This window comes from Sycon ciliatum, chromosome 5 (genome assembly GCF_964019385.1).
Source record: "Sycon ciliatum chromosome 5, ocSycCili1.1, whole genome shotgun sequence".
In the NCBI taxonomy this organism is placed as follows: domain Eukaryota; kingdom Metazoa; phylum Porifera; class Calcarea; order Leucosolenida; family Sycettidae; genus Sycon; species Sycon ciliatum.
Window position 1 is genome coordinate 31,802,715 of NC_088647.1, and position 72,089 is coordinate 31,874,803.

The 72,089-nt window shown below is 46.8% G+C and overlaps 2 protein-coding genes and 1 long non-coding RNA gene across 3 annotated transcripts; 2 read left to right on the forward strand and 1 right to left on the reverse strand.

The window, feature by feature from the left end:
• Window positions 1–25,409: 25,409 nt before the first annotated feature.
• Window positions 25,410–27,943, reverse strand: LOC135818352 (uncharacterized). Its single transcript, XR_010553672.1, has 3 exons — window positions 27,669–27,943; window positions 26,736–26,826; window positions 25,410–25,866 (listed from the first exon to the last, which is right to left on the reverse strand). It is a non-coding gene; the product is annotated as an uncharacterized LOC135818352 (long non-coding RNA).
• A 3,557-nt stretch (window positions 27,944–31,500) lies between these two features.
• Window positions 31,501–32,534, forward strand: LOC135817016 (putative uncharacterized protein DDB_G0283051). The gene is made up of 2 exons (XM_065330115.1): window positions 31,501–31,627; window positions 32,305–32,534. Exons 1-2 carry the CDS (start codon window positions 31,501–31,503, stop codon window positions 32,532–32,534), a joined length of 357 nt encoding a protein of 118 aa, XP_065186187.1.
• Window positions 32,535–39,061: 6,527 nt separating this feature from the next.
• On the forward strand, window positions 39,062–56,077 carry LOC135818340 (uncharacterized). The gene is made up of 9 exons (XM_065331700.1): window positions 39,062–39,150; window positions 39,476–39,551; window positions 40,677–40,764; window positions 42,804–43,154; window positions 44,308–44,418; window positions 46,288–46,593; window positions 49,329–49,613; window positions 54,291–54,620; window positions 55,615–56,077. The coding sequence occupies exons 2-9, from the start codon at window positions 39,543–39,545 to the stop codon at window positions 55,629–55,631; spliced, it is 1,497 nt and encodes a 498-aa protein (XP_065187772.1). The 5' UTR covers window positions 39,062–39,150; window positions 39,476–39,542; the 3' UTR covers window positions 55,632–56,077.
• The last annotated feature ends 16,012 nt before the right edge of the window (window positions 56,078–72,089 follow it).

Genomic DNA, 72,089 nt, shown 5'->3' on the forward strand with positions numbered 1-72,089 from the left:
ATGATGTCACAATCCATGTGTTCACCGACGCATCAGAGCTGGCATACGCAACAGCAGTGTATGTACGGGTCAGCAACGCCGACGGAACCGCAACTGTGACTCTTGCAATCGCCAAGGCCAGACCTGCGCCGATCAAGCGCCGTACCACCCCGCTACTAGAACTGCAAGGAGCTGTCCTGGGCTCGCGGCTGGGTGAGTTTGTTCGCAAGACCCTCGGCATTGCGACATCTGATGTCTACTACTGGACGGACTCGATGAACGTGCTGTATTGGGTCAGGTCGCCCAGCCGTAGGTTCAAGATAGAGGTCGGGAATCGCGTTTCCGAAATTCAGCAGCTGACCATGACCGGCAACTGGCACCACATCCCCGGCAAGCTCAACCCTGCGGACTTTCCTACACGCGGACTAACGGCAGAGCAGCTAGTCGACGAGTCGAGGTGGTGGGAAGGTGCACCATTTCTGCGGGAGCCACCTTCGCAGTGGCCGCAGAGGCAGATTATCGTGCCACAGGTGCTACCAAGTCAACTGAAACGAGCTGACGTCACGCTTGCAGCTACTCCGGCCGCGACAACAGACAATCGGCTCCACCCCGAGCACTATTCGTCATGGACGAGGCTCGTTCGTGTCACCGCGTGGTGTCATCGTTTCGTTTCCAGGGCTCGCCGCACCAAGGAATCTGATGCCCTACTAACTGAGGCCAAGGTCCCTGTGGCCACCGCCGAGTCCCGTACCGTGCTGGTGCCCGAACTGTCGGCAGAAGAGTTACGGGGCGCGGAGCGCCACTGGATTCGTGTCAGTCAACGAGAAGTCTATCCTGTTGTTGTTGCGACCCTGGAGGAGGGTAACGAGCTGCCACCTAGTGCGCCGCTTCTGAAGCTTCGGCCGTTCCTAGATGACGAGAATGGAGATCGGCTGTTGCGCGTCGGAGGTCGACTCCGAACCGCGCATCATTTGTCATCGGAGTTCCGTTCACCGGTCATCCTTCCACCGCGTCATCGCGTGACGGAACTCATCATCCAGCATGAAGACCGGCGCTGTCGACACAGCGTGGGTACTAATCACCTCCTGGCCAACCTCGCAGATCGCTACTGGTTGATAAAGGGAAAGCAGATGGTCAAGATGCACAGGCATAGCTGCGTAGGATGCCAGAAGGTGTGGCGGAAGCCTGTAGTGCCACCGATGGGTCAACTACCAGATTACCGTACCCAGGGCACTCTACCAGCATTCGCTCGGACGGCGGTCGACTATGCAGGACCCTTCTATGTCAAGAGAGGGCGTGGAAAGAGCCAGGAGAAGCGCTATGTGGCGGTCTTCACATGCCTGCAGTCTAGAGCATGCCATTTTGAGATGGTAACATCCCTGGACACTGAGGGCTTCAAGATGGCTCTCACTCGGTTTTGCTGTCGTCGCGGAACGCCTCAGTTCATCCTCACCGACAATGGCGGCAACTTTGTCGCCACGGAGCGCGAACTGAGGGAGGCAGTGTCGCAGATCGATCATGCCACGCTAACCGCTGACTTAGCCAGCCAAGGAGTGGAATGGCGGTTCAACCCTCCACGTTCCCCGCATTTCGGAGGGGTGTTTGAACGGATGGTGCGCGCCATGAAACAGGTTCTTCAGACGGTCCTCTATAAGGCAGACTTGACGGAGGAGGAGCTGTTAACTGCTCTCGTTCAGGCAGAAGCCCTAGTGAACTCGCGTCCCTTGACAGTCGTTTCCGACGACATAGATGATCCCGAGCCGCTAACACCCGCGCACTTCCTGATTGGCCATGCATCAATGACAACGCCCCTGGAACACGTGGAGTCTGACAACCGTATCAACCCCCGACATCGGTGGAAAGTTCTACAGAACCTCATGCAGCAGATCTGGAAGAGGTGGATGAGGGAGGTTGTTGCACGTGCCAACCTCGCCACGAAGTGGCTTAAAGATGCCGTCGATCTCGACGTCGGCACAGTACTGATCGTTGCTGACTCCTCGCTACCCCGCGCACGTTGGTCATTGGGCCGAGTAGTAGCCACATACCCCGGCAGAGATGGACGTGTCCGTGTGGTCGACATCAAGGTGAGCGGCAAAGTCTACAAGAGAAGCGTTCACCAGCTTGTGCCGCTAGATGTGGCTCCGACCGGTTAGAAGATAGCAGGTACAGCTGCAGTGGATCTGCCTGAGTTTGAATAACAGTACCATTCATAGTATCCTGTCAAGCGTACTGGTTGCATGACTTCAATAGCACTGTTTTCTCGCTGTCGTTAGTTTAGCCTCTCAATAATTATGTCATGTGTCGTACTTCACAGTTATCATATCTAACCAGTGTCCATGGTTCTACTTTACTTATTCGCTCATAGTCCTAGGTTCGCTCATGAGGGAGGTATGTTACGTTTAGTTCACTGTTCCGCTCATGTCACTGGCACCTTTCATGCATTGCTTGCATGCGTGTTTTACATGCCCGCGCCTGTGTGGCTGCACGTGTCGCGTGACCGATGCAAATCACTCCAGATTCCCGCGCTGCGCACGTGGAGGCTTGTGGTACTGTGTGTTTCGGTTTTATTGGTCTGGCTTTGTCGACCAGTAGGGTCTTTTTGCTTTGCAGTTTGCTTGGTGTGTGTTTCTCTTGGAAGTGTATTCCATTCTTGTGTTCTTGCTTGGTACGTTGTAGTGGTGAGAGTTGAAGTTGGTTTTCTGTCAACACTGAACGTGTCCATCTGTGCGTGGTGAAGATTCTTGCGTAGTTTGTTTGTGAGAGTGTGTTCTGAGCATTCTACAACGAACCCTAATTGAAAGTAACATGCACTACTATCGCAGATTTCCGCGTCAAATTGGCTATTTGGCTAAAAGACAGCTTAACTCTTAATCATTGTTGTGATTTGCTTTCAAGCAATGTGCATAATCAGCAACTTGATGTTGCTGTTTTTGTTTGTTTTTTTTTGTTTTTTGGTTTCCCGTTCTCGGGGCCTTCTATTCGGTACTCTTTGTAGTTGTACTTCTGTACTGTTGAGCTATCCGAATTCAAATAAACATTAAAAAAAAAAAAAAAAAAAGCTGTGTTTGATGGTACGGTACGGGAGACGGTGTCGTATTATATGCGAAGTGTATCGGGGGATGCATGCAGGGCGCGATAGTGTGGGTTCGAATCCCAGGTTATGTCTTAAAAAAAGGAATTTTTTAAAGAATTTATAACATCGCTATGCTTTCTTTTGTCTAGGTCATCAAGGCAAAAAAGCATAGCGTAGGGCCCTGAGCTTCCAAGCTCTCTCGTTATTTTCTTGGCCTTCGATTTCTTGTTATGGGCAACTTGCCCCTTAGAATCTGCGAAGTAAAATAAACAACAACAACACTTGACTGACTCACGACTGCCATCCGGAGCGCACGAGGAGCACGTCGCACCTGCCTCTTGGCAAACCTGCAAGAAAGCACCACTCCCTGCTCAATACATACTGGCTCTCAACGTCTGTTTAGCACAACTCCATGAGCGACTCTGACTTACGCTGCTACCTGGGGCTTCACGAGGTGTTTGCCGCCCTGGAAACAAAGCGTCTCTCTAAGTTTGTATTCCTGGTGATGGTTTGACCGGGAGAGCAATATAAGTGGTGCTTTTCAGGCACAATCTTCCTCAGCCTACTCAGGTTCAACTGATGATGGGTGAATTTCCCGAAACACTGTGTATTGAGCAGGGAGTGGTGCTTTCTTGCAGGTTTGCCGAGAGGAAGGTGCCACGTGCTCCTTGTGTGCTCCGGATGGCAGTCGTGAGTCAGTCAAGTGTCAAGTTCAGCAAGAAGCGTGTGTTCCTAGTTGGAACAATCGACTTCATGACTGGTACCGCCGAAGTCGCAACTTCTAAGTTCGTATTGTTACAATTTGTTAGAGCAGTATATAAGTGGTGCTTTTCAGGCACAATCTTCCCCAGCCTACTCAAGCTCAACTGATTGTTATATTTATTATTTAAAGGATTTCCCAAAGGCATAGCCTATCGGGGGATCTCCTAACAGTGAAAATGATCATTGATTTATATACTAGTGAAGCGACTTGTGCAGGCAAATATATGCTGTTTATAATGAGCGCGAAATTGTGTCCGAAATTCTGAAACAGAATCTATAGTGGTAATCTTGGGTGGAAGGCGATTCCATAATTTGCCGATGTTATATAAGAAAAGGGAAGATGAAAATTTCCCGTCAGAGTTGAAAACAAGCTTGTTCGGTCTGCGTTCACTACGAGAAATATTGATATCAAAAAGGGATAAGATATGAAGTTGAAAGTGGATGTATTTGAAAAGAATTGTAATAGCGATGAGGGTACGTCTGAAATGGAGGGATTCTAAGTTACACATACTATTTAAACTATCTTTTAATTCATATCTGTCAAATTCTATCTTGGCTGATCTTAGTAACTGTCTACACACCTAAGCCTGTTGAGGGGTGAATTCCCCGAAACACTGTGTATTGAGCAGGGAGTGGTGCTTTCTTGCAGGTTTGCCGAGAGGAAGGTGCGACGTGCTCCTTGTATGCTCCGGGTGGCAGTCGTGAGTCAGTCAAGTGTCAGGTTCGGCAAGAAGCGTGTGTTCCTAGTTGGAACAATCAACTTCATGACTATTACCGCCGAAGTCGCAACTTCTAAGTTCATAATATGTTGGGCTGCTATTATTATTTTGATTTTTTGTATGGTTAAAAGGTTCGGAAGTTAAGGCTCATTGTCTAAGCCAAGTTTTTTGACAAATGAGTAGTGATAGCCTGAAGCCTGGGCTTGTTTTTCACCGGAGACATGAAAGAGCTGGAGCGCCGTCGTGCCGTGTTGGCACGTTCAACGTTCGTTCGCTGCGGACTAAAATAAAAAAACAACAGATTATTCAGGACTTTGATACCTACCGCCTGGACGTCCTCGGCCTGACTGAGACATGGATGGAAGGCAACGGTATCGATGTGTTGGACAATGGCCACACATTGTATCGTTCTGGAGGCGCTTCGTCCAGAGCTGGAGTAGGAATTCTCGTCAATAAAAATATTGTAAGAAATATCGATTCGTACCAATTCTATTCGAACCGAGTAGTTTCGCTGCGGATACTGCTAACTGGAAGTCGTAACAGTAGAGGGGTATCAATCATCTGCTGCTACGCTCCTACCCTACAACGGTCCACAGCTAACCCTGTTGAGGCTGATGAATTTTATTCTTTGCTGAGCAAAGCTGTTGGAAATGTTAATCGTCGTGACGTCTTGTGGGTACTGGGTGACATGAATGCCAAGGTAGGCAGTTCGCCAGCTGGCTCATCGAACCCAGTAGGAATGTACTCAAAACACAGAATGAGAAATGACAATGGAAGCCGTCTAATTGAATTTTGTGAGATACACCACCTGCTACTAGCTAACAGAATGTTCAAGCACCGCATGCAGCATCGTGCAACGTGGTTTGCTGATGGCTTGTGTCATAACGATGGGAATCAAGTCAGGAACATGATAGATTTTATCATGGTACGGAAATCGGACGTGTCAATTGTCACTAACGCGCGGTCATATGGAGGCTTCATAACCCGATCGGATCATCATCCAGTAATCGCGGATGTTCGACTTTCTTTCAAGAAGTCGAACAATGCTCCAAAAGCCAACCACCGATGCTTTGTAACATATAACCCGCCTTCTACCGACACGCAGAAACAATATCAACGTATTCTGTCTGAGTCACTACCCGTCGTAGCGTCACCACCACCGTCATCGCAGGGAGAAATTGATACTCTATGGAACAGTTTTGTGTCGACTGTACATGGTGCCGCATGTACGTCTTTTGGTATTCAGCCTCGGCGTGCTAAGCCAACTCGGAGCACAAATCCAACTATAAAACAATTATCCCAAGACCAAAAAGATCTCCACATACGCATCCATGCTGAGCCAGATCCTGCCAGAAGAAAAGTTCTAAAAGAAGAGCGCAACAGTATTCAGCACAAAATCAGAAAAATACTGAGGCAGGATGGAGACGACTTCTGGCAAAGGCAGGCAGAAGCTACTGATGCTTTACGACCTGACCCACGCTCCTATTACAATGCAATCCGGAATCTGCGCCAAATGAAGTCGAACACCAACACTCCTCCTGTTCGCCTGGCAGACGATGATGGCAATATCATGACAAGCATTCAATGGAATCTCGACACATTTAGTAAATTTCTCAGTCAATATTTCATCGCCCTGACCTACCCTGTGATTTCCGTGGCTCGCAAGATATCAATGATGAGGAATTGCCGTTTACCACCCAAGAAGTCACTTCAGCAATCAGTAAACAAAAAAAGGAGGCGCCGTGGGACCCGATGGAGTCAGTGCGGAAATGCTACGAGCTGCTAAGGACCTCCTCAGTCCTTGGCTAGCCTCTTTCTTCAATGCAATACAGAGTGTTGGTTATTGCCCTGACGATATGCGCAGTGGATTGGTAGTACCTGTATACAAACCAGGCAAGCCACTCGGAAAACCGAAAAGTCATCGCCCCATCATGTTACTCTCTGTAGTGAGAAAGGTGCTGACGTCAGTTATTACTAAACGTAGCACGGATGACATCACAGTTATGTCTCTGAAACCCAGGCTGGATTTCGTCCAGGTCGCTCAACCGCTGATGGTGTATTTTTCACAAGGTCGCTGTGTGAGCGGGCTTTGCTTGGCAACTGGACATATTCCGTCACCCTTCTAGATTTCTCTGGTGCTTTTGACACTATAATTCGCACCACAGCACTTGACAGGTTAGAGGAAGCAGATATCAGCACAACAACCATTAAGTCTCTACTTTCCAACACGACAGCCAGGATCAAGCTGAGTGGCTCCCTGAGTCCCCCTTTCCCAACTAACATCGGAGTGGTCCAGGGAGACCCGATGTCCCCTATTATGTTCATAACATATGCAGAAGGCACAATGCGCAAGATCAGGGAAAGATGCACAATTCGCTCACCAATGCCTGCTCCAACAACGCAGTACGCTGACGATACTACTCTGCATAACCGAAATGACGATGAGGCGAAGGCTCTTGTTGCTGAGTGTGAACCTATATTTAACGAAGACAACCTCAAGCTCAATACACAGAAAACTGAATATGTTGATGTTACAAGAAACAGCAACGAATGGAGATCAATAAAACTCCTGGATTCTCTATTGGGCTCTGCAGAAGACGTGGACATGAGAATCTCAAAAGCAAACAGGGCGTTTGGTTCGATTTCTTGGAGACGGCATTCCTTTCAATCCCGACTGTGTATGTTTAACTGCCTCATAATGCCGATCCTTCTATACAATTGCGGATTGTGGACTCTGTCCAAATTGCTGAACGACAAACTGGACAAATGGCAACGGAGGAAGCTACGCGTACTGCTGCAGATTGTCTACCCGCAACGCATCACCAATAACAACTTATACACAGAAACAAAACAATCTCCAGTTAGTGCCACATGTCGGCGACGCAGGCTGCTGTGGTTTGGCCATGTGGTGCGAGAGGGTCCGGAATCCGCCTCGTTCCAAGCACTGGAGCTATCAATCAACACAAACGACATAAAAAAACCCGTGGCCGTCCGCCATTGCGGTGGATAGATACGATTCGGCACGACCTGAAGGCAGCGGATCTCTCCGTGGAGAGCGCTCTCCAAGCTGCAGGAGATAGACTAACTTGGCTTGACACTGTTTACAGATGCGTCGACTCTGCTCCTGTCTAACAGGTTCAGGGAAGATGCGAGCTGTGTTTATTATTATTAATAGCTATGCAAAGTATGAATGCCGCAGACATCACCACGAAACATGACAATGAGTTCAGGATTTGAGATCGCGTGTTTCCAGAATCGATTTTCAAGCTCCGATCATCAGTGGAAATACGGAACTAAAGTGATCAAGGGAAAAACAAAGGTTAAAAATACAAAGAAGTGTGACACATGACGCGTAAGTATTACAAAAGGTGAGGGCTAAGGATAATGAGTAAGTGTGACAAATGGGCATGAACAGTGCAGAAACAACTCATGAACACGGGGTGCAAACTCACCAAAATAACCAAAGTGCTACAACATGTTCTTTTTGCTTACACAAAATTATGCGTACGAATACAAACAGAAAATGTCACAAAACTGAGACTCTTCACCTAGCATTCACACACGTATTCATTCGCATACACCTACACCTCACAGTTCCTCACTCTATCACATTCACCTGCTTCCACGCCTTCATTTCACTCACCTTTTGTAGTAGCTCACACCGTCGGAACACTCTCACATCTTTTCTTCTAATTTCTTTCGTCTTCTCTCCCACTTTAGTTTGTTTGTTTTTTTCACACCTCACCTTGTATACTTCCCACTATCCGATAACCTATAAGTAGTTTGTTTCTCCGTATAGCCTCTATTGTGAGACGAATTTTTCCCTGATGATAGTCTCAAGAAAATCGATTAGGAACAACCATTTTAGATACATGTATTCTCATTCATCATTTTGTAATGTCCGCTCACTTATACTATTAATCGCATTAATAAAGAATACAAACAGCTTCAAGGACCTTCAACTACTGGACATACCGGGCACGACACAGTACAGAGAAGTGGGAATCATCATACACACTCAAACAATCGGGACGAGATAACCTTGAAATGCAAGTACACAGCTGACTTCTTACGAATTTCACCCTCATCAGCTCCATCACCTTCCCTGCCACCTGACTCCTCCTCGTCCGTTTTATCACCATCACCACCAGCCGTCGTCATCCGCCTCGTCATCATCTGCCTCGTCGTCATCTGTATCTTCGTCATCCGCCGCATCATCACCCAACTCATATTCACCACCAGTCAGTCGTCTGATACCATCCGTGTTCTCCTTCCTACGTTTGTCCCGTGCCACTGTCCTTAGCTCATCCACGTCTCGAGATTGTGTTCCGTATAGCTTCTGGCTTCTGTTCTCCTTCCATGCTCCGCGTGGGCCTTGGCCATTCCTAGCATAAGAATTATACATTTCGGTTGAATAATTGGCGGTCGACCTCCGTGGTCTCTGGACGCACGGATCAAGCGCCAGAGGGTGCTGCGGTAACATGTTGTAGCACTTAGGTTATTTTGGTGAGTTTGCACCCCGTGTTCATGAGTTGTTTCTGCACTGTTCATGCCCATTTGTCACACTTACTCTTTATCCTTAGCCCTCACTTTTTGTAATACTTACGCGTCATGTGTCACACTTCTTTGGATTTTTAACCTTTGTTTTTCCCTTGATCACTTTAGTTCCGTATTTCCACTGATGATCGGAGCTTGAAAATCGATTCTGGAAACACACGATCTCAAACCCTGAACAAATTGTCATGTTGCGTGGTGATGTCTGCGGCATTTATACTTTTAATAGTACTTGAGTATAATCGATGCAGACATGGCCAGACAACAACGAGTTCATGGAATTTTTAAGGATTTTTATGTTATTCAAAATCGATTTTCGTGTTCCGCTCATCAGTGAATAGTATCGGAACTGAGGGTACTGTGTACAAAAATAGAACATTTTATAACAGCATAATTAATTAAAAGTGTGAACAACAAAGGAAGTGCTACAGCATTACATAATATGTGTCAAACATAGTGCTAACGTATATAACTGAGTGCAGCCACAAAGCAAGAGGTGATACAGTGCAACATGACACAACATTTACATCTGATAACCAGCTACGAGAACAACTTTAGCGCGACTACGTGCTTCTTTTGTTTACAAAGAACAGGATTATGCACACGAATACATACAGCTTCCAGAACCTTCAATTGCTTAACATAACTTGCACGGCACAAAACAGAAAAGTGAGAATCATCGTACACACTAAGACAATCTGGACGTGATAACAAGTGACAAAATACAGCTGACTTTTTGCTCACGTCGCTCTCTTCCGTCTCATCCCGCTCCTTTCCTTCGACCTCCTCCGCCCTATCCTCGTCCTCCGTCTCATCTTCATCATCATCGTCCTCATCACCACCATCATCATCATCAGTCACTTCCTCATCATCCGTTTGATGCTCAGTCTCACTGCACTCCTTATCAGCCTCCAACATGGCTCCATCATCTCCACCAGCATCACAAGTCGTTTGACCGCTGCTCCGCGTCACCGTTGCTGGGTTCTCTGCTACTGCACACCCATTTCCATTGTCCATTTTGCGTGGGCCAAGTCCATTCCGTACTTATGCCTGCCTTGGAAAGGCAACGCGTCTGTCAGCATGTCCAGGGCTCACGGCTGTTTTTTTTCGCGATTTTCGCTCACCTAAAATGGCGTCGCTGAAGGGGAAAAATATCTTGATTTTCGTGATTTGACTTGAGGAAATTGGATGCGTATCTCAATGGATTCGCTTAGAACATGCTCCATTCACTCCGGTTTCGACTGAAGTCTCGATTTTTGGCTTTTGTATCGTCCCAGCTGCGCGTACATGCCTCACACGGTCCACTTCGTTTCATTTTCCTTGCCGATCGAGGACATTTCCCACTCGCTCTCCTGTACGTTGTGTTCCATATTTCCTCAACAGTTCTGGCGTTCCTAGCTCTGTTCCCGGTTACTGATCAACTAGTTCAGTTGAATTTCTCGTTGGTAAGTATCTACGAAGTACATGGAGAAAATCTCATGAGAATCCGTGCACACAGTCCGAAAACCGTGCGTCAAAACAAATTGTAATTTTTCTTTCTTCTCACTGTAGTCACTGTGCACACATGGACGAACACACGCAGCACCTGCAAGAGGTGTGCCGCTTAGGCGGCAGGAAATTCTCTTCCTGTAAGCAGCCAACCCGCTACAGTGTGCAGAAACACGCTGACACTCTCCTGTCTGTCCTAAATGTCAATGTGTCACAGGACAAACAAAACATACATCCTCCGTATATATGCAGTCTGTGTGACAAAACACTGAAAAGAGCAAGTGGCACATCCAAATTCTGTGGTGGTGGTTGTGGTCCTGCCGTGAAATGGCAGCCCCACCACCGCACACACTGTGATTTTTGTTTGAATCACACTGCCAAGACCAGGGGCAAGCATCAGAAGAAGAAAACAGATTTACGAGGTGCGGCAGCGCCAGACGCAGCAGACGCACACAGTGGGCACGCGTGCGCAACACACAAGACAACAAGTGCAACAGATGTCCCAGGAGCATCATCTAGAAATGGCTTGGATACATCAGTGGACAGTGTGCGAGCCATAGCCAGCTGCATGCACAAAGCAAGCGCCGAGCTAACGAAGGAGAGATTTATTGATGAACATGCTATAGAAAAGTGCACTGTATGCAACAATGTTATCGACAATGTAGTCGAAGCAGCATGCTGTCAAGAGCTATTCTGCGTAGACTGCATATGCACATGGCTAGCCAGCAGCAGCCAGTGTCCAGTGTGCGCTGCACCTATGAGAGCGTCAGAGCTCAAGCAGCCAGGCAGAGTTCTTGCAAGGATAATCGGCAACTGGTCCGTGCGGTGTGACTTTCACATGCAATCACTGCAAGGTTGCCCAGCAGTTGTACCCCTCCGGAGTCTCAAGGAGCACGTAGCAACTTGCTCCTTCAACCCAGCAACAGATACGCCGCCAATCCGCACAGTACGACCGCTCTCAACAGTTGAGGATGTGCTGTCTGCCTCGCCTTCTAAACTGTGCGGTAATGTTGCCGAGCGTCTCACGAATCACTTAGTAGCATCGAAAGTACACGACGGCAGGCTGACGGTGCGAACAGGCACACATGGGAGACCGCAAGTTTATCAGCGCACTGTGGTGAGTAGTGTGCCTTCGGATCAGGCAGCTCCTAGCACACTGCGACGCCGCTCGTCTGAACTGGTGAGGCACGCAGACACTGTTTGTGGAGGAGCAACTGGAGCCAGAGCGCAGGAAGTTGCTGGACTTAGAACGCTCAGTAAACAAGAGCAGGATCAGCTGCTGCAAGATGCCGGCATACGCCACAGCACACCGGCCAAGGGCTCACTGCTTGCCTTGAAAGCAGATATGAACCTGCCATGGAACAGAGTGCGGCACCTGAAGCGCTGGCTGACTGGATTCGGCATCCAGCTGGAGTCCGAGAAGACAGCCCGAACATTCATTGCGCAGCAGGTTCCACAATACACAGCAAAGGAAGTGCCAATAAATAAGAAAGACGGCAGCATAGTGATGGCATGCATGGTGTACATGCCAAATCTCATTGACATCGTGATGCACTATCTGGACTTGTACGACACGTATGGGTGGCTGACCTGGCACGGAAATGTCATTCCGGAGTCCGAGATTTGGCTAAAGCTTGGCGGTGACCACGGCGGCCATTCCTTCAAGTTTGTATTCCAGGTAGCAAACCTGAAGCATCCGAACTCGCTGAACAACACCATTCCTCTGTGCGTGTTTGACTGCCCAGACAGCCCTGCCAACCTCCAGATCGCACTTGGAGTGTATGCAGACCAGGTGAAGGAGCTGCAAAGTACTATCAAGTGGAAAGGCAAGTCATTTGTGCTATTCTTCTTTGGTGACTATGATTACCAGACTAAGTGCTATGGTTTGTCTGGCTCGAGTGGCTATCGCCCATGTCTCCATTGCCTTTGTCCGAAGAAGCAGATGGAGCACCCGGCAGACAAGCGTGATGCAGGAGATCATCAGGGCAGAACACTGGAGACAATAGCAGTGGATCATGCCAACTTTATCGCCTCTGGAGCAAATCTTTCGCAAGCCAAGCACCACAACAATGCCATCCGCCCAGTTATCTTGCCAATTCCCGTCAGCAACGTTGTTATTCCGTCTTTACATCTGGATCTCGGCATTTTCGCATGGCTGTATGACATCTACCTAGCTGAAGTCAAACAACTGGACGTGAAACTGGCAGCAGCAACTCTCCAGCCGTGTGCAGATGATCAGCTCCAGTTTCAAGAGCTAACAGTTCTCAGCGACAAAGTTCGGTCCGCCAGGCAAGCTATGGAGGATGCCCAGGCGAAGAGCGATGAACTACAGCAGCAGCTCCAATACGCAGTGCTCTTGCAGCAACACGCACCGACCAGCTTTCCCAACGTCAACATGGACACTGTAGCTGCAGCAATACAGCAACTGTGGAAAGCCGCCAGCGACGCCTTCACTGCTGCAAGTGCTGAGCACAGCAAACTCGTACAAGACTTAGACGAGATGAGAAAGAACAAGAAAGTCACAGGACCATGCGCGTCAAGTCTCGAGTCTGTGCTCCAAGCACACAATGTTGATCGGCAAGCCTACCATGGCGGTGCCTTCGTGGGCAACCATGTACATCGCACACTGCAGCCTGCCGTACTAAGAGCACTGATGTCTGCTCCAGTTGAGGTGGTTTCCACTCGTTGCCAGCAGCTTGTTGCTGATGCAGAAATTTTGCAGCAGCGGTACCATGGATTGTTTTCGGGATATGCCGACTGCAGCCACCGTTTCAGCCATTGCAACAGCATGTCAGAGGCCGACATCTCAAAGCTGGCTGACTGCATCCAGCTGTTTCTTCACAAATGCAGAGAATCCATTATCACCCGGCAGCTCGGCAACATAACTCCGAAACTACATCTCTTGGAGGAGCACACAGTCCCGTTCACCAGGAAATTTGGAGTCGGTCTGGGTCTACTCGCCGAGCAGGGCAGCGAGTCAATTCACGCCAGATTCAACAGGCTGAGTTTCGATTATAACGCCATTCCTGGGACTCTGCAGCGCCTCACAGCAATGTGCCAGCAACATCTCGTCGGGACATTGCCACAACATGACGCTGTTCGTCCCGCCACGGCATCAAGAAAACGCAAGGCGTCCGAGCTCGAGCAGTGATGCTTAGGCCCTGGACGCAGCAGCAGCTTGGCCATTTCAGCCCTGATCCAGGTAAGAAAAATAACAACGGTACTGCTGACTCCTATTTGAGCTCTGTAGTGACAACAGGAAGAGACGTCGTCCAGCAAAAACCTGCTGTGCATGACTGTCTACCTTCTCCTTCCTTTTCTTTCCTTGTTTGTTGTTGTCGAAGTTGAACACTTTTTGTTGTGCGACTTCAAAAGTTTGAATCCTTGTCCCGATCGCGGTGTTTGTTACCTTGACAAAGCACAGTTTTCGCGTGAATCCCACAGGATCTTGAAATCTTTTTCAGTTTTCAGAATATTTTTGAATTTCACCGTAAACCTGGGCGAAGGCCGCCATATTGTTAAGTGGTGGCCGCGAAACAGCCGTGGGCTATCAAGACCCTAGTCAATAAAACATACTTTGCTGCCCACTTCATCCCCGTGTTCACCACGGTACGTGCGTTCATGGTGAGGAAGGATGTCCTACCTCCCCAGCTTTCAAGCCATTTGGTTTATCTCTTTGAGTGCCGGAATTGTGCTGCCCGGTACGTTGGTAGGACTCTTCAACACCTGAACGCACGTATCAGACAACATGTGCCGTTGCACTTATTACCACCAGCAGCCAGAGCAAAGCGGCCAAAGCGTGGTAGGCCGTGTAATAACCCAGTTAGCTCAGTAGACAAACACGCTGTGCCGACAGCGCCGCCTGTTCCCGTGCCACCACCGGCCCCACCACCTGGGGTGCCGTGGGTGGCTGGGGCTGGGGTGGGTTTGCCATCATTGACCTGGCCACCACTTCTCGACCCACTGCAAACGGCAGCGGAGCCTACTCTAGCACAACATCATCGTCCTGGAATGGAGGAGGGGCCACCGAGAGACACTGAACCTTCACCTCGGCAGTTGCCCTTGCCTCCACCTGAGCCACCCCCTTTACCTTTGGTGACTACCGAGACGGTGGTCCCCCCGGTGCTGGGATCCACGGTGCCGACTGTGTCTGGACAGAGAGGGAGATCATCGACAAACCAAAATGAAACCAATATCCTCACCCATAGACCCAGAAGAAGCACAGCAAACTATTCACTTGAAATTTATGCACGGAATGGACTTGGCCCACGCAAAATGGACAATGGAAATGGGTGTGCAGTAGCAGAGAACCCAGCAACGGTGACGCGGAGCAGCGGTCAAACGACTTGTGATGCTGGTGGAGATGATGGAGCCATGTTGGAGGCTGATAAGGAGTGCAGTGAGACTGAGCATCAAACGGATGATGAGGAAGTGACTGATGATGATGATGGTGGTGATGAGGACGATGATGATGAAGATGAGACGGAGGACGAGGATAGGGCGGAGGAGGTCGAAGGAAAGGAGCGGGATGAGACGGAAGAGAGCGACGTGAGCAAAAAGTCAGCTGTATTTTGTCACTTGTTATCACGTCCAGATTGTCTTAGTGTATACGATGATTCTCACTTTTCTGTTTTGTGCCGTGCAAGTTATGTTAAAGGGGAGGTTAAGGCAAAAATTAAAATTTCACCAGTTGTAGTCTTCGGGGTGCTGAGTCGAATGGTCTTGGTCCGAGAAAGCTGAGACGCTCCCTTCCTACTTGAATCCCAATCGAACTCGCGCACTTCCACCGAAACTGGGTGACTGCGCCCTACGAGATGGTGAATTGTATGCAAAATGTCACTAAAAGCGCCATTTCGTTCATATAAAAGCACGGATGACCGCGATTGGCCCATATGGTGTAGTCTTTTGGACGCTGAGTCGACTGGTTTTGGTCCGAAAAAGCTGCGATGCAGCGTTCGCCCCTAATTCCCAATCGAACATGGTTGAACAAGCGGTCACGTGCTCCTGCGTACACCAGTCAGCTGGTCACCGTGCCTGCAGGGTACAACTTACAGCCTGTTTTGACCTTTTTTGGGTGCAGTCCTGTCACTCGAGTTGAACCTTGGTGTGAAAGTTGTCGCCTGCTGGCGTGGTGACCAGGTGATTTTGGCACCCAGGAGCACGTGACCGCTTCTTCAACCATGTTCGATTGGGAATAAAGGAGGAACGCTGCATCGCAGCCTTTTCGGACCAAAACCAGTCGACTCAGCGTCCAAAAGACTACAACATATGGGCCAATCGCGGTCATCCGTGCTTTTATAAGAACGAAATGGCGCTTTTAATGACATTTTGCATACAAATCCCCATCTAGTAGGGCGCAGTCATCCAGTTTCGGTGGAAGTGCGCGAGTTCGATTGGGATTCAAGTAGGAAGGGAGCGTCTCAGCTTTCTCGGACCAAGACCATTCGACTCAGCACCCCGAAGACTACAACTGGTGAAATTTTAATTTTTGCCTTAACTTCCCCTTTAAGCAATTGAAGGTTCTGGAAGCTGTATGTATTCGTGTGCATAATCCTGTTCTTTGTAAACAAAAGAAGCACGTAGTCGCGCTAAAGTTGTTCTCGTAGCTGGTTATCAGATGTAAATGTTGTGTCATGTTGCACTGTATCACCTCTTGCTTTGTGGCTGCACTCAGTTATATACGTTAGCACTATGTTTGACACATATTATGTAATGCTGTAGCACTTCCTTTGTTGTTCACACTTTTAATTAATTATGCTGTTATAAAATGTTCTATTTTTGTACACAGTACCCTCAGTTCCGATACTATTCACTGATGAGCGGAACACGAAAATCGATTTTGAATAACATAAAAATCCTTAAAAATTCCATGAACTCGTTGTTGTCTGGCCATGTCTGCATCGATTATACTCCTAATTGCACTAATAAAATTGCTTTCTCCACGCCGACTCTTTAAATAGTACTTGAAGTAATATTTATCACTTGCCAATAACAAACACAACAATAATACCATCAGCCCCCATTCACCGGCTTTGACGGTGCTTCCCTGATGTTAAATGAGAAGAATTATATCGCTGCCTTCAGTGCTATTTTGTCGCTGAAGGGCTCGATTTCAGGTTTGATGACGGTTACTTTTCAACGGATTTTGTTTTCTGGTTTAGCTGTCTTGCTATTTCTGTACCTGCTTGTGTTTAAAAGTCTCTTTCTAGCAGATTAGTTGTATATACGTGCTTCATTGTGGATTTGTTGTTCACAGTGCTTCTCTCTTTTTTCTTTCTTTTTTTCTCAGTCTCCTTTATTCTATTATTTTCTTCACATTACAACAGCAGTACTCCCCATGGTCTTAAGGCAGCAGCCTACCCATATATTTCATATGGCATTCAAATTTATGATTCAATTGACCGTAACTTTGGTGTCTCTCAATGGATTTGAGTGAACTTTTCACCACACACTCCTGCCACTATGCTGGCCCTCTGGACATGATTTTAAAGTTCTTGCGCCTCACTGACAGGCTTTCCAGGTAGGCATGGCCCCGTAGGGTCCAGCGGATAATGCTCCGAAAATGTTCATATAATGCTAACCATAATGCTCCAAAACTGCCTTATATTGCTGATTATATTGCTTCAGCAAGGGATATAATGCTCTTGGTTTGGGACAAAAATGGAAGAAAGTCTGCACATTGTCAAACTTCCCGGAAATTATGCATATCGTCGATCTGCATCTGAAGCTGCCACCTTATCTCTCACGAGCTCCACCACTTCTTAGCACTATAAGACATGATCGCTTCTCCATTGATTGTTCTCCATTCCAACTTTGATGCAGGGTTGTGGAAGAATAGTCGGTGTATCAAATCTTTCCCTAAATATCCATGTAGTGAGAGATGAAACCATTATTGCAGGTAGTCATTCATTGTTGGGATGAAGTTAATCTTGGCAAATAGTATTCCTGCCTGCAGACAAGCTGTCACTGCGTCCACTCTGTGAATAACGTTTTCATCTGAAACACCAGACGTGAGGCCAGCTCCTGAGATCCGAATCTCACATGGAGAGCCCTCGAATTTGCGGAAATCCTGAAAACACGTGGTCAGAAGTTAATTTGCCACTCTACATCCTTTGCTTGTGCTCCCATCTTCTCCTTGAGATGGTGTGTACCGTGTAGACGTGCATGTATGGCTTGCCACAATGCTCTTCCTTTGTCTGATAGCATTTGACTGTAGGCCTGGCATTTATACTACCGTCCACAACGAACTGTACGTGCTTCATCAGGAAAGTAAGACAGGCGCTGCTGAGCAATCGACTTGGTACTAGTTCATGGGAAATTCTAGTTCTTTTCGAGCCTCCTGAGCTGGACTAGGCAAAGGCAGTTCTTTTGGAACGAGGTATTTCTGTTTGTAGCCGCTCCTTCATCCTGGTCCAAATTTAGCAATGCATCAGTGTCTGCTTCAGTATCGCTAGAGATGCTATCGCCAGAGCCTCTGGCACAACTAGAAAACTCTGCTTCGTCTGTTTGGTATTCACTTCGCGTATGTCTCCTCCATAGCTTCCCATTATTCTAAAAGTAAAAGAAACCTCATAAATAATTTCTCCGGATTTGTGTCACTTGACTGCCTCGGCCTCGGTTGCGCATGTTTCACCAACGGCTTGTATGCATTTACCTGACCACATCGCTATGACGTTTTTATGTAGCAATAGTTATGTAGCGTTAGTGCTAAAGGTGTTACGTATCTACCGTGACAATCACAAAGTCATGTGCCGGTACAACGCATAGTGCTCAAATACCCGGAATGGGCGGAGCGTAGTACGCAAGAGGTGCACAAAAGGAGTAAAATAGGGCTGTTTCGTTGTTACTCAGAGTTTCATGGCAAAAACCAATCATCAGACAATTATTATTATTATTATTATTATCATGAAATGACCCAAAGGCAATGTGCCTATCGAGGGGTTCATTTGATTGAAAGAACAGTAGATGCAGATGTATGTACAAAGAGAAGTAGGGATTGATGAGGAGAGAAATGGGGAAAATCAACTGCAAGGTGGCGGAATTCCGTTGATTGCATAAGCATAGTCAGCTGTAAATTTCCTGAGGGCAGCTTTGAACTTATAGAGCGAGGCTTCCGATGTTAGACTGAGGGATAAACAGTTCCATAGAATAGCAGTTCGGAACATGAAGAGAGACTTTGCCGAATATATTGCCGGCATTATTAGGCACCGGCGGATTATGCCGGCATAATTATTGGCATAATTTGGCGGTTGAAAATTTGGAGCATAATTTAGCATCCTCTCGGAGGTAGGAGCATAAGGGGGGAATGACCCTTCGCGCACGCCATACTGGACCGCACATGTCCGAACGACCACAACTTCCGTTTCCTTCAATATTTCTTGAAGACATTTTCACCATGTCTTGATGGAATAACATACAACAGATCAATGGCACTCTGAATGAAAATAAACTAAAGAAAGTTGGAAGATTTGACAACAAAAGGATAATTATCGCACAACGGACAAAAGCTAAACGGTGCGCAATTTTATCAGAATGTAGTTCATCAGAATCATCTCTTTCAGCCATAGATATTTAGATTACAGGTACACGCAGTGCGTTTGCCAAATATCACACAGTCCTAAACATCAGTGGCAGTGGTACAGCTCTCACATGCTGCACTACCGCACATGCGCAGTTACCTCACGGATGGAATGGGCAGAATATGCACACAGGATTGAAGAAATCTCCTGCCAATAGGCAAACGCACAAGCTGACATCACACAGATTTCAAAAATGTATACTTTGCATGTCCATTCTGTATAAATGAGCCAGGAAACTGCGCGGAGTGTAAACAAACCACTAAAAATGGCGAAAATTCAGGGTATATTTAGGTCTATATTCAGGGTATGTTCAGCACTTTTCATACAGCACCATCACGATGCAGGCAGATAGCTGCACTAAAACTTGCCCGGTCCATAAGTATCTCCTTCCTCTTCAATAGTGGTCTCCTCCCAGCCCTTCTTTCGCCTTCTTCTCTTCTTTCTCTTCTCCTTCTCTTCTGCTGAACCTTTGCGATCGGCTTTGCTGATGCGGGCGAAATCCTCATCTTGGCATGCTTTGTGGGTCAGCACGCCAGGTACACAGTCTGCTTCCAGAAGCACACTCTCCACAGCCAGTGCACCATCATTGAAGTGGGCAACTGCAAGGCTGGCAGCGAACCGGACAACATCAGCGCCACAGAAGCTTTCCTTCTGGCACATACCCCAGATGACGCCGTTGAAGCTTTCATTCGCATTCTGCGTGGCTCCGAGGAGGCATCTCTCGAGAAGCTTGCGCTCTGGAGAGTGTCAATGGCTTTGTCGGTGAGCCGGCCTTTCCCAGACAACGCCTTGCCGTCTGACAATTTCGTACCCTTCATCATCTTCTTCAGCTCCCGCAAGCCCGTGTCGATGCGTTTCTGTACATGTCCAATGCACTCCTCCTTTTCAATGGCTACACCATTGTACGGGTCAGCTTCAACGACAGAATTGAATGCCTTACTGTCGCCATCTCCGATGTACGTTGTATACCGGAGACCACGGTCAGCAACAGAGCGACTCCATATGATGACAGCTGCCTCGCTCTCCATGGCTGGTGCGGATCGCGCTGTATTCACTCCACAGGTGTGGGTACCTTTCCAGGCAGTGAAATCAGCTGCACTAATTCTCCCGGACTCCTTCCGGTCGTTCCACACGACACATTCCTGGCAGTACTTGCTGCTCACGTGTATGTCCAGTACACGGCCTGTTCTCCACGATATACAGGCAAAGACACCGTAGAGAGACGTATAGCCGCGCCTCATCCAGGTGCCATCGCAAGTTACCGCCACGGTGTCGCAACCATTCAGCACCTTCACCTGGTCAGCAGCATTGACCATGCTCTTATGAGCCACAGTGGCTGCAGCGATCACGAGCGCTTCCTGGTGACGGGTGTAGGCATGTGTGTTCACAGGGCTGGGCATGTCCATGGTTCCGCAGAACTTATTCAGAGCGGCACGTCCCTTGCCAATTCTCCGCATGGCCAACACTGATCGCCGGTTGACGTCAAAGAACCGCTTCTCCTTCAGGCATAGGTTAAATCTCCAACTGTGACTGCATAAGACATTGTCGCACTGCACGTGCACCACCGATGCGAGGCCAACGGCGCAGCAGTCAACAATATTTATTTTTCCAGATTTGCACTCGCTACACATAGTGGCCACGTCCAGAAGCTCCTGAAGACACTTCAGGTACACAATTCTGTTGCTCCGCAAGCAATCCTCTTCTATCTCTTCTCCAGATCCCTCAGACGCCTCAGTATCGTCGTCCTCAGAACTGTCTGGGTTCGAGTTCACATCTGAGCCGTCGCTGCTGTCAAAGCTTTCATCAGCTAAATAGGCCGGCTTCCTGCTCAACTTTCGCGTGGACGCGCTCTTCTCAGTCACTTCAACATCACTGGCGACCTCAGGAACCTCAACGACATCGTCGACTTCAGCAGCAGCTGGCTTTGGACCAAAATGTTTCCTTTTCTGTCGTCTAGAACGTCCACTCGAGCTCGTTCTTCGGTTCCCCATTGTTCAAATAATTATTTCAAATAATTATTTTGTTCTCAAGGCAGGAAGCTGTTCAGCGCTTCTCCTTGTACGCCATAGTATCCAGTAGCAACGATTTCAAGTCAAAAACTCGCTAGTAGTACGCGGTTTCAGTGAAAATCACCGACTGCATGGAGTGCAAAATTGTACAAATTTTTCAAGATGTTTGTAATGAGCCTGAAGTGTGTCCTTTTTATGAGTATTATCGCATTTTGTCTCAGAGGAAACTGTTTACCTATTTGAAATCGAGACATAGTAGTAAAGAGGTAGAGTCCCTTAACCAGGTATTGTCTGTTCGTGGTCGTCTCAACAATGTCAGATATAACTTATCATTCCTGTTGGACTGTCTTCATGGTGGTGTCGTCCCGAGAAGGATCCAGAAGCGGGTTCAGCGCTGTAAGCCGCACGATGTTGCAAAGATTGAGAAGGTATTGTTGCGTGATGAGATAGCAATGGCGATGATGGATCGGGACAGGTTGTTGTCAAGTTACCGTTCTGTTATATCTCGTGTCCGTGGGTTTCTTAGCCCATTTGACTATATTCGTTTCTCGCGTCTTATTGGTGAATGTGACAGCAAACAGCGGGAGCAAGTTAGTTGCCAGGTACTCACGACAGTTAGAACTTTTGCGTAAAGATCGCTTTGGCTCATTCAAGTGCCGTGATGAGTTCATTGTTAATTTAGCAGGAATTGAACTGTCGGATGCACAAAGAGAGTTGTTGTGCCGGGGTATGGACTATGGTTTACCTTGCAAGCCTGGCCGCGAGGAGGTCTATGCACAATTTGAGTTGTTTCACGATCGGTTGTCTGGTTCCCTCCCTAAGTCATCTGAGTCATATGACGTTGCCGCGACCAAGCTCTCTGCTGTGGCGGTTGACTACCTTGATGCGCGGAGTGATACGGCACAATACCCTATATCTCCTCAACATTACAAAGCTCGTAAAGAGTTACGCAATAATCCAGATATAGTCATCACAAGGCCTGACAAGGGTCGAGCCGTAGTAATTTTGAAGAAAGCCGAATATATTGCTAAGACCCTTCACATTCTTTGCGATGCCTCTAAGTTTGTTAAGTTAGGTCCCGTCGAGTCACATGATCGTACCTCTATAATTGAAGATAAATTATGCGCCTTTCTTGATAGGTTGGTTGAGTCGAAGGAACTGATTGACTATGAGGCTAAGCTGCTTAAGCCTTTGGGTTCAGCTCGCCCTAGAATGTATGGTTTACCGAAGATTCATAAGAGGGATTGTCCTGTCCGGCCCATCCTTTCTATGTTAGGTTCTCCCCAGTATAAGATTTCTCGCTGGCTGTGTAGAATGTTGCAACCCGTTTTAGAATTATACAGTCGGTATGTAGTTGGCGATAGTTTTCAATTTGTCGATATTCTGCGCGACCACTCCTTCCCCGATACCTATGTTATGTGCTCTTACGATGTTGTTAGTCTGTTCACAAATGTCCCTTTGGATAAAGTCATTGATATTTGCTGCGAAACGCGATATCATCGCTCACTATGTCCGCCTGACTAACCTATAGGCCGCCTCTAAACGTTCCCTCAAACGGATAACATAGGAGGTGGGCTGAAAGTGACAGGTGCAGGGTCTGGGGTGGGGCATAACAAATCTAGGGGCAGACGGGCCTCCCTTCCGAACAGTAAGAAGAATGGGGTATAGTGAGTGGAATTATGCACACTCGTATTGTAGGCCAGTTGTGCCAGCGGCAACCGTTCATCCCAAGAATCACAATCAGCTGAATCAATGAAAGCTCGGAGCATGACTTGAATCGTGCGGTTATCGCGTTCAATCATGCCATCACACATTGGGTGGTACGGGGTTGTCCGAGTCTTTTTCACATCAAACCGTTTGCACAATTCTAGAAACAGCTGTGAGCAAAATTGTGATCCTTGGTCGGAATGGATTTTCTCAGGAGCACCGAAACGTACAAAAAATCGCTCAACTAAGGCCACGGCAACGGTTTGGGCAGTAATATTGGGTAATGGAATGATCTCAAGCCATTTGGTAAAGTAATCCCCAATGACGAGAATATACTTATTATTATTGGAAGTGGAAGGTAAGGGTCCCATAATGTCCAGTGCAATGGTTTCGAACGGCTCGCCAGCTTTTACGTGAGACATGCCCGCTCGAGGCAGTGGCCGAGGGTTCTTACACACTGCACAGACATTACAGTTGCGGCAATACAAAGCCACGCTGGTTGACATATTGGGCCAGTAGCACGTTAAACGTAAGCGGGCTAGGGTCCTATCGACTCCAAAATGACCAGAGGAGGGGTGGTCATGGGCTAAGGCAAGTACCCGGTCACGTAAGGAGGTAGGGACAACCAGTTGTTTGTAAGACTCCCTATCCAGAGTTGCATCAATAGTACGGTAAAGAATGTTATTGGAATTAGTAAGTTTGCTTTGTTGGGTTAACAAAGTACGGACAGTATTTGAATCCCCCTGGAGAATAACTGCACAAGGTTCATCATTTTCGGTACTTCGGGCATCTTGTAAGCGTTTGACGACTAGACTGATGTCGGGGTCATCTGCTACGGCTTTCTGCCAGAGATCGGAGTCACTGTCATCTAGATCTACAGTTACGGCACGCACGTGGGCATCCGAAAGAACCTCATCGGCGGTGGATAAAATCACACCTGCCGGTTGATCGAAGTCTATTCGGGAAAGGGCATCAGCGTTTGCGTGCCGGGCACCAGGACGATGTTCAATTTGAAAATCATACTCCGCCAAATGCTCATTCCATCGCGCTACTTGACCTTCGGGAGATGTAAAAGTTTTAAGCCAGGTTAAAGCAGAGTGGTCTGTACGCAACAGAAAGTGGCTGCTCAGGAGGTAAGTACGGAAATGGTGGGTGGCCCAGACAATTGCTAACAATTCACGGCGGGTAACAGAGTAGTTGCACTCCGTCTTGGAAAGGGACCTACTAGCAAATGCAATGGGGCGTTCCAAACCAGCACTGTCAATTTGTGAAAGGACAGCACCGAGGCCAAAATTGGAAGCATCAGTGTCCAGAATGAAAGGTTGAGTAAAATTGGGAAATGCCAATACAGGTCAATACAATCTCCGAGTCGTTTTGGGCAATGACATCCGCAAACTCGTTCAAGACATGTTTTAGTTGGGTCAACTGGTGCTCAGAGGCGGAGCAGCCAGAAAAATCAAATAATGTTGAAACGTCTACCGATTTTACGTTTTTGGTACTTTTGAGTTCTCCAATACAGCTGATAATTCAATTACCCCTGTTCACATACGCCGTATTCTAATTGATACGGGTGCCGCTGTTTCCCTAGTTAGCGAACGTGTCCTTAAGCAGTCTGATGTTTTTCCGGATTACCACAGCGTTGAAGATTTATTAGGTGTAAGGCGTCTATATTCTGCAGAGGGCCGCCCCATGGAATTTTCGGGAGCCGTTACCTTTTCATTGCAGCTAGACCAGACCAGCACCCCCTTGGAATTTTTAGCCATCGTAGTCCCTCATTTACATGAAGACTTCTTATTAGGTGCAGACGTACTAAATATGGCATAATTTTGAACATGAGTAATTGTACGTTGAGCTGGATCTGGAGTGGAAGTTCGACTCCTCTAGTACCGTACATCCCCCGTAGAACTGTAGAGCCGCAGTCTCCAGTTCAGGACACTGCTGACACTTTGCATGAGCAGTCCTTTCCCAAACGACCAATCCCGATATAACAGATTTCGAGGGTTTTTTTGCCGGGAAACGTTCTGAAGCTTGAGAAATTTCGAATTTGTCTAGTTTTGGAGTATGTATGAAATAGGGTTATCGGCCTGGTCGAGCAGTGAAGGCTTCTTCCACATCCCTTGAATTATTTCATATGAAAGGCTATCAGTTTGGCAATGCCCTGCCGCCAGGAGAATGCAAACAACGCGATAGAATGCGTCCCGGGTGGTAGGGATCATTTTTCTAAGTGCTAGAAAATAGCCGACATCGATGCGAAAGTCGACCTCAAAGTCGACATGGACATCTTGAACAGGTGAGATCTTTCAATATATCAATGGAGAACACCCTAAAGAATATATGTATAGTGTTTCTAAGCTTCTAACCCTTGTGTGCTCAAGTGAAAATTGAACATATTTGGACGTGAATATATCACCACACAAAACCTGATACTGTAGTACATTTATCATTCAATGGGTATACAGTATACAACCACCATACAAACACGAGCAGGAGAATGAATGGACAGGAGAAGAGTTGGTTACCCATTGCTGTTCAACAAAGAGAAGCACATAATAAGTTAAATAACAGTTGAATTGGATTAAAAGTATTTACAATTCACAATTACATGTATCACTTTCTGCGATGTAACACTTGCGGCGAGGAAATGCCTGTCGCGCACTGTCGCAAGCAGTTGTAGGGCCACTGTCCCAGAAGTTGGCAAAAGCATAACTCTTGCCAAGTGCGTTGTACACAAATGGAGTGCAGTTCACTAGGCTGGGTGCACGTGAGGGTACTACGCACTGCACTTAGATAACGCAGAAACAAAACAGATTGTGAATCGTCTGTCGCGATTGCAGCTCATCGCAGGTGTTGCATGTTGCGCATTGTGGAAAGCAGTTCATGTATTGGGAATTGAGCTTCAGTAATAACAGAAAGAGGATCCCAGAGAATGACCGACACCGCTGACAAACACTCTTCTGTGCAAAGTTTTGATGACGATGCTTGATTGAGACGTTAACCTGCAATGGAAAATAAACAGCAGATGATACTGATTATATATTAGGTACGGAATACCATGAGTATGAGGGGTATACGGCGAATATTTTCGAGAGTGCGTAAGGACGAGGGAAACTTGGGGGATTCGGTATACACAGAGTGCGAATGGTATAATCCATTTGCATGGTACTTTCCTAAATACAGAGCGTGACCAACACGAAAGCTTAGCTCACATTCGACGGGGCGCAACGGGACGCGACGTAAGGATTGACGGGAACCGACGGAACGGTTATGACACCGACAGACAGCGTCCAATGTGAACACCAGGAACGGGAACGCAACCGTTCTACCCTACAGATTGGGAAGCGAGGGGAAGAGTTGGATCAGTTCAACTTTTCAGACCGTAGACGGGGACGCAAGCGTACAAAACAACTGCATTCGAGTGTGAACAGGGGATGTGTCGTGCGCTGACCCCTCCCGATGCGCACAACAGCACACTTAGGTTTTTAAACATTTCAAACACGGTCAACACTACGCTTCCCATGATAACTCGCCGAATGGCTAGCACAACTGATTCAAATTTTAGGAAGATAAGATTTCGTGTCACTTCTTGAAAATTGCAATAGCTGCTACATGTTGTGTCTTACGAATCGTACAAGATTTTACAGCTCACCCCGGCCGTCCCAACAGGCCCTTACGCCCCATACCGTCAGCGTTACGTCGAATGTGAACTAGGCTTAAAGTTTCCTTATTCTCGAAGTGACCCATGTGAAGCGAGCGGGATATATCGCTGAATATATCCCGCTTAGAATGGCCGCTGATTGGCAAATGGTGTTATATTTGAGACGAGGTCTATCACTCAACTTCATATCACAAATGCTGGCGCACTTACATGAGGAAGGGACGGATCCATACACGTGCACGCATCAAATACTCTGCCAACAGCCAGTCAGCGATGATTACAAATATACAGTGCAGCAACCCTGGACAGCAAGAGAGAATGTACACACCAGAGAGCCTGAAAATGAAGTTATACTCTGATGAACGATTCGCATACAAGAATATTGGTGGCCAAAGTGAGAACAAGTCTAGATCACTCAATTAGACAGAACAATCTTGAGTGTACACTTACATGAGAAAAGGACGAATCCATAGGCGTGCATACAATGGATACATGTCATGTTGAATACGCCGCCAGCATCAAGGCGGTGGGAACTACAACTGCATGCATACAGTGCAGCAGCCCCAGGCAACATCTCACTAAATGTAGAAGATATGGCGGGCAGATGATTACGGTTATAGAACAGATGTCATTTTATGGTGCATGCCATTACAAGAACCAGCATTTTTATGGAACGGATGGTACCAATACGGCGAAATGTCTACAGATTCAAGATAAATCACAACAGACTTAAGCAAGAACATGGTAAAACTGAGCAATGGACTGGCACATTAAAGACTGATTCATACTTCATTTCATGAACGCAATGCGCACAGGCGAAGGTCGCGCGATGGACCAAACAAGTAACTCAACTCAAGATCGAGTCAACTTTCTCGCCGCAAACGGCCGTTGTGACGTGTTTCCCTTACGCAAAGCGAAGTGTAAATGAGGCTTTACTCTACAGATCCAAAACTGTAAACCAGTGAAGACTACAGCTTAGAAGACGGTATTATAATGTTGTGCATTGTACTTGCCAAATGTGTGTGATACTCTATGTAACATACATGTAGATAGGGCCAAGCAAGCACAGCAAGTTCTGAATTTTAGGTATTTGGAGCTCGTGAACAGATCAGATTTGTCTTGTAAGTGATAGGTATTGCTTACCTCTATATGTTGCCGCCTTCGTGCTGGCCGAAAACGCTGCGTGCTCTGGCGATAATTCGGCTTGAAATTAGGTGCATAAAAATGCCCATTTCAGCTTCGTTCACAACATTTTCGATATACGTCTCCTCTACGAAACTTCACTAAAAATATATCTGCCGAAAGAGCGTCCCGTCAAGAATACATGGTGTGAAATAAAACGAGGTGGTGCAAAGTAAAACGACGTAGGCCATGTAAAACGGCTTCCATCTCTCAGAACCAATTTAGGACAGTTCTCAAATTTGTGAACATTTTTTCGCTTTCGCGGCAAAAATCAGTCAAGAATCTGTTATATCGGGATTAGTGGGAGAGGTCTTTTTTTGCGCGTCTGGGGAAGGACTGGAGCTGGTGCATTTTCCCCGCCGAACTGTGGAGCCACAGTCTCCAGTTCAAGGTAGCGATGTAATTTTGAATGAGCTTGTGAGCATCCCAGCTCGTTCAGAAGTAATTGCCATAGGCAGAATTGCATGTTCTTACTCGACTGGCTTGGTTGAGAGAATGCCCTCCCCTAATTGCAGTTCTGTACTAGTAGGTTCTACATTGGTCAAGTCGAGTGTTGCCGGCGAAGTTCCTGTTCGTTTACTAAATCCGTCAGATTCCCCGATAGTTTTGCGTGAGCATCATCCCATCGCCACTTGGCATGGAATGGAATCTTTTTCATTCGCTGAGTTGGACGATTTTTCGCCCACAGGTTCTCCTGTGGAAGGAGCGGCAAACCCATCAACATCTGCCACTGTATCCTCCGAAGAGAGAACATTTTCTCCCCGTAATGAGACCCCGGATAGTGTAATTAGTAACTCTGGAGTTCACTTCCATGGTACTAGACCCCCAGAATTTGTTAATTACCACCCTTCCACTCCGATTGCTACTGGGGATAGTGCTGGGGACGACTTCTTCCAGAGCCCTCGTCCACCTGAACACCATTTTTGTAATAACGTACATACTTCCCCACAACAATCGGTAGACGTTTCAACATTATTTGATTTTTCTGGCTGCTCCGCCTCTGAGCACCAGTTGACCCAAATAAAACATGTCTTGAACGAGTTTGCGGATGTCATTGCCCAAAACGACTTGGAGATTGGTTGCACTATTGCAACAGCTCACACGATTGATGTTGGTGATTCCCGTCCCATCAATCAAGCCCCGAGACGTTTGGCCCCTACCAAGGCAAATGAAGAACGGAAACACGTGCAAGACATGTTGGATAATGATGTGGTAGAGCCCAGTACCTCCCCTTGGTCTAGTCCAGTGGTTTTAGTAGCCAAGTCTGATGGTTCTACCCGATTTTGCGTAGACTATCGGAAGCTGAATGCAGTGACACTGAAGGATGCCCATCCTCTCCCAAGGATAGATGATACCCTAGATCATCTTTGGGGTGCCCACTTTTTCAGTACTTTAGATCTCCAGGCTGGGTATTGGCAAGTACCAATGGCCGAAGATTCTAAAGAGAAGACTGCTTTCAGCACACCCGATGGTTTATTCCAATTCACGCGAATGCCCTTTGGCCTGACCAATGCTCCTGCCACTTTTCAGCGACTCATGAATGCAACCCTCCGCGGCTTGACCTTTGACGCCTGTCTGATTTATCTAGATGATGTCATCATTTTTTCTAGTACCTTTGACGAACACCTTGACCGTCTCCGTAAAGTCTTGTCCGCTTTACGTCGAGCTGGGTTGAAGTTGAAGCCCCGTAAATGCAAGCTTTTGAGACAGACCGTACCCTATCTTGGTTTTCTAGTCTCATCACAGGGCATTGCTGCTAACCCTGAGAAGTTTGTCCCTGTTGTTTCTTGGAAGCCCCCCACCACAGTTAAAGGCATTCGTGTTTTTCTTTGCTTCACTGGCTATTATCGCCGTTTCATTGAGAACTATGCTGAAAAAGCTGCCCCACTTGTTGCTTTGACCAAGAAAAGTGCTAAGTTCGTGTGGAATACCGAACCACAGGAGGTTTTTGAGGCGTTGAGACAGAACGTTATTCAAGCCCTTTCCCGAATACACTTCGATCAACCAGCAGGTGCGATTTTATCCACGGCCGATGAGGTTCTTTCGGATGCCCACGTGCGTGCCGTAACTGTAGATCTAGCTGACAGTGACTCCGATCTCTGGCAGAAAGCCGTAGCAGATGACCCCGACATCAGTCTAGTCGTCAAACGCTTACAAGATGCCCGAAGTACCGAAAATGATGAACCTTGTGCAGTTATTCTCCAGGGGGATTCAAATACTGTCCGTACTTTGTTAACCCAACAAAGCAAACTTACTAATTCCAATAAAATTCTTTACCGTACTTCCTCCGTATACAAAAACTTCGTGACTTTTTTTGAAAGCTGCGCACAGCTCTGAAATGGTTCCGTTTGACTTCGAATAACGCTCGTGGCATTGTCTAACCTGTTTACAAGCTATATACAAAGACAAAAGCAACTCAGACGAATGAAATTGAGTTTTTTCAGAGTCTTCGTCGCTCATGTCATTGTCACCTGACGAAGCTGACTCCGCATCGCCAACAGTCGCTGCTTCCGCTCGCATTTCGTTCAGATTCTTGTCACCTGCAGTGATGATCCGACTCTGGACTTTTGGCTACGTCCTCTTCATCTCTAGAGCTGTGTACGAATCTGTGTCGACTATATTCAGTTGTTCCAACCCGCGACCTCCATTCTGCCGTGAAACGAGTCGTACAAGCACATCCAACCGCTTCGCATTTTCTCGCCAGGATAATCCTCCCAAGCATTCTACAATGGCTTCGAGGAGGTCCCTGCGATTCCCCTTGGCGACAAAGGAGACGTCTGACTGGAGAGAGGCGAAGAACGCCAGGCCATCGACATTCTAATCCTGAGTCTGCGCTGGTTGCACGACGACTGAAATGTTTCATCTTGCCGTGCGAGCGAAACAAATCTATGTTCTCACGCTGCGTAGATCTATGGGGCCGCGCACCGCAAGTACGAGCCTGGCCAGTTTCAGGGCAGCGAGTGCTGCGTGACTCCGTGTTCTAACCACGAGCTACACTTCGTCACTGTGTCAGTTTCGAGCAAGTAAGTGTTAGTTATTTTGACTCTTGAGTTTCTGTCGGCAACGTCCTCACACGCATGGCGTCCGTGGAGAATCTGTTCGGGATCAACCAAACTAACCTCCACATGGACGTGGGTTGTCGATGACAGCCTTTGGCGCCGTTCGTCGAGCAGGTTCTTGCTCAAAAACACCGTTCAAAAAAAGTCACGAAGTTTTTGTATACGGAGGAAGTACTATTGATGCAACTCTGGATAGGGAGTCTTACAAACAACTGGTTGTCCCCACCTCCTTACGTGACCGGGTACTTGCCTTAGCCCATGACCACCCCTCCTCTGGTCATTTTGGAGTCGATAGGACCCTAGCCCGCTTACGTTTAACGTGCTACTGGCCCAATATGTCAACCAGCGTGGCTTTGTATTGCCGCAACTGTAATGTCTGTGCAGTGTGTAAGAACCCTCGGCCACTGCCTCGAGCGGGCATGTCTCACGTAAAAGCTGGCGAGCCGTTCGAAACCATTGCACTGGACATTATGGGACCCTTACCTTCCACTTCCAATAATAATAAGTATATTCTCGTCATTGGGGATTACTTTACCAAATGGCTTGAGATCATTCCATTACCCAATATTACTGCCCAAACCGTTGCCGTGGCCTTAGTTGAGCGAATTTTTGTACGTTTCGGTGCTCCTGAGAAAATCCATTCCGACCAAGGATCACAATTTTGCTCACAGCTGTTTCTAGAATTGTGCAAACGGTTTGATGTGAAAAAGACTCGGACAACCCCGTACCACCCAATGTGTGATGGCATGATTGAACGCGATAACCGCACGATTCAAGTCATGCTCCGAGCTTTCATTGATTCAGCTGATTGTGATTCTTGGGATGAACGGTTGCCGCTGGCACAACTGGCCTACAATACGAGTGTGCATAATTCCACTCACTCTACCCCATTCTTCTTACTGTTCGGAAGGGAGGCCCGTCTGCCCCTAGATTTGTTATGCCCCACCCCAGACCCTACACCTGTCACTTTCAGCCCCACCTCCTATGTTATCCGTTTGAGGGAACGTTTAGAGGCGGCCTATAGGTTAGTCAGAGAATATTTGGATGTTGGCCACCGTCGTGCTAAGACCAACTATGATCTGAAGGCCAATGCCGATACCTTGAAGGTGGGACAGTTTGTTTGGCTTTACCGACACCCCCAGGCTGGTGACAGTCCTAAGTTGTTCCGGTATTGGGATGGTCCATGGCAAGTTTCTGTAGTTCATTCCCCCCTGGTTTATACCATTAAGCGGCTGGGCGTCCATTCAGCCCGCCGCACCACCGTTATGACCGTCCACAGGAATAGATTAAAGCGTATTTTGGACCCGTAAACCTTCCCCCTGTGGACGCCCCGGTTAACCCACCTCCAGCCCCCATAATGGCGGGAGTCACCATTCCCCGCCTGCCCTCTTTGTTCACACCCTTATTCTGAGACCTCCAGCTGAGTGTTCGTCCTCGCTGTCTCAGTTTGACCTGTGGATGTTGGTGTGTCTGCTGTGGTGTCCGGTGTTGCGTGTTTGTTTTTCTCTCTGTTGGTTTCGGTTGCGCGCGGTGTGCAGGACCATCACCCTGCAACTCCAACGACCCCCTCCTTCACCGCCTCATCCGCAACGACATCACCACCAGCAACACCACCAGCAACACCACCAACATCACCCCCGACAACACCACCAACATCACCCCCGACATCACCACCAACCAAATCTTCAACAACACCTTCAACAACAAATCTAACATCAACTGCAACCACAACACCCTTCCCAGCACACAACACCACCACGCCCACTAATGCCACCGGAGGATGCTCGACGGACGATTGAGCGACGCCGCAATACACGCCAGACCCGCCGTCGTCGAACCCCCGCCTTCATCGCCAGGTCTCGGCGACGGGCCGCAGCTCGCCTCCAACAGCGGGCCCGACCCCGGGCGATTCCTCCCCCACCGACCACACCTCCACCACCACCGCCACCGTCGAACCCGTCTGGCCGGTTCGATCGTTTCAGCCAGGATCCAGAACTGGTTTCGGAGGCCGACTGGTCCGATGCAGAGTAGGATCCACTGTAGAGTAGTATATTTAGAATAATTAATTGCACATGTGGGTATCTGCGGAATGAGTGCATGTCTGACTTGTATGTGCGTAGCGCTGTACGTGTACGTATATGTGTGCTTGTTAATTAAAATGCATAGTATTATCAACTTCTTTTTTTTCCTAGATCGTGGGGACACGATTTTTGTTCCCCACGGGGGAGGTAATGTTATACGCATCCCATATTTGGATCCCGACCCCGGCATGATTCCATTACCCCCTACCCTAGCCCTGCATGCAGTAATTCGTACACATTCCATTACCCCCTACCCCTAGCCCTGAATGCAGTAATTCGTACACATTCCATTACCCCCTACCCCTAGCCCTGCATGCAGTAATTCGTACACATTCCATTACCCCCTAGTAGTAGGGCCCCTACCCCTACCCCTGCATGCAGTAATTCGTACACATTCCATTACCCCCTGGGCCCCTACCCCTATAGCCCTGCATGCAGTAATTCGTACACATTCCATTACCCCCTACCCCTACCCCTGCATGCAGTAATTCGTACACACTCCATTACCCCCTACCCCTCGCCTTGCATGCAGTAGTTCGTACGTACTATGAAGAGCGTGTTAGGGAAGTAGAGAAGGCATCGTTCGTCCCCTTGGTGTTTTGTGCCTCCGGTGGTCAAGGCAAGGCTGCCTCTGCTTTCCTCAAGCGCATTGCATCAATGCTGGCCGAGAAGCGGAAGGAACCGTTCTCCATGGTGATGGCTCACCTCCGTTGCCGCCTAGGGTTTGCCCTCATCAGATCGGCGATTGCAAGCTTTTAAAAGAGGTCATCGATCCAGGCGAGCACCTTTGGATCAGCAGCTGGAGTGCCCCTCAGCTCTAGTGAATGCTGAGTGTCGTCTGGGTTAACCCTCAACTCTTGTTATATGGCTGTATTGTTTTCGCTATTAGTTAGTTTTCTTTGTTATGATTTCTTTTTTTCTTTTTCTTTTTACCAGGCGTGGGCCATCCCCTGAATTCATAGGTGCCAAACATTCTTTTTTCTTTAGTTTTCTTTGTTATGATTTCTTTTTTTCTTTTTCTTTTTACCAGGCGTGGGCCATCCCCTGAATTCATAGGTGCCAGACATTCTTTTTCTTTCTTTTTCTTTTTACCAGGCGTGGGCCATGCATCCCCTGAAAAAAAAAAAAAAGTAGTTCGTACGTACACACTTATAACCATATTATTTGACCCATTTCCCCGCTGCCCCTGCATGTAATAATTAGTACCATACACATTTGCAGCCCGTTTTCCCTCCTTCTGCCCCTGCACATAAAAACCACCGTACATTTGATCTAATTACATCCCTTTATAGTGTACATAGTCGGGCTATACACATAATAATGCGCGCCCAGCTAAATGGGCGCGCTCATGCATTGCACCGTACATTCTATTCTAGTTCACTCCGAGATAACCAAACTTCGATAATCTAGCCAGAAGTAAAGTCCTTTCCCTAATGCTGGTGTCTAAAAATCTGTCCTCGTCCCGTGAGATATATGCTTTACCGACTATAATAAACTGGTATCTCTGGTGGTCTGGTGTGAACCTAACAAAACCCAAGTGATAACACTTGGCGGGTGATATAGGCCGTTATCACATATGACCCTACGAACCAGGGAGTAGTACAATATTATGTATTATATCGCCCTAAAAAGCATTCATGCGCGCATGCATGTGCAGTAAGAAAAATTTGTACATCCGCGCACCACCGTACGTACGCGTGCAGTGGACACCCATTTTGCCAGTGCAACCAAGTTTTTTTTTTTTTTTTTTTTTGCAGCTTTATTTTTTTATTTTTTACATGTAATACCAATGATCAAGTCAAAGGAAAAAGAAGTTAAGAGAAGTGCAAAGTAGAGCTGGAGTGCAGCCGCCCGATAGCGGACTGAAAACTACTAGTAGTAGGATGAAAAGAGCACATACGAAGCAAATACAGACAAAACCAGAGGCAAATGGTATCAAATGCGAATGCCTGCCTCAGCAACCGCCAAGGTGGGAGGTGAGTCCAACTGCACCGGCCGAAGATTCCGGGATCCGCGCAAACACATCACGCTGGACCGGAGTAGGGCAAAACTCAATTTGCATCGAACCCAAGACATAACACAGCTGTATGCTTCTCCAGTCTTCGCGGCTTGAAGAGAAGCTATCCGCTTGTAGAGCGACTCCGCGTGTTTGCCCAAACCACCAGTGGTAGAGAATATGGCCGGAACAAACGACGAATGCTCTATGTCGCGGACACGTTGCTCGTAGCAGCGCCGCTTCTCCTTCTCGTGCTTGGTGTAGCAGGAAGCAATGGAGGTGGCGCGGTTTGAGGTCGCATGAGGATTGAAAACCCTCACATCGATGAAGGTGCGCTCAAACCGGCCACCCCAGATGCCACTTGCCGCAACGTCGAGACGGGCCTGCTCAGTCTGGATAGCGGTGCGATACCGGAACTGCTCCCCAGTGACCGGCTGCAGGTGGGGCTCCACGGAGACATTGTGAGCCACTCGCTTCAGCATATGGGCAGTGAGGTCACGCACCTCATTGTGCCGCACCGACGGAAACCCCCCTGTGGGGCAAGACAAAGCGTGAGCGACTGAAAATGTGGCTCCACAGCTGCAAGATGATGGCAGTCGCTGTGGAAGCCAGCCGTAGCGCAAGTGGATTCCGTCGCGGAACTCACCCTTGGTGAGGGTCAAGCCATGCCGCTTCAAGGGTCGACAGGTCAGCCAGGAAGAAGCTCCCTTCTCCGACGCTAGCGCAATGACCCGCTGCAACTCAGTATCCACAGATGAGGAAAGAAGCACAGCATCAGCCCGAACCGAGGCGTCAACTGTGTTCTTCGCTTGCTTCTTGGCAGCGCGTACATCGTCAATGGCGGTGCCTAATTCCATATCTTGGACCAAGATACGGCTTGTCAGGGGCGCGGTGATGTCTCGAGAAGACTGATATTGGGAGGCTCGCGACGATGGGTGGGGCAGCCCGAGACCGCCGAAGCGACACGGAAGAGCAAGGAGGCTGCGCTCCTGGGTATTCACCGGTCGTCCCAGAAGGGCAGGGATCAGCATGTTGGACACAGCATCATCAAGTGGAAGCAGGTACTCATCCATAGCTGGCATGCCTCGGCAGAGAAAGGTCCACTTACTCTGTAGGCCATGGGTGTACGCGGCATACGCAGCTTGAGGCTGAGAGCGGGCATAGTCACTCAGCCGTTGGACCTGTGCGACCCACTCCTCGACCTTCTGCTGCACGTACTGCGTGGCGAACGCGGATGACCCGATGGCTGCACCAAGGTAGCGGCATCCATCTGCCTGGATGGAAACACCAGTACCAGCGAAAATCCGGATGGCCTCGTCGAGGAGTGGGGGCTTGACCACTAGGACAGACTTAGCTGGATTTGGGAAGTAGCCATATTTGGGGCCCTTCTCCGTCAGCTGATCCCACCACACTCGGACGCTCTTCAGCTTGCCACCGGATCCGGCATCATCTGCATACCATGCCTGTACTGCTCCTTCTGTTGCAACAGCTTTCATAAGTGGGATGATGCCAATGGCATACATCGCCATGGCGACGGGGTCGCCCTGTGTGGTACCCTCACATGACAAGATCTTCTCGCCGCCGACGAAGAGGCTAGCGGGCTTTCGGTAGGTGTTGATCACGAGTTTGGCGAGTGATGGGCATAGGTGCTGGATGTTACGGAGGCACACTTCGCGATTTAGGCAGTTAAACGCGTTGGTGGCGTCAGCCAGAAGAATGGCTTCAGTGGAAGGGTCATCAAATACGTCGCACATCGCATGGATTGCCGCCTCTATGCCGCTATCTTGCCCCGCACAAAGCTGGAGACTGCCAGCAGCTTCCATGATTTCGGGGCGGATCACCTCGAGGATGGCCTTCCCCACTATGCGCCGCAAGACTTCCCCGATGCCTATTGGCCTGACTCCAGGGCATTTGTCGAGTGGAATCAGCCTGCATGCAGTGTAGGCATCTAGTGACGCCGGGTCCACGTACGTAGTAGCGAGACGACGAGCACACTTGGCCATAGCGTCACAGAGTTGGTCCGATGTATCGGCAAAGGATGTACACATGTGCCGCCAAGAGGCAGCATCCACCCCGGAGGGACCGGCAGCTCCTTGGGTGTGCAGGGCGGCCTTGCGTAGTGCGTCTCGATCGAGTGACTCAAAGCGTACAGGGTGGGGAGGCACGGGTGCCTGACCCTGAAGCAATGCTTCCGCATGAGGAGGCTGCGCCTCCGGGTGCTTGGCCTTAAGGAGATCCCGAACGGTGCTTCCATTGATGGAGTCATCCAAGTCCAGCACTCCTCCACGACCACCATCTGCCAACATGTGGGTGGCGGACCTCAGTTTCCCATTGGTCACGAGGTTTGCAAAGTCTCTGGCTTCATCGGCCCTGCTTTTCGGGGATGACGCGTGTGCTCGCAGGAGGTGCTGGATAGTGCGGCATTCATAGAGCAGCTCGTCAAGCTCACCACGATTCCAGAGGTCAAGGCGCGCCTGGAGACGCTTAGAGAATGACTGTGACGAGGATGCATGGGGTTGTTGTAGGAGCAGTTGCTGGAATACCAAAGCAATTTTGATTGCCTGACCCTCATATGGACCTGTATCTCCAAAGCATTGCAGATAGCTGCTGAGTGTGGAGATAAAAGCTCTGCCCGTAGTTCCATGAGGAACATCAAAGGTGTTTGGCCTGAAGTGCACTGCTTCCTCGTATGCTGCATGAATGGCAGCTTGTGTGGCTTGACTGTCCATTGTTCCAAGTGTGAACGGTCCTGTTGTTGATTCCACATGTGGAGGAAGTGAAACGTGTGCGTCTGCAGCGATTTGATCCTCACGCTGGCTGGCATCCAATGTGGCGAGCAGCTGGGCTGCTTGACTGTCTGAGGCCACGTCCTCGGGGATGTCAGAGTCATTGGCATTGCTCGCTGTGTCACCTTCCAGCGTGTCCCATGCAAATTGCTGGGAGCTCGATATCGAGACAGGAGTCGTCGACAGCGCCGCGGAGAGCGCAGCTGAGGCAATCTCCTCAGCGGTTGTTGCCTTCCTCGGGGTCTGCAAACCCTGCACTACCGTACTCACAACACTGCCGCTGGCCCGAGGCCCAGCCGCCGTTACCGTATCGCCCGTACCCGTACACTGCGAAGATGGTTGGCTCGCCGCGGGTGGTTGGTTCTTGCACCTTCCATTTTGAGCAGGGCCGCAGTTTTGGCAGTTCCTTCCACTCTTGACACAAGCACAGCCAACACAGGAGCCTTTGCCGTTGCACCGACAACATTGGTGGCCACCCTGCATGGCGCGCTTGGCGATATGACGCGCACCGCACTGAAACCAATCGAAGATCCGCTCAAAAGCCCGGAGCAGCAAAAAACTCAACTCATCTCAAATTCGAAAAAAAAAGCTCCCACCAAGGCTGTGTTTACATGAAGCGTTTCAACCCGGGTTGAGTTCGACCCGGGTCAGATTTCAACCCGCCATGTGCACAAAGTGAATGGCGCGTTTACATGACGCATTGCGCTTGACCCGGGTTGAAATTTCGCCCCGGGTTGATTTCAACCCTCCCCCCAAGGGGAGGGTTGAAATCAACCCGGGTCAAGAAAATCGTACAAACGTACTTCTGTGCGTATCTCGCGCCAGGTTTGAACGGCACTGCAGATGCACATTTCGCGCGAACAGATTCACGTGACCATACAGAACTGTAGAAGTGGACTTTTGGCGGCATATCAGTATTTGACCCGGGTCAACTGTCTTCATGTAAACGCTCACCTCTTTTGTCTATCGTACAGACTTTCAACCCGGGCTGAACTCGACCCGGGTTGAAATTTCTCATGTAAACACAGCCCAAGAGTCCATAACCCCCCCGGTTATGGACTCTTGGTACGGTGACATACTGTCCATACCGCTCTGGTAGTGGCAGAATTGCGCCTGAGAGAGTTCACAATACAACTTTCTGCGACGCGACATGCGACTTGCGACACATGCGACGAGCTGCGACAGCGACTGGCACCTATGACATCAGGGGATGGCCCACGCCTGGTAAAAAATAAATAGCGACACACGGTTCACAATATTCTTCATGTTTGCGACATCCTCATGCACAAGAAGTACTATGCACGTGCACCCAGGGTCGAAACTGTACTCCATCTGTGTATGTCGCAAAAGTTGAACTTTCTTCAACTTCTGCGACAGGTGCATTGCGACAGCTTGCGACAGCAGAAAGTTGTATTGTGAATCGGCCTTAATGCAAATAGCTCAGGCACTTCAGCATTGCATTCATTTCCTGTGCAAGAAGAGGACGAGGAAGAAGAAGAAGAAGAGCTCTCGAAAGAAGTTGTAAGCATTTACTAGTTTGTATGTTTTGACTCCCACTAGAAACAATGTACTAGTAGACAAGTGGAACAGCCTAGCCCTGTTTTTATTGCTCATTATGTATGAAACGTGAAGTAGCAGCAAACAAGCCTTGATCGTCCTTGTTGTTCTGTAGCATATCGGTATGCATGCAGTTTTCCTCACTGTGTATTTCTATTGCATGATATGCATCTGGAGATCCCCTCGCAGCTCGACAGGCCATCGCCTCTGCTGATCTGGGAGATCCTTTAAATAGAGATTATAAAGCGAGAAGACTGAGAGTTTGTGTTGCTGTTACAACCTGCTGTAGCAACATCTGTCAAGGAGGAAAACGTCCGTGAATCAGAATCTAAGAGCGGAAAAGCTAGCCACCAGAAATGGCCAAGGTATGTACTCAACCTATCAGTATGTGTATCAGTATTTCAGGATTATAGTGGTCGAGAGGCGGGGAGAGAGGCGGCGAGGCCATGCATTTATCAGATCTTCCCATACGAATCTTGTACCATTGTAGTGCGCTTTATCAGTGCTGTAAAACGGCTCCAGTGGGAACGACGTGAAAATTTAGAATTTCCAACCTCGCTTCCATTTGCCAGAGTGAAAAAAACCTGTACGGGAGATTTAGGAAGGCAACAACTTTAATACAGCAATAAAGAGAACTAGCTCTGCCGTCATCATCATGCTTCAACGAAGTCAAAGGGAAATTATTTGTCGTTAGGCAGGCCCTGGCCAATCCAGGATATCATGACGGGGTTCGTGTAGTGGTTGGTGGTGAAGTGGAAAGTAGAGTACAGTCGAGCCTGACAATTATGGACACCCAAGGGACTGAGGCCAACTGTCCTCAATTTACAGGTGCCCCCCCCCCCCCCCAGGCCTCAATTCTCCTTTGCACCCATCACCATACAACACAATCAGTCAAGTATGTACAGTAAACCTTATCTAAGACGACCACTCAAGGGACCTTCAAAATGTCGTCTCTGTTGCCAGGTGGTCTCCTTATCCAGGGTCATTTGACTGGAAATATCATCCCTTGATCCTGGTTTCAGTGGTCTTCTTGGACAGGTGGTCGCCTTATTTGAGTGTTCGCCTTGACAGGTTTTACTGTACGTCATTTTGTTCCTTGCAATGAATACAACCATCCTGTACACTTCTCCGGTGTGCTTTATGTACGTCATTAGCATGAGTTCCATCCACACTGCCACATTATGCCCACTGCACATAGTGTTCAGTCATGTACAGACTATGTAGTCATTTAAGATTTTATGACGCATGGCACAGAGTGCATGAACCCAAGTAGCGCATTTTCAAAAGACTAACTTTCTGTAGGTTGACTTTGTTTGTTTTACTACCATGGTCACGTTGTGCGGAGTCTCTGTTATGACAAGTAGTACTGCGCATTATGTGTGACATGTACATGACTGCTTTGTGCTTGTCTCTTGCTTGGCTTGTGAAGGTTTACCAATACATGTGTTTGGCTGTGGCATTGTATTGCATGACGTGTGCCCTCTGTCCAGGCATTGTTGAGTATTTTGCTCATTGCGAGCGCATGGGTGCTCTTTACTGACGCTGCGTGGCGTCACGCTTGGTCTTCTCCAAAGCCAGGTGAGTGAGTTGTAGTGCAGCGTATTGGAGGGGGGACACTCCAGGTGTCTAGACCCTCTGGCAAAGACTACTGCTTCTTTGTGTTCTGTTTGCGCTGGTACTTCCAGCCTCTGTCTGGTCATTTGAGAGTAGCCTACGTTGCTGTTGTACCCAGGTGCAATGGAGATACGCTGTACCAAAGTTGATTTTGTCAAGATTGCAAGCCACACTGTTGTGTAAGATGCTCCTCAATTCATCATACCTATCACAAGTTGATTGAGTATTTAAGTTTTTGCCTTGATTTGTATGCAGGTTTTTATTCCCAACAAAAGATTCTTTAAACTGAGACACTGCGCCAGTCGTTCTCATGTGTTTCTTCTCTTTTTTATTATATTCTTTGTAAAATGAAAATTGTGGGCACAAGTTATGCGATCGAGTCCAGCAACTAACACGTCTGACTGTTCAAATTCTGGTTTAGTTGGTGGAATCTATCGCATAACTTGTGCCCACAATTTCCAAGTTACAAATTTTTCCTTGGCTCACCATCTGAGTTTTTGAAATATTCTTTGAATCAACGTACCTGTACCAAGGCAGGTATACATCTACAATGCTTCAGTCAGAGTCAATTTCATTTCTATGCCACAGAATATACTAGTCGTAGAAGTCCAGTGCTACCATTATGCAGGTGATGAGCCCAGGATTCTTCTTATGATAAGTGACATTGGAAGTAATAGAATGTATATTTATCCATCTGCCTTTGCCTTTTATTTGTTTGGTCCAATGTTCGACTCTCTTTCACCATTACAGATGTATTTTACTTTTAACGGGAATTTCCCTTTGGATGTTGAGCTGTCAATCGAAGCTACGAATCCAGTGGTCTATGCATGCACTCGCTCGTGTCCTGTATACTGTCCTCTTGCGGTTAGAGCCCTCTCTTGAATAACGTAGTGCATTATCTCATAGTGCCCCTGTCTCCGAGAGCCAGTGAAAAAATAAAGCCCTCTCTTGAATAGTGCCTCACCCCCGGGGCTTGTGACCAAGCACATGTGCAACGGTTTGATTTTCTTTTGCCACTAGTCTTGCCCATGCCATTGCTCTGGGGGCATCATGATCAAAATCTCCGTTACAGAGTCGTGAGAGTTTAGAGTAAACTTTAGGCTCTGTTTTCTTTGCCTTCATTGTTTTTATGAGTTTAGAGTAAACTTTAGGCTCTGTTTTCTTTGCCTTCATTGTTTTTATGCTTGATGACGTAAATGTACCATCATTTGAAAAAAATAGTGCCTTCTCTTGAATGTAAAAAAGACGGTTACATATAGATGCAGGTTTTTGAAGAGTAGCGACATCCGAGTATCAAATTGCACACCTCGGTGTCTTGAATAGTGCTCTCTCTTGTATAGTGCCACATCTGGGGCACTATTGAATTTAAACAGTAGAGTCGCCCGCCCAAGAACGTTGTTGCCAAGGGGTTAGCCTGGGACGTTCTTATTTTGTCAGCAATCTGGCTGCATTCTTATAGTACGTACTTAGAAACAATCCGTGCTGGATCACATGTATCCCATAAGCTGCCAGAAAACCAACACCGCCGTTCTTAGCTTTATCTTTAGGCTGTGGCGTTCTTAGAATATCAGGCTGTACGTTCTTGGGCTCCACGTTCTTCAGCGCGCGACTCTACTGTACTTTTGAAGTAAAGGTTGAAAGGACGACAAGGATGCATGTTGTGGATAACAATACAAATCAATCGGCCGCTATTATGTGGCAGCACAGTCCGTATAAGCAGTACTAGTTGCACGCCTTGACAGTATGGGCTTGCATGTTGTACTGATGTTCTTCTTGTTTTAAACAGTACTCATAAGAGGCAGGGAATTGAAACAGAAAAGTATAAACTAGTCCTGCATTCATCTCACCCTTCCTGCTTGTTTTGTCGTGCTATGATGAATGATTTTGACTGCGATGCTTATACTCTTCAAAGCTCTTAACAAAAGCTGTTGTCCCCAAACAAACAAAAAATAGTCATTGGCCCTCACAACCTTTCCTCTTCTGTGTGTGATTCTTCCTGCCAGGATATTATAGGCATGAATCTTTATTATCAATCGTTAGCACCTATCGTCGTTGTCCAGTGGGCATCTACCTCGCAGTTCCACAGATGCTTTTTTCAGAAGGAGCAAATACCAAGAAAAACCTTTCTGAAGCAATGAAAATTTGCGGGGCGCAAAATTTGACTTTACCACCAAAGAGTGCTGCTCACTGCTTGTGGGACTTTGCCTACCACAGCGGTATTGGAAATTATATTGGCTATGACGCTGTATGGACAGATGGGTGGTTAACCGAGACAACTAATGACTTCAAACTGAAGTCCAGGGATGGATCTGACGCCAATGGTGATGATCAAGTCGGAAATGTAATCTGCTATGGTGAGTAATTGCTGCTACTGCTATTGTTGTTGTTGTTGTTGTTGTTGTTGTTGTTGTTGTTGTTGTTGCTGCCACTGTTGTTGTTGTTGTTGTTGTTGTTGTTGTTGTTCTTGTTTGAATTCTTTATTCTCACGATGGCACCATCGCCAATAAGAGATAAATTTATGAGAAGGTGAGATTGTGGGTTAAACAGTTGGAAAGTGATTTACATCACTTTGAACTTTACAAGTATGGGAGAGGGTGAGCGCTGCAGGAGCAGATTGTTGTTGTTGTCGTTTGAATTCTTTATACTTGGTGTTGTTGTTGTTGTGGTTGTGGTTGTGGTTGTTGTTGTTGTTGTTGTGGTTGTTGTTGGTGCGGGGGGGGGTGCTGGAGGTGCTCGTGCGGCCGGTGCTAAATGTTCTGCTGGTGACAGAGCTGCAATATCAGCGGTGGTAGCGGCAGCTGAAGTGGTTGCTGTAATGTTGGTGATGGTGGTGGTGGTGTTGGTGTTGGTGTTGGTGTTGTTGCTGTTTTTGTTGCTGTTTATGTTGCTGTTGCTGCTGTTGCTGTTTATGTTGCTGTTGCTGCTGTTGCTGTTGTTTTTGCTGCTGCTGCTTGTTGTTGTTTGAATTTGAATTCTTTTGTTGTTGATGCTGTTGTTGTTTGAAATCTTTTGTTCTCACGATGGCCTATGGCCAATAAGAGAAAAATAATTACCGGCACGGGGATCGGATACAGAGAGATCAAAGTTTAGCTGCTTGCTGAAGCAGTAGCGATGGCAATAGGGAGTTTATCACATAGGCTGGGCACAATGGAGCTATAGATGTGCTGAGCAATGTGAGCAAGTACATACGGATGTTGTTGTTGTTGTTGTTGTTGTTGTTGCTGTTGTTGCTGTTGTTGTTGTGGTTGTTGTGGTTGCTGGTGCGGGGGGGGGGGGGGGGTGCTGGAGGTGCTCGTGCGGCCGGTGCTTGCAATATCAGCGGTGGTAGCGGCAGCTGAAGTGGTTGTTGTAATGTTGTCCTGGCCATTGTCGTTGCTGTTGTCGCTCTGCTTTTACCTATTGCCGTCACATCCTTTCCATTTGCCTATTGCATCTTTTCTTTCTTTCTTCCTTCATTAACTTTTCTTCCTGTTTCTTCTATCTCCTGTTTCTCCCTCATGTTTTCAGCTGAGCCGTGCAAGCTATGCTCACAACACAGCCAATGTGTTGACAGTCAATGCAGTTGCAGCTGTGGCTATTCTGGAGTGACCTGCGACAAAAAGGAAAAAGAAGGATTAGGTGAGCATTTTGTGCATCAATGACAGTACTCTGTGGGTGTAGCGTAGTGGAGGCTGATGTGACGTGGCCATACCTGGTTTGCGCTACAGTATTGGTGCTGAGTTGTGTGTTTGTGTGTATGGTGTAAGGTGTAAGGTAATGTGCGCGCTTGGAACAGGCTTAGCTCGGGTATGGTTGGCCTGGTAGGGGGGCTTCATACTTGGGCACAAAAGCAAAGCGGTCTTACAAGGCGTTGGACGGGGATTTCGGTCTGGGCATATCATGTGTCTTCCGATCTGCAAAGATCTCGTGGCAAGTTTATCCACGTGGATAATCCAAAGACACCGTGTAGAACCTCTTGATCTTTCAGAATAAAAATAAACCATATTTCCAAGTAAGCTGCACTTTAAACGCCCACAAAAAACACAAATGGCCATGCAGCTTATTTATTTATTTATTTATTTCTGCACCTCGTGGCATGTCAAGACAGCCAATTGAATTGAGGAGAGGGTGAGACCAACCAGCTTAGACTATGATGGTGAAATTATCGGTGATAACATAGGCTACATGTCTGTGTTTCGTGAAGACATAGGTGAAAAGAAAAGGTATGCTATAGCCAATACAGACTGCATCTACATCCTGTCATTTGGAAAAACACACCTCAAAATAATACCATACTTGCCGGAGTATAAGCCGCGCCTAGGTTTTTCGTCACGAAACGTAGACATCTAATTTTTTTCTAACTGTTGCACCGAAGAATAAGACGAGAGTTAACATATTTTGGATTGGTTTTGACGCCTGGCTTCTCTTCACATAATATGGTGTTGGTCCCACGTGTCTTCGACAAAGCGTTCTCTAGATATTTCCGTTTGAAAAACTGAGTTTCGGGGGCTGCGCCATGACGTCATGCGGCTGCGCCACACCCTCCGCAATGTCATAGCGTTCAGCTAGGTCAAAAGGAGTGCGTGAAAGCAATAGTGTCAATGCTATTTCAAATGATTTGGCGACCGATAGTAGGTGGTGCAAGCGACCTCAAAGACATACCGGTAACTCCATGTGAGAGTGAGGATGCAGCCATGGCTGATCTTCATGACTTCGGTCTGGGGCCGAGAACCTCGATATTAAGCTGAAGAAATGGCCGAGCGGGCCGGTCAAGAGTGAGCGCTGCTGCTTTTCCGACTGACGAAGAAGCAGCAGCTATTGCAGAGGAGACAGATATACCGTATAGTCCGTTGCAAACGCCCACCCCAGCGGGTCCATACTATTTTCGTCTTTTTCAGGTCAATATAGTCATAGAAAACTGGCATGAAGGTCGAATGCGTACGAGAACGACTTTAATGCCTACAAACTGGCTATGTCTTACCATGAGGCTCTGCGAACGCGATTGTCATTATCTTGCTGCAAAGAAAAAGAGAGAGGGAGAGAGAGGGAGAGAGAGGGAGAGAGAGAGAGAGAGTCACTTTAATCAGCTGTGTGGTGGATACCAGGCTAAGAGGGAGAGAGAGGGAGAGAGAGAGGGAGAGAGAGAGGGAGAGAGAGAGGGAGAGAGAGAGAGAGAGAGTCACTTTAATCAGCTGTGTGGTGGATACCAGGCTGAGAGGGAGAGAGAGGGAGAGAGAGGGAGAGAGAGGGAGAGAGAGAGGGAGAGAGAGGGAGTCACTTTAATCAGCTGTGTGGTGGATACCAGGCTAAAATTAGTGGCGATCAATCCATCAGCCTTGCAAGCTGTTGAGTAATGTTATTCCAGCACAAGTTGCTATGTCTAACATAGCTGTTCACTATCATCGTTTCCGTGATGGGCAGGTCTGAGGTCTGAAGGTGTGTGTGTGTGTGTGTGTGTGTGTGTGTGTGTGTGTGTGTGTGTGTGTTTATTGCTTTTCTTCCCATTAGATTTTTACTCAAACAATAGGCATTTCGATGGGATTCCATATTGTCCAATTGGTGGATATATGGTCCTACCGCGGTCCACCTGTAATGTTCGCACAAAGCTGGTGTCATTACAGGAAGCCAGGACCGCCTGTCATGCCATGGGAGCAACAATTGCACCATTCAGGGCGAGAAATTGTGCCACTGCATTTGGTTATCAGTACCTGCCGGAAACTGCTGGTTACAATTTGAAATACCTATGGCGCAAGGCTGGCTATACAACCTACTTAGGAAAAGATCAGCAGAAAGTAGGGCAGGTAGCATGCTACGGTAAGGGATTTTTTCTGGTTTTAAAATGCAGTGTGAACTCGCTTGATGAAACAATACTCAAATATGTTGTAGTACGTTATTTTGTGCACGTCATGTGTACATTGTGTGTACGTGGTGTTGCATGCGCATGTTGCTGTGGTGTGAAAAGCAGTCTTCGTCTTGAGTTCATCATGTCCAGTTGTGTTTCCGTAGTCGTCTTGCAATAAACAGTCTTTCTAAATGTAGTTATCGTCGTCCATTGTATAAGTGTGGAGATGACACGGGGCTAGGAGCAGGTGAAGAAAAGGCAGTTACAACATTGGTGGCAGCGATGGTGGAAATTTGTCGTATACGTAAACTTCTGGATTCGTCCTGCGTGGCCTTCGCTCCCAGTTTCCAATGTCATCTCGAGTCTTCCTCATAGTTTCGTCCGTCGTCATCGTCCTTTATCAATCATCTCTCCCGTCTCTCGTCGGTCGTCGTCATTGAGTGGTCCCGGACACGACGTAAAACTGTGCCCAGCATAACACCAGAAAAACCTGAAGGTGAAGACGTGAGCAGCCGCGGCTCCTTGAGATGGCGGACCACGTGACAGACGGCGTGATGACTTGAGATCGTCAGGCGAAATAGTACGTCATAGTACATTAATTTTGAGACCGGCGGGAAGAAGATGACGACGTTCACTAATTTAGTATCTGTGCACACGAATGTGCTGTGTGTGTGACTATGTGTGTCAGCTATGACATCAAACCCTTTGGTTCCATGCCTACCATGTAGGTCAGAACCATCCTGCAAAGTTTGAATGATGTAGGTTGAACGATCGCGCCTCGAACCATACTTTTTGAAATTCTCTTCATAGTACATCTTCCACCATTGAAATTTCGAATTTCTTGCTGAGAGGGGTGGCTTGCAACCTCGATATGACTTGTTCCAGGCATGCTTTGGAGCCAAGCCCTGTTGAAGTAGTCGCGGGGATTTGCCCTGCAACTGCTACAACAAAAAATGATTAGATCTGAGAAAGGGTGAGACCGCGAATCTCGGTTGAATATTGAGTATTTCAAGCCTTTTTAGACGACGATGGAGATCTTTTCGGAGATGGATGTCGCGGCAAAGGACATGGTTTCCGACTTCTGGCATCTTGTGAAGCCAGAGATCTTTTGTCCAGTCAGGCCGGCAGCCTAGCCGTCGTTAAGCTTGTGCTTGGATCTCGTTCTGCTCGATGTGGTAGGTCATGTGGTCGAAGGTTCGATGGACTTCTCGTGTGCTCTGGATGGCAGTCGTGAGTCAGTCAAGTGTCAAGTAAAGTCGGCGGAATAGCGCGAGCTCCAGTGTGGGGAGCAAACCCTTTCTTACAAATCATCGCCGAAGTCGCAACCACTACTTAATAATAATAATAATAATAAATAGTGAGCACAAAGTTTACCTACCCTGCCACAATACACCTGTATTTTGTATTTCTCTAGAACAGAGGAGAGGATGAATAGCGTACGAGTAATAGGCTTTCCTCAAATCTGCCGGCCGAAAAATTCGCCAGAAACGAGACGTATCCAGGGAAAAAATTGCTAAGCTTTTCGCCGATTTTGGAGGATTCCTTTGAGAATCACCGAAAATCTACAAAATATTGTTGCAATGTGCGTTTAGGAAGGAATGATGTTGCTGCAACCATGACCGTTCGAGATCTCTACTTCAGTAATTGTAGTGCTAGTGCGTTGAGGTCGTGTGACTCGTGTCCTTTCACCTCCTCTCAGACAAACATTAGCCATTAGGCCATGGTAAAAAATAAAGTTGATTCTCAGGTCATGAGCCTGTGAAAATCGCTGCGAGCGAGCGATTTTTATTGTATTTCCCACATTTTTTTTTATTTCCAAAGACAGGGTCACACATATGTACATGGTGACATGTTATATTCAGGCCAGGGAGTAGAAAAATGCCGGCATTTTTACTACTCCCTGATTCATGCCTTTCGCATTGACCGTTTTCATGCACGCATATGCATGCATAGAATTTAAAAAAATCGATGCACGCGTACTAGAGAATCAAAGATAATTTTTACCATGGCCTTAGGAAGATCATGACTAGTGAAATGCCCAAATCCTCCGGCCGAAAAATTCGCTGATTTTGGAGGGTGCCTTTGAGATTTGACGAAAATCTACCAAATCTTCCATTATCTCACCAATTTTGAAGCCAATATGTAGGGAGGGCCCGAATATGCTTGCGCATATTTTCGCATATTTTGGTCCTTTTTGACTCGAGGTCGCATAAAGTAGCAAATCTAGCATATTGTACCAAATGTGGCATATTTTGCTACAAGGTGCAAAGAATTCGCATAATTATCACTGATATCAGCTCTGGTGATCAAGCATATTTCGAGCATATTTTTTGCTTTTGTGTGATTTCGAAGCATTATTTTGAAGCAAGTGGCCAATATGCAAAAAGCATAATATGCGAAATTTTTGAGCATATTTGGGCCCTCCCTACCAATTCTCTTAGCCGATTTTTCAATATTATTCCAATTTTGCAGCCAATTTTTGAACCATCAGCTGATTTTGCAGCCGGGTGAAGAGCCAAATAGGCGAAACAACGGGCCAATTTGGGGAAAGCCTAAGGAGTAACGTTTCTCGAGATACAAAACGAGGACATCAAATTGATTCCCGGAACGAGAAAATCGGGACGGCGCCAATTCACCGATTTCCTCAAACCCAACTTACAGACATGATTTTTTTCTTTTTATGCTGCTTCTTTGCTTCTGCACACAGCACAACTAGCTGCTATAATCGACATTTCAGGTATTGATTATCATATTGTCGTACACCCAAAACCAGTAGCTACTTTATATGAGGCTTCCAAAACATGCCGCTTTGGAGCTCACCTCTATTCCAGTGTCCACAACAACACGGGTGTCAGCAGTTTCCTGCTGAATGTGTCTCGCATTGTGGATATCGAACCTACATACTGGTTTAACAGCACCAAGCATTCAATGATTGATCTAGGACCAAACTCCTCCGTTGCAACCAAGGCACCACACCTTGCGGCATGTTTCTGTGAGTGCCACTATTCTAGCCATTTAACCTTTGATGATGACTATGTCTAATAATTATTATGATGTGTGGCATACTAGGCTAGTAACCGTTACTGTGGTGGTTGCTTTGTGCAGCAAGTTACAGCTAAAAATCAGCAGAAAATCAGCTGTACTCCAGGTGCGGGGCTCTTTGAAGCGTGCTTGTTCACCAAGCAAAACTTAGCCTGTGTCAGGTTTCTTGACTGGAAAATATAGTGGGGGGGGGGGAGGGGGGGGCAGGAAACAAACAGTGTTAATCCCATGTTGAACTATTGCATTGTCACACAAAATGCAAAGTACGAGCCCCTTGAGCGCAAGTAATGATCTATTTGTGGCAGCATTTCGTTGCTGTCATCATGATAGCCTTCGAATGGCCAATGAAATGATAATTGAACTTGCCAGTGGTCACTGGACATTTACTTGTTCTGTCAGAGGAAAGCTTCACGAAGATCGTGCTGTGTACGTGATGTGATAAGGTGCGCATGCGCGCCTAGGCTCGTGGCTGGTTTTGCATGCTTGCTGTGCTGGACTAGGTCCGAGAATGTAGGCTCTCTTCAAGTTCCTGGTCTTTCTGTTCCTTGATTATTACAATAACTGTACGAACCTGAGTAATGCTGTGTGTGGGCCCTTAGGGCCAGACATAACAATTTATCTTCATGAAGTTAGTAGCCTCAGGGAGATAGTAGAGAGGTTCCGCATAACGTAATAGGGAGGTTTAGTTCCCACGTAACGGAAACGCGTACGTGGGTGATCCACGTAAAGTGGATGAAGGGCACCCACGTTGCAATGTTGTGTTTAGTCACACGGAACAAACAAAAGCATAAAGCGAAAGGCCCAAACCTGGTCAAAGACGAAGCTACCCGGGCCTAAGAAGCTCATCAAATATTTTGATTTCGTGCTTCGGAAACTTCTTCAGCTGAGCACCCTCACAGCTTGCACAATGCGCTCCATTCTAATTTTCACCCACGTTCTGGCGGAACGTGGGTGAGCCTCCATACACGGCATGTCGTGAATCAGAAAACGTCTGTACGTGGGTCACTGAGTATCACGTGGTACACCCACGTAAAGTACCCACGGATTACGTGGGACTAAACCTCCCTAATTACGTTAGTAAAAACCGTAGTCGATCTACGGAAAGTCTTACGTAAACTGCATGCCGATCTGGGTTCCGCCATACGGAGTTTTCAAATCACGTAGCTGCCCTTGGCAACTCCGAACGTGGCAGTGTACGACCAGATCGACCTAGGGAGAGAGTCATAAATTTGTACCCCAATCCACTTACGGACCAGCTACGTCATCAGAGCCCTATCTACGTACTCTACGTAGACAACTTTCCGTAAGTGGAGTGCAAACTCGCGAATTCACGGGTTTTTCCCGCCCACTAACGTAAAGTTGCTCAACTTTACGTAGTGCGGAACCTCTCTAGTATCTTCATGAAGTTAGTACCCTCGGGGAGATACAGGAGCAGGAATAGGGCCTTTGTAAATAGCTGCTTTTCTCTGCCAGTATGGTAATGATATTGTTGGCTCTTTTACCTTTAGTTTTTTTTCCTTTCTTCTTTTGTGTTCCAATGGATTCACTAGTATTTGAATTGATTTTAAAGTTCACTGAATTCATTATGAGAGTTTGTTGAATGATTTGTGCAATTTATTTTGCCTGTACAAGAGGACCCTCAGGGAGTTACGTGTAGTACCTTCACACAGATATGTTAGTACTGTTGAGTACGAATGTTAGTACTGTTGAGTACGAATGTTAGTACTGTTGAGTACGAATTTGAGTACTGATGAGTACGAATAAGCATCTTGCCTTCCAAGACACAACCAACAACGGGAACAGGTAGTTGGCAAGACATTTATTATAGGAGACGAAGACAAGGACGAACCGGAAACGACTACATTGTGGAAGAGAGCGAGACAGATCGAGTGAGGGCGGCAAGATAAAGGGCCTGGGTAGCTATGGCAAATATGGGTGCGCAAGTAGCTACCCAGGCCAACAGAACAAAAGATGACAAAAGGAGACAAAAGGTGAGTACGACATAGTATGGGGTTCATGCAGGCCAGCTTGGAAAAGGTTGTAGAACGTACGGGAGGAGGTACCTAACAGTACCTTCACGGAGATAAGTGTAATGTCTTCCCAGAGATAGTAGCTGCACAGGATTGGCAATGCAATCATTGAATGGAGTAAGGAACTGACTCAATGACAACTCTACCTGCATGAACAATGACGAATCCATGCAGCAGTTTTATTGACAATAGGGGCGTAGGAACTGGTTATGAAATATGAAACTATAACTACCTCACAGTGATGTGGGTAAATAGATCCGTCGCAGCGAGGCCCAGGGTAGCCTTCTCTAGCTAATGTTGACCGTCGCAGCGAGGCCCAGGGTAGCCTTCTCTAGCTAATGTTGACCGTCGCGTGAGTCCCAGGGTAGCCTTCTCTAGCTAATGTTGACCGTCGCAGTGAGGCCCAGGGTAGCCTTCTCTAGCTAATGTTGACCGTCGCAGTGAGGCCCAGGGTAGCCTTCTCTAGCTAATGTTGACCGTCGCAGTGAGGCCCAGGGTAGCCTTCTCTAGCTAATGTCGACCGTCGCAGTGAGGCCCAGTGTAGCCTTCTCTAGCTAATGTTGACCGTCGCAGTGAGGCCCAGGGTAGCCACAATGTACTCATGCACACACACTCACAAGCAGGGTTGAGGGTTGTCATGACTTGTTTTCGAATAAAGATTTGAAAAGAATATGCTCAATGCAGGTCTATAGTCAATTTCGCTAATATTGACTGCGGATATAACGACAATTCATGAGTAACGACAGAATTTCCATGCCCAGAACAAAGTCCCGCCTACCTGTATGCATATAATAAGACTTCGTATAAGGACACTTCGCAAATAAGGACACTTTTCTGATACCCCACCGAGTGTCGTTATACGCAAAGTTGACTGTATACTGGCGTGGACATGAAAATGCGGACGAATTCCCGGGGCCGGCGCCGTCAGTGCGTACAGAACGTTGCATGCAATGCGCATGTTGATCGCAGTGCACATGTGCTAACCCTGGCTGCATGGCCAGCGCCCTGGGGCCGCTTGACCACCAACCGGGTTTCCATGTCCACGACAGTAGTATGTGATGGTAGACTGGTTCCAAGAAAGCAAATGACAATAGCTGCGCAATGTCATCACATTGGAACGTCAGCGATTCACACTGCCTACCATGGGTAGGTGCAGAAAATAGTTGCTCGCCAAGGGCTAGCCTGCTGCTGTTCACTGCAGACGGACGACACGAACCGCCACTGAGGCCAACAGCCAGCCCCCAAGGGCTAAGCTGTCACTTTGAAGAAAAAACCCGGCCAAGAGTTCAAAATTCGGCTGCAAATTCCGGGGGGGGGGGGGGAGGGGGTTTCTGCGGCATTTTCTGCAGTAAAATCAAAAATCTGTGGCACTTTCTGCAAATTGTTCACCTTCCTTGTAGAGGATATGACAACTAGTTGCTTTAAGGAGTACTTTTCACACTATCCTTTGCAGCCACAAACCGTGAATGAGAGTGAAGAATCTTGGAGAGACCTGCACTCACCTACACTGGCAAGAGCAATGTGCTCAAACAGATCGCAAAGTAGTTTTTCTGCTGCTTTCTGAGTAGGAATTTTACTGATCTACCTTAACATTCAGATTCCGCAGGCAAAAGTGTGGATTCCGTGATTTCCGTGGATGATGGGAACTTCTGTGAAATTTGCAGCGGCCGCAGAATTGCATTTTTCCAAGGGGACAGGCTTTGTAATCCTGCCCACCACGGGCGCACGAATGGCAACCTGCCAGCTGAGGGCGCATGAACGGCCGCTGAGGCCAACGACTTATCCATCAAGGGTTAAAGCATACAGCCCTACCGAGGGCGCATGAAAACCACACAGCCAAACAGAAGTTGCCTTTATTATACCTATTGATCACACTGAACTCAAAATCTCAATTTCTCATCTCGGCCGATTGTCGCGCTTTGCATCCAAACTCTTCATATGGATATGAGTAAGTGTTCGCCACTGAAACTAGATACTAAATGCAGTCAGAACTGACAGAGTATTGAGAGAAAGAGGGGTGTGTGTGCAAAAACAAACGAGTACAAGGCAGTCGTACAGTAACAAAGAATGCCGACTGTTACTGGATGGTGATGATACCAGTACTTGACTAAGCAGTCTAACTACAATTTGAAGCAGCAAAGTAGCACAACCAAGTTAGGTCCAGTTGCCTTTTCCGTTTTTTACAATGTGTAACTTCTGTTGCAGTTTGCTGTTGATCGTCTTGGTCTGACAATTGTAATATTGCATGGTTGGTTGTTGTGGATGTTGTGGGTTGCGTTGTTGGTGTTGGTGTTTTAGCTGGTCCTACATCAGTAAGGCAGTTTGGTAATTGTAGTTTTAGTGCTTTTGTGGGTGTTTTGAGTGGCCTGATGCGGGTATGCTTCACTGCCGCAGACCCGAGCTCGCGTGATAGCAGTGTTGATTGTGTGTATGTGTGTGTATATGCGTGTGTGTGTGTATGCGTGCGTGCATGTGTGTATGTGTGTGTGTGTGTGTGTGTGAGTGTGAGTGTGCGTGTGTGTGTGTGTGTATGTGTGTGTGTAAACCCATGTGTGTGCATATGTGTGCATGTGTGTTCATTTGCTTCATCACTACAGTACCTTTAACACATATCTGTAATTTCTACAAAGCCACCCTTCAGACCGACCGGAACGGTATTGTTTTAACTGCGAGCTGGACAGAAGCAAACAAGATGTGCAGAGATCAGGGTAGCTTTTTGCTTTTAAAAGATAATGAAATGAAAGATGACCATTGCGTGGCATCGACCCTTTACAGATTCGCAGCATATGCTCACTATGGTTCGTATGGAATGTGGACTAACACGGAGGGTTTTGTCGGACAGTATAACAACGTGGATAATAAAATGCATATCGGCCACGAATTTAATACGCTTCACTACCGTCCGCATCGCTCGGTTGTATGCTTTGGTGAGTATTATCATTTCACCTTGTACATGTATACAGCATGATTGAATCATTTTAGACGGTCAGACGTAATTACGTTAGCATAAAGCGTAATCGATGTATGGATTGTTTTACGTTACACTGCCTGCGAAGCCATGTTCCGCCATACATAGTTTTGAATCACGCACATGTAGTTGCCCTTGGCAACTCCCAACTTGACTGTGTATGACCTAGGGAGAGAGTCATAGGGAGAGAGTCATAAATGTACAACCCAATCGACTCACGAAGCGCCTCGTTAGAAGAGCGCCATGTACATGTACATACTCTGCACTCCACTTGTGGCTGCTGGATGACACCGCAAGCCGTTTCGGACTTTTTACCGTAGATGTTGACGTGTACGGGAGTCAGAGAACTAGGCCATTATCACACAACGTTCTCTGACTCCCGTATACGTGTATAGTATCACCCGATGATCGTTACCACGTATAGTTCGTAACGGCTCGTCAGGTGTGCAGTTAGAACTCGGGATTGTGCGCCAAGAAAATATGTTAAATTTAGAACGTGGAAAATGGCTTTCCTTCCATCCCCTCTTTGGAATTACCACCAATATCCATGAACCTTCCAAGTTGGAGTTCAAAATCCGGTTTAGTTTGTGAACAGAGAAAGGTAGCTTTCAATTAAAAGAGATCAATAATTCATGGGACAGATTTTATATCAATTTTTCACGTCACTGAGCCTGGGCCACAAATTTCTTTGGCCTACTTATCAAGCTTTAGTGGCTGATTCGGGTTAATTACCCGAAAAACCTTTGGATTGAGCAGGAAGTGTTGCTTTCAGGCACGTTTGCGGAGTGGACAGTTGGAAGTGCTTGTGGTGTGCTTGGCACTCAGCAGTCACTCCAATGTCAGTCTGACAGCATGTTTGTTTGTTTATTTATTTTGTTTGTTTGCTTGTTGTTGTTGCTTGTTTGTTTGTTTATTTATTTTGTTTGTTTGTTTGTTTGTTTCTGTTGTGTTAGAGTCTGTCCAGAATTGAAGATTCTGCGAAAGATGCTCTGCTGAATTTGTGAGGCCGCGGGTCTGTCCAGAGATTGAAGATTCTGTTTCTGAAATTCATATTGTGCATCCATCTAGTGTTTGTACGGTTCTGACTGCGTTACTGCTGACATAATTATCTTCCAGAATACCTCAATACAACTAAGTGAACACAATCTGGATCAAAGATCAGACTTCAATATCTGCAAACCATTGCCATTTTTGTATTTCTATATTATTACTTAGGGACTCCCCGGAGGCTTCTCCGCGGCCTATCGAGGGGGTTTCAAAATGCATGAACCAAGTGCCAAGGTTTAATCTTGCTTGTTTTTTGAAGACAGTGAGGTTTTCCTCGAGGCTGGAGTATTTTGGAATGTGTATCTACTTTGATGTATGCAATATTCACTGGTTTGGTGTATGCCTACATATGTTTGGCATTCTCTTAAAGTTGCTTTGCTGGTGCTTATTATGGGACGCTGAAGGGAGTGCATGTATGCATGTACTGCCTTCCACCAAGGCTGACATCCCAAGATTCACTTTCTAAATTTCAGCAGCAATATCGCTTGCACGTGAAAAGTTTTAAATTTGACTGAAGTGGTATATCCCTGGACATTTAAATTAATTGTTTTATTTTTAACAACCCAGCCCTGTGTTTATTGCTAATTTATGTAGCATATACTGTAACACGTGTAGTTTTCCTCACTGTTTATTTCTATTGCATGATTTGCATCAGGAGATCCCCTCGACAGGCCATCGCCTCTGGGAGATCCTTTAATAAAGATTATTATTTACTTTATTTTATTGTATTTAGAAAAGCGATCCTGTCAGCTTTTCTATTATTGTGTTCACATGGCGCTACCTAACGACACCGCTATTCAGACACGTTGTCTACGTAGCTACGTAAGTTTCTACGTAAGATGCTCGGTACCTGGTCCTGGACCAGGGAGCTACTCCATGGCTCCTACATGTACCATCGCGCGGCCGGCTGGCCGCTTGCCTGTGCATTGCAGACTTTTTGTTGTTGCCTTTTCGGATGTGCATGCACGTGCGCACGAGGAACTTCCTTCTTTGGAACTGCTTCTTACATGAGCTGTTTCGGATATTTCGTCTCCTGGCCTGGCTTATTTCGTTTCGGCGCTGCTGAGACCTCCTTTCGCGGAATATTACTCAATGACAGGTGAGTTGACCAGTTCCCTTTGATTCATTTGCTTGTGTTGACTTTTTCATTTACGAAAAGTGTGCTGATTTTGGGCGGAATGCAATAAATAATGGAAAAGCTGACAGGATCTCCTTTCTAAATTTAGCTTTTCCGCTGCCGAGGCCTCCTTTTACGGAATACTCAATGACAGGTGATCTCTGAGTTGACCAGTTTCCTTCGATTCATTTGCTTATGCTCACCCTTTCATTTACGGAAACGTGTGCTGATTTTATTCGGATTTAGATCCATTTTATCTCTTTGCACTTGTTAATTGCCTACAGTGTGCGAAGAACGCGAGTTCACCTTCTTGACGGTAAGGCTTATGTTAGATGTGTTGTCGAAAGACTCATATTCATTGCACATTAGTACGTTACAAGTAAGGCACTGGTCAGTGGCATACTATCGTTGGCAGTTCCCAATCTGGAGGGAAAGGTTCAAGGACTCATTGACCGAGTTTGCCAAATAAATTCGCATATCAGGGAAAATCTCCATTGTGGAGAGGATCAGTAACTTGTTTGCTTCATACGAAACAAGCCAATGGGTGCAGTCTCGTCTCATGAAAATCTCCTACTTGTATGTTTGGATTTGTTTACTCGAGTCTGGGCTGTTTGATTTGTGAGTACCGCCGAGATTGCACTGCCCCAAATCAAGTTTCGTGCCGCCAAAGCAAGAATTACGATCTGCAATCTGTTTGTAGTACCTGTAAGAATGTGGAGTACATGTATCGTACTTTCTCTGTTGCTGTTTCAGTTGCCGTCATGTTGCTAAAGAAAGGTTCAGTAGAGAGGTTCTGCAAAACGAAAATTCGAACGAAGTTTCGCGACAGTCCTTGCGAAAGTGTGTGCGAATTTTTGCACGAACTTTGCGTTCTGCACATTTTCGTAGTTTGCGCGGGCCAAGTGCACGTACGCCATGACCCGATCTCACGAAATTTCCTACGACAGTTCATTTCGCGTTCCCTGCAAGTTTCGCGTCCAAAGGTGCGAAGTTTCGCACTTCATGATGTAGAGCGAAAGTTTGTACGCATTTTCGTTTTGCAGAATCTCTCTAGTGACTCAATTGTTTCATACGAGACGAGTCAATGAGTCGGTGTGGCTTAGAATCTTTTGCTGTAGAAGAAATCTATTCGTATGTCTATTGGAGATATAATTGTATTCTCTGGTTATAAAATAGGTTAAGCTCACAGAATAAATACCATCGGTCCCTTGGTGTTCGTCCTAAAGAGGTTCGACTGGATATCATTCATACTCACCAAAAGATGTGTAAGATTATTATTGTGGAGTGCCTTGTTTATCTCTCAGTACCTCCAACCATAGCCTTGCCCCTTTTCTCCTCAGGATCAGTGTAGTTGTTGGAACGAGGTTTTGGACTCAGCAATGTATTCGTTTACATTTTAATACATGTTTATTGTTCCTCCTTTGCTGTGTTGTTTTAGAAAATCGTGGACTAACAGTTTGAAGTCATTGAACTACTTCCAAAAGTTGTATCGGCATCAACAGGATTACCATTTCAGTGCAATATGATGCAGGATGACCTTATCACGATAACCCATGATTATAAACCATTATGAACACAGAATCAACAAAAACATCTACGACACGCACCTGGCTACATTTCTCAAATAAATCTGATCGAGGGTGGGGAAATCTGGAATATCTGAAAGGCAAGACAATTTTATGACAGTCATGAAATTCTGCAACAGCAAATTGCAACATGCACAGAATGACCTCCGTATAAAAAAAGTATCACCACCACCAGACCACGACTCACATGTTTCCCCGCCAAAGAACATGCATTATGCTACTGCCATTTTCTGCAAGAAAAGGCTTGCACATCATGCGTATAATGCGGTATTGATGTGAAGGCCATCATTTCCATATTGATATAAGGCATTCCATTAATTGGTGACAGAAAAAAAGAAAGAAATTATAGCAATAAAAACTGCTTTATGGCAGTTTTCTAAAAAAGTTATTGTGTTCTAGTCCATGGACCCCGTCTAAAAAGTAAGAAATTACCGAAATGTGATAGCCGAAAATTAAAATTTCACACAAAACCTCACAATAATCACACACAGAATGAAAAGCTACATGTACCGTAGAAGACCTTTTCTCCTCGTGATCCTCTTTCCTATGCATGCATGTTGCCAATTGTTGGTGCAGTACAAGTTTAGTGTTGAAAGCAGCATTTCAAGTGTTGTGATTATTATGAGGTTTTGTGTGAAATTTTAATTTTCGGCTATCACATTTCGGTAATTTCTTACTTTTTAGACGGGGTCCATGGACTAGAACACAATAACTTTTTTAGAAAACTGCCATAAAGCAGTTTTTATTGCTATAATGCATTGGGGGTGCGTGCATGCATGCGTTTGTGGCGACATGTACGTGTGTACTAGTGTGGGGGTGGATGCACGCGTGCGTGCGTGTTTGTTTGTGTGAAATCTCCCAGCATGTGCTAATGACGAGCTTTGGATGGGTTGGTGACAAGTTCGTCACTGTGGCCGATCGCTGGTGGCAGGGCTTGGGAGTGTGAGTGACTGCCAACACGGTTCAATCAAGCAAAAGGATAGTCAATACATGCACTAAGAATAAATACAAGGAAAGGGTTCTGGATAATAAATAATCAGGACAATGTGGATCTGGCCGCCATTCTCGGGCTCTCCCTCTCGATCTCCTCGACCTTGCGCAAGCATGCGCAAATATGTACAATTCTGTAGCTAAAACAAGTATCACATGAGACCTACGTCACTGGTCCAACACATGGCACTACTCCGGGTATGCCGAGTATGGGGAGAATGCGTACAGCAAGAACAGAGTACCAGTACTAGTACATTGACTATGCTTCTACTACGGTTCTTGTTTACTGAAGGCTTGTCAATGAGACCAAACATACAATACATCATGCATCATGCATCATACACATTATTAGATACAGTTCAGTGGGACTACCACAGGGTAGTCATAGCCCAAATTTGCTAGCAATTCTTTGAGCAAAATATCGGACGCGCAAGTTGCCGGCAAGTTTTGAGCAAAATATCGAGTTTTGGTGGGCTTTTCAGAAAATCCAAGGCTTCTCAGGGACTTTCTCAACGCAATCAGTCTTCAAAGTTGAAAACAGGCACAAAAGTGGGACAAAACTGACTCATGGCCACATTTTTGTAGAAAGTTGAGCAGCAGCAGGAGCTCAATCAAAACATTTCTCGTTATCAGCGACAATTATCGTTGAGTTTTCCTTGAAACTCATTTTTTCTCGAGCAAAACCAAAGCAAAATACCGACGGAGAAAGGAAATGCCAAGCAGAATATCGAAAAATTTGTGGCAAAATTGTGCGGCAAAATATCGATGTGGGCAGAGAAAATTTGGGCCCTGACTACCACAGGGGTGCGTGCATTCAGTCTTGCGTTTGTGGTGTCGTGTACATGTACGTGTGTACTAGTGTGTGGGTGGATGCACGCGTGCGTCCAGATTAGTGCAAAGTGTATCGCCTGTAGTAATAACATCTGTGCTCTGGTGAGTCGAATGGTCTTGGTCCGAGGAAGCTGAGACGCTCCCTTCTTTTTTTCCAATCGAACTCGCGCACTTCCACCGAAACTGGGAGACTGCGCCCTACTACATGGGGATTTGTATGCAAAATGTCACTAAAAGCGCCATGTCGTTCTTATAAAAGCCCGGATGACCGCGATTGGCCCATATGTTGTAGTCTTTTAGACGCTGAGTCGACTGGTCCGAAACGGCTGCGATGCAGCATTCCTCCTATATTCCCAATCGAACATGGTTGAACAAGCGGTCACGTGCTCCTGGGTGCCCAAGTCACCTGGTCACCGCTCCAGCACTCCCAGCAGGCGACAACCAGGGAGTCGTAAAATACCTTTTTTTATTGTTTTATTTTACGACTCCCTGGCGACAACTTTCACACCAAGGTTCAACTCGAGTTCAACTCAAGTGACAGGACTGCACCCAAAAAAGGTCAAACAGGCTAGTAAGTTGTACCCTGCAGGCACGGTGACCAGGTGACTGGTGTACGCAGGAGCACGTGACCGCTTGTTCAACCATGTTCGATTGGGAATAAAGGAGGAACGCTGCATCGCAGTGGGTCATAAAATATCAAAGATAAGTAGAGAAGGCTTGCACAATTTCGGCTTGTACAATTCGTTTTAGCAAAGCTTCCCCCTTCTTTACTTGTCTTTGATATTTATGACCCACCCAAGTTGGGTGGTGTGCTGCTTTGCTGCTTTGGATTGTAGTAAGACCGCTTTGTCAAATATCCTAGTACTCTCGGCATAGTCGATTGAAGACGCCGCAATTTCCAGAGGGGCGGGTGAAACCACATAATCCTGGAGTGATCTTTTGTCTACGCCTGCGCCTTTCACCGCCGGTGAGTGGTATGTAGGCAAGCTGAATATTATGAAGAACACGTCCCTGTGCAGAGTGGCGCAGTTATCACCCAGGACATCCGGGCAGACTTCCTGCGCAAACTGGCCTTGTGGAGGGCTCCGGGCCATGACAAGCTGCATGGGTACTGGTGGAAGAGGCTGGCAAGCCTGCATTCTTACCTTCGGAGAGCCTTCCAGAGGGTGATAGATGGCCACAGTGACATTCCGGGATGGTTGACGTCTGGCGCTACTACTCTCCTGCTGACTTGGTTGCAAGGAGCACCTGATGGTGGATAAGATGATTCTGGAGGACGCCCATACGAAAGGGCGAAATTTGGTCATGGCATACCTGGATTTCAAAAAGGCGTTTGATAGTGTGTCGCATGAGTGGATTCTACATGCTTTGACGATGCATCGATTCCACCCGTCTCTGGTCGCAACTATTGCTCGTAGCATGCAGAACTGGAGAACGACAATGCACATATGCGACCAGGGAAGATGCAGGGTCACTACCGGCAACATATCTATAAGAAGAGGCATATTTCAAGGTGACACATTATCCCCATTACTGTTTTGCCAGGCGCTAGACCCAATCAGTTTTGAGCTCAACCGATTGCCTTTGGGATACAGAATCAGCTGCAGAGACGCCGAGTTGACTATCAATCACTCTTGGTACATGGACGACATTAAACTCTACGGGAAATCTACGAAGGATGTGACTACCCTCGTGTCTACCGTGGGTGGTGTTGGCGATGACATCAGCATGAATCTCAACCCGGCCAAGTGTGCCATGCTGCACGTCAGGAGAGGAAAACCAGATGAAGGATACTCTATCCAGGTTGGCGATGAGACCATTGCAGAGTCACTACAACTCAATGAAACATACAAGTACCGTGGAGTAGTGCAAGCAGCCACGATACCTCACTCCTAGCTCAAGACGCAACTCACCGCAGAATACAAAAAGAGATTACATTTGCTTCTGACCAGTAGATTAAATGCGAGAAACATGATCAAGGCCATCAATACGTATGCTTTGCCGGTTATGGCATAATATTAATAGTTATGGAATCGTAAATCGGACCGAGGCTGAAATAAAGACCACAGATCGAGCGACAAGATCAGTCTTGACTGCGTCTGGATTTCACCACCCCAAAGCCTCAGTCAACAGGCTCTACATGAAGAGGGGAGATGGAGGCTGGGGCTTGGTCTCTTGTGAGGATATGCACGGCCGGAGCATGTGTGGCCTGCCCGCTACATGAGTACCAGCCCAATGGCCAGAATAAGCCTGTTTTATCAGTATCATCAACAAAAAATCCTACAACAAAAAGCCACTCAATAACTGCAAAGGCCGGGCGGCTAATTTCCTGTCGAGTTTGGATCTTCCAGCAGCTGGACCAGCTTTACCCAATAAGCATACAATTAAGCAAGCGTGCGCAATGCGAAAATCCAAAGCACTTTCCACTGTGCCGCTGCATGGGAGATATTGGAGCCGCTTGGAGGAAAATCACCTAGATAAGGAGCTTACCTTCATGTGGCTAAAATCAAGGACACTGAAACCTTCAACTGAAGGCATGATTATGGCAGCACACGACCAATCCCTCAAAACGAAAAATTACCGATACGCCATAATGAAGTCAATTGCTCGAACTGATGCCAATTGCAGGCTTTGCAAGGGCAGCCCAGTTCTTGCTCGGACCAGTTACATCGAACGTCATAACCGGATAGTCAAGTAGTGTATGTGCACTTCGAAACGTGTAGAGCACGGGATCCACATACTGGTGCTTCACGATTCGACCACCAGCTCAAGGCATTGGTCGGCTCTATTGGGAGTATTCGGTCCCAACTCCCAAAAATGGCAACTTTGTCCGGTATACCCTATCCTTGGTCATGTACATACAATTATCCCTTCACTGTGCATAGTTCGAAACTCCCCCCCCCCCCCCCCCCCACACACACACACAATGGTTGCCTGCTTTCCTTTGTCATACCACAACCATTCAACGCGGTGAACCCCTTGATAGGCGATTTGCCTTTGGGTCATCCTAATAGAGTTATTAACTGACCTGAAACTATCAGCAAACAGGCCCGATCCGCTCCTTGTTGATGACAAGGAGCGCATCGCATACATTATAGACATCAGCGTCCCTGGTGAGAACAACATCAATAAGAAAATGGCTGAAAAGCGCTCGAAATATTATGACTTGAAGCGGGAGATTTCCAGAATTTGGTCCCTGACCCATGTTGACGTGGTCCCTGTGGTTGTCGGTGCCCTGGGAGGCTTGGTGAGAGAGACTCCTCAATGCCTTCGGACTGTGCAGGGAGGAGACCTGGCTATTGTGCAATAGGAGGCTATCCAAGGTTCCCTTAAAATTCTAAGAACTGTCCTTAAGATGTAGAGGCACATCTGCTGCGTTTTCATGTTCAATAGCCAAGAGACTTGAATACCGATTGAAAAAGATATTTCCTTTGTTACTCCCTTCATTGGTTGATGTACTTTGATTTAGTACTCGGACGCTGGCCAGTTTAGGCTTTTGCACTTGGCTACAATTTGCATAGGCCATACTTGAGTCCTGGTGTCGGCTTTTTCCCTTGTGCTACTTTAGAGCGGACTCTAGAGGCGTCAGTAATAGACTGGTACTGATTCCGAATCCCAATGTCAAAATAATCCCCATAACAACATCATTCGGCTCACCAAGTTTCGAGCTTTGACCGATCTCAACGTTCTTATCACTTGTAAAATACCTGTCGCTGCAAATTCTTTATTATTGTTTTGATGTTGGAGTTCGGATTGAGGTTCTTTCCTTTCTTCCTCTTCTTGCCTTATTTCCTGTCCCTTTGGTTTTTAGCTTTTTATTTTTCACTTTCTTTTTGCTGTCCCACCCATGGAAATATTTTCCCGGTGGGTCAGGCTTATCGCCTTCGAAAGAAGTGAATAAAGGAGACATAATAATAATAATAATGCATGGCCAATTTTGGCTGATGCTGCAGGATGCTGAGCTGGATCGAGGGCTCTCCTTTGCGTGGTTGCGGTCTTCTGCCTTGCGTCCTGCGACAAAAAGTATTGTCATGGCCATACAGGACCAGGCTATCGCAACACGGAACTTACAAGAGATATTTAATCGAGGAACGGGTGTGTCAACGAAAACGAGCTGCAGGATGTGTGGAAAGGACGAGGAAACGGTTTTCCACCTTATTGGAGCATGCACGGCTTGTGCTGGAAGTCACTATGTCAATCGGCACAACAGGTTAAGCCTAGTTCACATTCGACGCAACGCCGACGGTACGACTTGTCGGGAGGGCTGGGGTGAGCTGTAATTTACAAAGCAAAATATCTTCACTGGACGTTGTGCAGGAAGTATGGTGCATCGGACATTTCAAATAAGTACACAAGTCACCAACTCACTAACGTCGTGTACAGTGCTGAAACGGATGTGTCAATTTACTGGGAAGTGCCAATTCCAACAGCAGCGCCCGTTGGAGCAAACAGACCCGACATTGTTATTAAGGGCAAAGATGAAGCGTTGCTTGTGGACGTAAGTGTCCCTCTGGATAGGAACATCCGCCGAAAATCTGTAGAAAAGATACAGAAATATCAAGGCCTGACGCGTGAGGTGGAACAGCTGTGGCAGGTTCGGACCAAGATCGTGCCAGTGATTGAGGGGGCATTAGGTGGATTAACCCCCTCGACTGCTGACTTTGTGAGGGAACTGGATGCCAAAGCCAGCGTATCCATCTTGCAAAAGGAGGCGCCTTGGCACAGTTGACATCATCAGGTCAATAACTCAGATGAATAACAATTACCCTCCAATAAGTTACATTGGTTTGCGAATGCCCATGGTTCGAACTATAGTATTAGTTGAAGCCCCTCTTTCCAGAAACTAATTATGATCATAATATTAATCAAATAAACTACGTGGAGATAAAAGTTTAATAATAGCTATGAAAAGTATGAATGCCGCAGACATCACCACGCAACATGACAATTAGTTCAGGATTTGAGAGCGTGTGTTTCCAGAATCGATTTTCAAGCTCCGATCATCAGTGGAAATACGGAACTAAAGTGATCAAGGGAAAAACAAAGGTTAAAAATCCAAAGAAGTGTGACACATGACGCGTAAGTATTACAAAAAGTGAGGGCTAAGGATAAAGAGTAAGTGTGACAAATGGGCATGAACAGTGCAGAAACAACTCATGAACACGGGGTGCAAACTCACCAAAATAACCAAAGTGTTACAACAAGTTCTTTTTGCTTACACAAATCGGGCTTATGCGTACGAATACAAACAGCTTCAAGGACCTTCAACTACTGGACATACCGGACACGACACAGTACAGAGAAGTGAGAATCATCATACACACTCAAACAATCGGGACGAGATAACAAATGCAAGTACACAGCTGACTTCTTTCGAATTTCACCCTCATCAGCTCCATCACCTTCCCTGTCACCTGACTCCTCCTCGTCCGTTTTATCACCATCACCACCAGCCGTATGATCGTCATCCGCCTCGTCATCATCCGCCTCGTCGTCATCTGTATCTTCGTCATCCGCCGCATCATCACCCAACTCATATTCACCGCCAGTCAGTCGTCTGATACCATCCGTGTTCTCCTTCCTACGTCTGTCCCGTGCCACTGTCCTTAGCTCATCCACGTCTCGAGATTGTGTTCCGTTTAGCTTCTGGCTTCTGTTCTCCTTCGATGCTCCGCGTTGGCCTTGGCCATTCCTAGCATAATATACATACGTATTTCGGTTGAATAATTGGCGGTCGACCTCCGTGGTCTCTGGACACACGGATCAGGCGCCAGAGGGTGCTGCGGTAACATGTTGTAGCACTTAGGTTATTTTCGTGAGTTTGCACCCCGTGTTCATGAGTTGTTTCTGCACTGTTCATGCACATTTGTCACACTTACTCTTTATCCTTAGCCCTCACTTTTTGTAATACTTACGCGTCATGTGTCACACTTCTTTGGATTTTAACCTTTGTTTTTCCCTTGATCACTTTAGTTCCGTATTTCCACTGATGATCGGAGCTTGAAAATCGATTCTGGAAACACACGATCTCAAACCCTGAACAAATTGTCATGTTGCGTGGTGATGTCTGCGGCATTCATACTTTTAATAGTAATATTAATCACTTGCCAATAACAAACACAACAATAATACCATCAGCCCCCAAGGCCCCCCATTCACCGGTTTTGACGGTGCTTCCCTGATGTTGAATGAGAAGAATTATATCGCTGCCTTCAGTGCTATTTTGTCGCTGAAGGGCTCGATTTCAGGTTTGATGACGGTTACTTTTCAACGGATTTTGTTTTCTGATTTAGCTCTCTTGCTATTTCTGTACCTGCTTGTGTTAAGTCTCTTTCTAGCAGATTAGTTGAACATGTATAATAGATTGTACGTGCTTCATTGTGGATTTGTTGTTCACAGTGCTTCTCTCTTTTTTCTTTCTTTTTTTCTCAGTCTCCTTTATTATAATATTATTATTATTTTCTTTACATACAACAGCAGTACTCTCCATGGTCTTAAGGTAGCAGCCTACCCATATATTTCATATGGCATTCAATTCACCGTAACTTTGGTGTCTCTCAATGGATTTGAGTGAACTTTTCACCACACACTCCTGCCACTATGCTGGCCCTCTGGCCATGATTTAAAAGTTCTTGCGCCTCACTGACAGGCTTTCCAGGTAGGCATGGCCCCGTAGGGTCCAGCGGATAATGCTCCGAAAATGTTCATATAAGGCTAACCATAATGCTCCAAAAACTGCCTTATAATGCTGATTATATTGCTTCATGAAACTCGGATGTTGAGCCATAAATAAATGTAGAAGAGAAAAGGACATATGTATACGAGTTAAGAGTAACTCTCCATCACTGTAACATGATACTTTATACAGTCAGAAAGTGCAATAACTAGGCACAAAACTGACAGAGTACTGAAACATTCGACGTCCTGACACCTAGCTTCAACACATCTCCGTAGCGCTAACCGACAGCCTTCCAACTTGGAAGGTTCAAGGTTATGGAAAGACCAAAGAGGGGAAGGCAAGCGCAACGAAAACGAGCAAAAGCTACAGTCCCAACGGAACAAAGAATGTCGATTGTTACTGGACGATGACGAGACCAGTACGATACTTGACAAAGCGGTCTAACTACAATTCGAAGCAGCAAAGCAGCACACCACCCAACTTGGGTGGGTCATAAATATCAAAGATAAGTAAAGAAAGGGAAGCTTTGCGAAAACGAATTGTACAAGCCGAAAGCCAAACTCCTACAGTACTCCTCATGCATGACATTGTGATGGACTAGTTGACTACAAAACAAGTTGTTTCACACGATGTACGTTTCGCCGTATGGTTCGTGACGGCTCATCAGGTGTGCAATATGAAACTCGGATGTTGAGCCATAAATAAATTGTTTTGTAGTCAACTAGTCCATCACAATGTCATGCATGAGGAGTACTGTAGGAGTTTGGCTTTCGGCTTGTACAATTCGTTTTCGCAAAGCTTCCCTTTCTTTACTTATCCTTGATATTTATGACCCACCCAAGTTGGGTGGTGTGCTGCTTTGCTGCTTCGAATTGTAGTTAGACCGCTTTGTCAAATATCGTACTGGTCTCGTCATCGTCCAGTAACAATCGACATTCTTTGTTCCGTTGGGACTGTAGCTTTTGCTCGTTTTCGTTGCGCTTGCCTTCCCCTCTTTTGCCTTCCCCTCTTTGGTCTTTCCATAACCTTGAACCTTCCAAGTTGGAAGGCTGTCGGTTAGCGCTACGGAGATGTGTTGAAGCTAGGTGTCAGGACGTCGAATGTTTCAGTACTCTGTCAGTTTTGTGCCTAGTTATTGCACTTTCTGACTGTATAAAGTATCATGTTACAGTGATGGAGAGTTACTCTTAACTCGTATCCATATGTCCTTTTCTCTTCTACATATATTGCTTCAGCAAGGGATATAATGCTCTTGGTTTAGGACAAAAATGGAAGAAAGTCTGCACATTGTCAAACTTCCAGGAAGTTATGCTTATCGTTGATCTGCATCTGAAGCTGCCACCTTATCTCTCACGAGCTCCACCACTTCTTAGCACTATAAGACATGATCGCTTCTCCATTGATTGTTCTCCATTCCAACTTTGATGCAGGGTTGTGGTAGAATAGTCGGTGTATCAAATCTTTCCCTAAATATCCATGTAGTGAGAGATGAAACCATTATTGCAGGTTGTCACTCATTGTTGGGATGAAGTTAATCTTGGCAAATAGTATTCCTGCCTGCAGACAAGCTGTCACTGCGTCCACTCTGTTAATAATGTCTTCATCTGAAACACCAGACGTGAGGCCAGCTCCTGAGATCCGATCTCACATGGAGAGCCCTCGCATTTGCGGAAATCCTGAAATCACGTGGTCAGAAGTTAATTTGCCACTCTACATCCTCGTCTTGTGCTCTCATCTTCTCCTCGAGATGGTGTGTACCGTGTAGACGTACATATATGGCTTGCCACAATACTCTTCCTTTGTCTGATAGCATTTGACTGTAGGCCTGGCATTACTACCGTCCACAACTAACTGTACGTGCTTCATCAGGAAAGTAAGACAGGCGCTGCTGAGCAATCAACTTGGTACTAAGTCCATGAGAAATTCTAGTTCTTTTCGAGCCTCCTGAGCTGGACTCGGCAAAGGCAGTTCTTTTGGAACGAGGTATTTCTGTTTTTAGGCGCTCCTTCATCCTGGTCCAAATTTAGCAGTGCATCAGTGTCTACTTCAGTATCGCTAGAGATGCTATCGCCAGAGCCTCTGGCACAACTAGAAAACTCTGCTTCGTCTGTTTGGTATTCACTTCACGTATGTCTCCTCCATAGCTCTCCATTATTCTAAAAGTAAAAGAAACCTATGGTTGATAAATATGGATTGGTGGTAAAGACACACCTGGCAATATCGCGGTAAACACACGCCTGCCCGCACACGCTCTCTAAGCTGCAAAGTTCTAGCACAGAGCTCTCCTTCTCACCACCACCACCATCAGTTCGCGCCTGGCGCCTAGTCCATACATGGTTGGCGGTATCCGACATAGCAGGCTGGTACATCTAGTAGCGCATGGCACTTAGAAGATGACACAGCAACGGCATAGCTCGATTGCGACGTACGTTTCGTCCCCGCTGGACTCATCAGGCAATCTTCTTCTTGGATGTCTTCATACGGAGCTTGACTCGGGAGAATGAAGTTGAAGACACCACTGCAGCTGTACTTATGGTTGATAAATATGGTGGTAAAGACACACCTGGCAATATGGCGGTAAACACACGCCTGCCCACACACGCTCTCTAAGCTGCAATGGTGGTGGTGGTGAGAAGGAGAGCTCTGTGCTAGAACTTTGCAGCTTAGAGAGCGTGTGTGGGCAGGCGTGTGTTTACCGCCATATTGCCAGGTGTGTCTTCACCACCATAGTTATCAACCATAAGTACAGCTGCAGTGGTGTCTTCAACTTCATTCTCCCGAGCCAAGCTCCGTGTGAAGACATCCAAGAAGAAGATTGCCTGATGAGTCCAGCGGGGACGAAACGTACGTCGCAATCGAGCTATGTCGTTGCTGTGTCATCTTCTATGTGCCATGCGCTACTTGATGTACCAGCCTGCTATGTCGGATACCGCCAACCATGCATCGACTAGGCGCCGGGCGCGAACTGATGGTGGTGGTGGTGAGAAGGAGAGCTCTGTGCTAGAACTTTGCAGCTTAGAGAGCGTGTGTGGGCAGGCGTGTGTTTACCGCCATATTGCCAGGTGTGTCTTTACCACCATATTTATCAACCATAAGTACAGCTGCAGTGGTGTCTTCAACTTCATTAAAAGAAACTTCATAAATAATTTCTCCGGATTTGTGTCACTTGAACTGCCTCGGCCTCGGTTGCGCATGCTTCACAAACGGCTTGTATGCATTTACCTGACCACATCGCTATGACGTTTTTATGTAGCAATAGTTATGTAGCGTTAGTGCTAAAGGTGTTACGTATCTACCGTGACAATCACAAAGTCATGTGCCGGTACAACGCATAGTGCTCAAATACCCGGAATGGGCGGAGCGTAGTACGCAAGAGGTGCACAAAAGGAGTAAAATAGGGCTGTTTCGTTGTTACTCAGAGTTTCATGGCAAAAACCAATCATCAGACAGCATCTCATGATCATGATTGTTGCCGATTGTGGCCAAAAACCTGAGATTTCCCGATAGTACCCACTATGAAACTCGTTATGCCGCTCAAACCTCACATAATGCTCGTTTTGTTCCTTTCTAATGCTCCATAATGCTCTGATGCTCGGATAGCCGTATAATGCCGAATATATTGCCGGCATTATTAGGCACCGGCGGATTATGCCGGCATAATTATTGGCATAATTTGGTGGTTTAAAATTTGGAGCATAATTTGGCATCCTCTCGGAGGTAGGAGCATAACTACACGATTATACCACAGTTCTAGTATGTAGGCTATACCATTGTGTACAATGCACTTGACCAGTGCTAGTGGTCTGCATGGTAAAGGGTTCGGAGGTCATACAGATAGTGTTTTCAATGAAAAGCAGGGTAGAAATCATGGCAAATCAGTATTGTATGCTCGAACTCGTCTTCTTTAAAGTTCTTTCTCACACTGACTAGCCCTTGGCGGAATACCGGCATAATATTTGGCATAATCTTGGGATTTCGTCAAAAAATCATGCTCCGGCATAATATTTATACGGATTCCAACGTGTAAAGTCGGCATAATCTTTCGGTTTAGACAAAAATTATGCTTAGGGGCATAATACAGCTTTGTCAGAAAGCCTGCAGATGTTTTTTTTAAATACCCCAGTTACGACTCCTTGTCATAGCCCTTGGCGGATTATGCCGGCATAATATTTGGCATAATCTTGGGATTTCGTAAAACAATTATGCTCCGGCATATACGGATTTCAACGTGTAAGGTCGGCATAATCTTTCGGTTTAGACAAAAATTATGCTTAGGGCATGGCCGTGTGTGTATGCGTGGTTTCTCAATCCTCTATGTACAGCGTGAATACATAGTGGAACCGAGCATAATTCAGCATTATTCAGCATATTTGTTGGCATAATTGTGGCATAATCAAAAGCATAATTTGACGATTGGCCGAGCATAGTCCGCCAATGGCTAACACTGACACAATACATGTAGTAGAAGACTGATGGTGCAACGGTTGTGCAATCATAAAACCAAGATTCATGAGGTTTTCGTTCTGGAATTTGACATACGGACTGGTTGTTGTGATAAATGTAGTATTATTATTATTTGAAACTCGGATGTTGAGCCATAAATAAATGTAGAAAAGAAAAGGACATATGGATACGAGTTAAGAGTAACTCTCCATCACTGTAACATGATACTTTATACAGTCAGAAAGTGCAATAACTAGGCACAAAACTGACAGAGTACTGAAACATTCGACGTCCTGACACCTAGCTTCAACACATCTCCGTAGCGCTAACCGACAGCCTTCCAACTTGGAAGGTTCAAGGTTATGAAAAGACCAAAGAGGGGAAGGCAAGCGCAACGAAAACGAGCAAAAGCTACAGTCCCAACGGAACAAAGAATGTCGATTGTTACTGGACGATGACGAGACCAGTACGATATTTGACAAAGCGGTCTAACTACAATTCGAAGCAGCAAAGCAGCACACCACCCAACTTGGGTGGGTCATAAATATCAAAGATAAGTAAAGAAAGGGAAGCTTTGCGAAAACGAATTGTACAAGCCGAAAGCCAAACTCCTACAGTGTTGAAGCTAGGTGTCAGGACGTCGAATGTCTCAGTACTCTGTCAGTTTTGTGCCTAGTTATTGCTCTTTCTGACTGTATAATAGTTCCCAGTTACAGTGATGGAGAGTTACTCTTA

What these genes read in the sequence shown, in the direction of transcription:
- LOC135817016 (XM_065330115.1), top strand. Translation starts at nt 31,501, where the DNA reads ATGTGTGATGGCATGATTGAACGCGATAACCGCACGATTCAAGTCATG. An exon ending in ACAACTGGCCTACAATACGA is followed by an intron (nt 31,628 to 32,304) that starts GTGTGCATAATT and finishes CGCGGTGTGCAG; the next exon opens with GACCATCACCCTGCAACTCC.
- LOC135818340 (XM_065331700.1), top strand. An exon ending in CGGAAATGTAATCTGCTATG is followed by an intron (nt 43,155 to 44,307) that starts GTGAGTAATTGC and finishes TCATGTTTTCAG; the next exon opens with CTGAGCCGTGCAAGCTATGC. An exon ending in AAAGGAAAAAGAAGGATTAG is followed by an intron (nt 44,419 to 46,287) that starts GTGAGCATTTTG and finishes TCTTCCCATTAG; the next exon opens with ATTTTTACTCAAACAATAGG.